General features: G+C 43.7%; 2 protein-coding genes and 1 non-coding gene across 3 annotated transcripts in view; all 3 read right to left on the bottom strand.

The window, feature by feature from the left end:
* Positions 1–42,466: 42,466 nt before the first annotated feature.
* Positions 42,467–44,472, bottom strand: LOC119303742 (transcription factor bHLH106-like). Its single transcript, XM_037580880.1, has 2 exons — positions 43,956–44,472; positions 42,467–43,326 (listed from the first exon to the last, which is right to left on the bottom strand). Exons 1-2 carry the CDS (start codon positions 44,220–44,222, stop codon positions 42,841–42,843), a joined length of 753 nt encoding a protein of 250 aa, XP_037436777.1. The 5' UTR covers positions 44,223–44,472; the 3' UTR covers positions 42,467–42,840.
* Positions 44,473–69,230: 24,758 nt separating this feature from the next.
* TRNAE-CUC lies at positions 69,231–69,303 on the bottom strand. The gene has a single exon. It is a non-coding gene; the product is annotated as a tRNA-Glu (tRNA).
* A 640-nt stretch (positions 69,304–69,943) lies between these two features.
* The window catches only part of LOC119303741, a 7,454-nt gene continuing 5,308 nt past the window's right edge, over positions 69,944–72,089 (bottom strand). The window contains exons 8-10 of the mRNA XM_037580879.1: positions 71,283–71,431; positions 70,899–71,051; positions 69,944–70,501 (exon numbers count right to left, since the gene is read on the bottom strand). Of these exons, the coding sequence (XP_037436776.1) occupies positions 71,359–71,431 (73 nt within the window). The 3' untranslated portion in view covers positions 69,944–70,501; positions 70,899–71,051; positions 71,283–71,358. The remainder of the gene's footprint in view (positions 70,502–70,898; positions 71,052–71,282; positions 71,432–72,089) is intronic.

The raw sequence follows: 72,089 nt of genomic DNA, 5'->3' as shown, positions 1-72,089 counted from the left end.
CGATCATGTCTTTGTCCGGGGCGTTGGGCGTGTGCTACTGTAGGTTTTTTAATAAGGGACAACAATACCAGCAGATCCGTTGCCACTGCTCATTAGTACTTTTTTGTTGTTGCTGTCCACACGCAGCCGCTGGTCATAGCCGATATGATTATTATTATCCAGAAGATCAAAGCCCTCCTGACCGCTGCCAAATAAATCAGTCTAGACCGACTGCTCGCGATAAACCGTCTGTCCTTTGACCAATTCAGTACGTATCATCCAGTTTGAGTACAGAACCAGAGCAAGGTGAAGCGGCCTTTGGTACGACAGGCGGGTCTGGAGACGAAGCACCGGAGCAAAGCTCGGCCTGCGACAGCGGCGGCGACTTGCGGTAGATGCAAGGGTAAGGCCGAAGTGGTGAAGCGACTCTTGGCGGTTTTGAAATAGAAGCCAATAGCAGGGGCAACATTGACGTGGTGAACCGGAAGCCAACCCGGCGGAAAAAGGCGCAGGCAGTACAGGCGGCACATCCGAGCATGGTTGCGAAGGGGGCGAAACAAACCGGCGACGTGGTCGGTCTGAAGCGCCGTGGCGATAAGTACGGCGACTCGAAGTGTGGACGTCGGCGTTCATGGAGGCAGCACATGTTGACCATGGCAGCGGTGGCAGCTCGCGAATCAGGACCAGCTCGGGCGGAGGTGACCCGACCGCGGCGGTTCGGCGTGGCCACGGACGAGGCGAGATGCAAAAATCCGGGCGGTTTTGGTATTGCTGCGGCGGTGGCCAGCTCGAGAAAGCGTGGCGCAGCGATTTGGCGAGGCCGAGCTCAGGGACGGAGCCACAACGGCACTAAGCCAAGGCGGCTTGGAGGCCTCGACTGCTGCAGCGGCTTCGACAGCGCGGTGGCTTGGAGCAGGCAACAGCGACTCAACATGCAAGAGTCGTCCGCGGAAACAGTCCAGTGGTTTTTAGAAAGCAAACCGGCGACTCCGGGGTCCGGGCACGGCCGTTTTGACGCGTCGTCCACGGCAGAGGCGGCCCAATGCGAAGACGAGCCCGGTTCGATGCCGGCGGCACCAGCCGGTGACTGATACGATTGGGCCGACCTGCGACAGCCCGAGACGGAGTTTAACCTGGAGCAGAGAGGCAGGCCGGCGGCTGTGGTTGAAACGGCAGCGGGTCTCGACAGCGTCTCGGCGATTGTCGGCGGAGGCTGGTGGCTCGGCGAGGCCGGATCAGGGCGGCTCCCAGGCGGGTCTTGACCGCGTCCACGGCGAAGGCGAGAGGCGGGTCACGGTTGTGCCGGCAGCTCATCTGACGGCGGTCGAGGAAGAGGCGCGAAGTGCGTGGGCAGCCAGCATGGGCGGCTCGGCCCCGCCCCGGTGGTGGCTCCAGGCAGCTCGTGGCGGAAACAGAGTCCAGCAGGTTGAGGCTAACAAAGCCATGGAGGCGGCGTCCGGCGGTTCGACGGTCGTAGGGACGACGGATTGGAGCGAAACCATGGCCCCGTCACCGAGGCGTCCAACCGGTAGTCTCATAAATACGGCCTGAGTTTTCTTTGTGTCGTATCCGTACTGCTCCAAGAAGTTACTGTAGATCGCATCCTGGCGAATCCGGCTTGTAGCAGGTCATGGCAGAAGCGAGGAAGACCTTGGAGGCGGGCACAGCTCTCAGAGTATGTAGTGGCAGCAGCAATGGCTCGGTGACTTGAGGTGGTTGAATCCGGGTGGGTCAATGTTGACCCGAGGCGACTCAGGTGAGAGGCGAGGCGCAACCACGATTTGGACTAGAAGTCGGGTATTATCTCGGGTAGCAGACGGCGGTTTACCTGAAGGCCGGTTTAGTGAGGACAGCAGCGATTATTGAGGTGTCTCGATAGTTGAGTCCGGGTTAGGATGGTTGTAATGGTAGTATTATAGCTAATATCATGCATGTCAACTAGGCAATTTTGATAAGGTGTCATAGCATTAAATGAAGAAAGAGATGGTGGAGTATCATATCATGATACCGTATCATAATAAATATTATGCTACTTTGTGTCATGCATGATAATAAATAAAGTACTACATGATATTGATAAATTATACTATGCATTAGGGAGGTAGTATCATACACTAGTATCATATGCATGATACTAGTATATGATACTCCCCATTACAACCAGCCTTATCGCGGCTGTGGGATTCCCTCAGATGAATAGTAGCAACAATTAAATCTCCTCGTGACTCGCCGCAATGCTGGGTCGTGTCTGGACTTCGAGCATGTTAGAATTGATTTTGATTTCAGGTGATTTTTCCTTCATCCGCACATTGCAACTGGGTGGACGACTCATGATCCGACAGCTCTGGTATTTGCATCATGGATTAATCATCATACTCCATCCTAAGCCACAACAACTCAAATAATACTTTGTCTTGGTCTCAGTAGATCGCCATGATTTTTTCGGCGGTTTGTAAAAAACATAACCCTAAATCTCTTTCGCTTCAAATCTCATATCCCATTCCGGCTGCTTGCTAAGGAGACGATATAGATCCTTCCAAACCGGTTCTTCTTCGTTCGACAAATTGCGAGCTTCTTGATCCTTGAAGAGCGCCCTCCAAGAACTCAACACCACCGTGCGCTTAGCTCCATGGTGGGCGCCAACTGTCGTGGAATTGTCACGGCAGATGTCCTAGGGTGAGGACTTAGTCGTGAGGCCAACGCACCTACGTGGTAGCTTGAGAGGGGTTGAGAGGAATCGAGAAACGCAACACAAGACAGGGATTTAGACAGCTTCGGGCCCCGGAAAACATCATCTGCTAACAACCCTACATGCTGTTTGAGGCTAGGTCTCATTATCATCACGAGGGAGTCGCCGTAAACCGGCTCTCCTCTTTGTGTCTAGCCCTAAAATTCTTTCTTCTTGCTTGTCCCCTCTTTGGGGAACCCTGCCCCTCCTTATATAAGTTAAAGGGGCAGGTTACATGTAGAGTCCATCTTGCACTAAGACTTAAACTATTTTGACTTTCCTTCCTGAGCTTCTTAACACCTGCCGGTTTAACATTGTCTGTCGGTTTAACATTGTTTGTCGGTTTAACATTGTCTGCCGGTTTAACATTGTCTGCCGGGTTATGATTGACTTAACACCTGCCAGTGCTACCATCTGTCTTAACTCTGCCGGTTTAACACTCGCCGATTTACCGCCTTTCTTAGCCATCTGTCTTAACTGTCTGCCGGTTTACCACCAGCCGGTTTACCATCTATCTTAGCCATCTGTCTTGACTCTCTGTCTTAACTCTTCGCCGGTTTACCATTCGCTGGTTTACCAAGTATCAACCAGTTTACAACTCCAGCCGGGTCATACCGCGGGGTATATCCCCGACAGATACATATTATGTCTCAACAAGTACTGTAAAGTATAATACAACACTAGTACCGGTAGAAGCTATTGCTGAACTTTTTGATAGCTACATGAAGTCTACTGGTAATTCTTAGAGATATACCACACAAGAGACATAGAAGGTTCTCGCAAAAAAGGGGATATTGAAGGGGAAGATGCCAGCCCATCAAGAATAGAACGTTTCGGAGGAAAAGTCTGTGTCGGCTACACCTTGGCCCCCAATCCCCCATCGCCTGTGCACCATGCCGCTTTTATCTATTGAGGGATCATTCCTACAATTGGATGGTAGGAGTGTCATCTTTGCCATCAGTTTATATTCAACTGCAAAGATGCTTTGGAAGCGGAGTAACATGCTCTTATGCAAGGGATGGCGTTGGCTATTCAACATACGAACCTCTCAATTCTTGTCCAACCGGATTTCTCGGAGGCACCATGTGTGTTATCAGGTGATGGACTGGCTCGCTTAGCTTATGGACATCTCATTGCGGAGATTAGAGCTTTGATGAATGACGAGTTTATACCATAGAAGATTCAACGGGAACAAAACAGGGTTGCAAATCATCTGGAAAACTATAATCCAACTGAGTGTACAACCGCTAGTTGACTACAAAGGAGCCCCCCATGTATCGAGCAACTTTTGCCTCTTGACTGTAACACTACAATTATGGAATAAAACTTCTATTTAACAAATGGGATTGAGAGAGTATATAGTGATAAACCCGTTAGAAGGTAGACCTGCATCTTCTGTGTGTTAACTTTTTATTATTGAAAATAGGATTTGCTAGATGAGGGTTGCAACCAAAAGTCTCTCTCACTAGTCGGAAGGAGGAAAATGAGTGCTCCTATTTGGGGTATAGATATGTGTAGGGCGCAACAACGTGCTCCCCCGTGGTTTGGGACAACACGAAGCAGGGGTTGGGGGGGGGGGTCTTTTTTCCCTTTCGTTTGTTTCTCCTTTTCTTTCTTTTATTATTCTTTTCCCTTTTTCTTTTTAGTTTTTTGAAAAATGCTCAAGATTTAAAAAATGTAGGGTGAATTTGAAAAATGTTCATGGGTTTCAAAAAATGTTCATGGATTTGATTTTTTATGAATTTCAAAATTTGTTCCTGGATTGAAAAAGTGGCTATGAATTCAAATTGTTACCGTATTTAATCCATGTTCCAAATTACAAAAAAAAAGTTCATGGAGTTGAAAATTGTTCGTGTATTAAAAATATTCATGAATTTCAAAAATATGTTCATGACTTCAAAATTGTTCACAAATTTTAGAAAATGTTCATGACTTCAAGATTGTCCCCGAATTTAAAAAAATGTTTCCGAATTTTAAAAAAATGTTCATGAATTGTCCACCCACAACCACGGAGGCCCAAACTTGGCGAGGCGCTAACCATGACAAGAGACAGGGACCAGACACTCCTGGCTGGATCCGGCGACTCCTAGCCCCACCATTGCCGCTATGGCAGCACCGCATATATAGCCTGCAAGCCCAGCCATGAAGCCGCCCAAGCGGCCACCGCAACCGTCATCACCTCGAAGAGGGGCCGCTGCCCCGGAGCCCTACGTTCGCCATCCATCATCGTCGATGTGCCAGCAACCACCACGGAGAGGAGACTAGCCGATTTGCCCCACCGCCACCACCACGCGCGGGCTTTGCCCGACAGCAGCTACCGGCACGATGGCGAGGAGGTGGAGCGGAGCAGGGATGGCTGCCGGTGGAAGGAGATGGTGTAGGAAATATGCCCTAGAGGCAATAATAAAGTTATTATATATTTCCTTATATCATGATAAATATTTATTATTCATGCTAGAATTGTATTAAATGAAAACATGATACATGTGTGAATACATAGACAAACAGAGTGTCACTAGTATGCCTCTACTTGACTAGCTCGTTGATCAAAGATGGTTATGTTTCCTAGCCATAGACAAAGAGTTGTCATTTGATTAACGGGATCACATCATTAGGAGAATGATGTGATTGACTTGACCCATTTTGTTAGCTTAGCACTTGATCGTTTAGTTTGTTGCTATTGCTTTCTTCATGACTTATACATGTTCCTATGACTATGAGATTATGCAACCCCCGTTTACCGGAGGAACACTTTGTGTGCTACCAAACGTCACAACGTAACTGGGTGATTATAAAGGTTCTCTACAAGTGTCTCCGAAGGTACTTGTTGGGTTGGCGTATTTCGAGATTAAGATTTGTCACTCCAATTGTCGGAGAGGTATCTCTGGGCCCACTCGGTAATATACATCACTTAAGCCTTGCAAGCATTGCAACTAATGAGTTAGTTGCGGGATGATGTATTACGGAACGAGTAAAGAGACTTGCCGGTAACAAGATTGAACTAGGTATTGAGATACCGACGATCGAATCTCGGGCAAGTAACATACCGGTGACAAAAGGAACAACGTATGTTGTTATGCGGTTTGACCGATAAAGATCTATGTAGGAGCCAATATGAGCATCCAGGTTCCGCTATTGGTTATTGACCGGAGACGTGTCTCGGTCATGTCTACATAGTTCTCGAACCCATAGGGTCCGCACGCTTAAAGTTCGATGACGGTTATATTATGAGTTTATGTGTTTTGATGTACCGAAGGTAGTTCGGAGTCCTGGATGAGATCGGGGACATGACGAGGAGTCTCGAAATGGTCGAGACGTAAAGATCGATATATTGGACGACTATATTCAGATATCGGAAAGGTTCCGAGTGGTTCAGGTATTTTTCGGAGTACCGGGGAGTTACGGGAATACGGGGGAAGAAGTATATGGACCTTATTGGGCTTTAGGAGAGAGAGAGAGAGAGAGAGAGAGAGAGAGAGGCAGGCCGCACGCCCCCCAATGACTAGTCTGAATTGGACTAGGGGGAGGGGCGGCGCCCCCTCCTTCCTTCTCTTCCCTCTTCCCCTTCCTTGTCTCCTACTCCTACTACTTGGAAGGGGAGGAATCCTACTCCCGGTGGGAGTAGGACTCCTCCAGGGCGTGCCATAGGGGTCGGTCCTCTCCCCCTCCTGCACTCCTTTATATACGTGGCCAGGGGGCACCCCATAGACACAACAATTGATCTCTTGGATCTTTTAGCCGTGTGTGGTGCCCCTCTCCACCATAGTCCACCTCGATAATATTGTAACAGTGCTTAGGCGAAGCCCTGCGACGGTAGAACATCAACATCATCACCACGCCGTCATGCTGACGGAACTCTCCCTCAAAGCTTGGCTGGATAGGAGTTCAAGGGACGTCATCGAGTTGAACGTGTGGAGAACTCGGAGGTGCCGTGCATTCGGTACTTGATCGGTCGGACCGTGAAGACGTACGACTACATCAACCGCGTTGTGCTAACACTTCCGCTTTCGGTCTACAAGGGTACGTGGACACACTCTTCTCTCTTGTTGCTATGCATCACCATGATCCTGTGTGTGCGTAGGATTTTTTTTTGAAATTACTATGTTCCCCAACAGTGGCATCCGAGCCAGGTTTTATGCATAGATGTTATATGCACGAGTAGAACACAAGTGAGTTGTGGGCGATACAAGTCATACTGCGTACCAGCATGTCATACTTTGGTTCGGCGGTATTTTTGGATGAAGTGGCCCGGACCGACATTACGCGTACGCTTACGCGAGACTGGTTCTACCGACGTGCTTTGCACACAGGTGGCTGGCGGGTGTCACTTTCTCCAACTTTAGTTGAACCGAGTGTGGCTACGCCTGGTCCTTGAGAAGGTTAAAACAACACTAACTTGACAAACTATCGTTGTGGTTTTGATGCGTAGGTAAGAACGGTTCTTGCTCAGCCCGTAGCAGCCACGTAAAACTTGCAATAACAAAGTAGAGGACGTCTAACTTGTTTTTGCAGGGCATGTTGTGATGTGATATGGTCAAGACATGATGCTATATTTTATTGTATGAGATGATCATGTTTTGTAACCGAGTTATCGGCAACTGGAAGGAGCCATATGGTTGTCACTTTATTGTATGCAATGCAATCGCCCTGTAATGCTTTACTTTATCACTAAGCGGTAGCGATAGTCGTAGAAGCATAAGTTGGCGAGACGACAACGATGCTACGATGGAGATCAAGGTGTCGCGCCGGGGACGATGGTGATCATGACGGTGCTTCGGAGATGGAGATCACAAGCACAAGATGATGATGGCCATATCATATCACTTATATTGATTGCATGTGATGTTTATCTTTTATCCATCTTATCTTGCTTTGATTGACGGTAGCATTATAAGATGATCTCTCACTAAATTTCAAGATAAAAATGTTCTCCCTGAGTATGCACCGTTGCAAAAGTTCTTCGTGCTGAGACATCACGTGACTATCAGGTGTGATAGGCTCTACATTCAAATACAACGGGTGCAAAACAGTTGCACACGCGTAATACTCAGGTTAAACTTGACTAGCCTAGCATATGCAAATATTGAAGGAAATATGCCCTAGGCAATAATAAAGTTATTATTTATTTCCTTATATCATGATAAATGTTTATTATTCATGCTAGAATTGTATTAACCGGAAACATAATACATGTGTGAATACATAGACAAACAGAGTGTCACTAGTATGCCTCTACTTGACTAGCTCGTTAATCAAAGATGGTTATGTTTCCTAACCATGAACAAGGAGTTGTTATTTGATTAACGAGATCACATCATTAGGTGAATGATCTGATTGACATGACCCATTCCATTAGCTTAGCACCCGATCGTTTAGTATGTTGCTATTGCTTTCTTCATGACTTATACATGTTCCTATGACTATGAGATTATGCAACTCCCGTTTGCCGGAGGAACACTTTGTGTGCTACCAAACGTCACAACGTAAATGGGTGATTATAAAGGTGCTCTACAGGTGTCTCCAAAGGTACATGTTGGGTTGGCATATTTCGAGATTAGGATTTGTCACTCCGATTGTCGGAGAGGTATCTCTGGGCCCTCTCGGTAATGCACATCACATAAGCCTTGCAAGCATTGCAACTAATGAGTTAGTTGCGAGATGATGTATTACGAAACGAGTAAAGAGACTTGCTGGTAACGAGATTGAACTAGGTATTGAGATACCGACAATCGAATCTCGGGCAAGTAACATACCGATGACAAAGGGAACAACGTATGTTGTTATGCGGTCTGACCGATAAAGATCTTCGTAGAATATGTAGGAGCCAATATAAGCATCCAGGTTCCGCTATTGGTTATTGACCGGAGATGTGTCTCGGTCATGTCTACATTGTTCTCGAACCCGTAGGGTCCGCACGCTTAAGGTTTCGATGACAGTTATATTATGAGTTTGTGAGTTTTGATGTACCGAAGTTAGTTCGGAGTCCCGGATGTGATCATGGACATGACGAGGAGTCTCGAAATGGTCGAGACATAAAGATTGATATATTGGACGGCTATATTCGGACACCAGAAGTGTTCCGGGTGATTTCGGAGAAAACCGGAGAGCCGGAGGGTTACCGGAACCCCCCCGGGAGAAGTAATGGGCCATATGGGCCTTAGTGGAGAGAGAGAGGGGCAGCCAAAGGTGGGCCGCGCGCTTCCTCCCCCCTGGTCCGAATTGGACTAGGAGAGGGGGGGGGGGCGGCGCCCCCCTTTCCCTCTCCCTCCCCACTTCCTTCCCCCTCCTAGTAGGAGTCCTACTCCTACTAGGAGGAGGACTCCTCCTTGGCGCGCCTATAGGGCCGGCCGGCCTCCTCCCCTTGCTCCTTTATATACGGGGGCAGGGGGCACCCCTAGACACAAGTTGATCCACGTGATCATATTCTTAGCCGTGTGCGGTGCCCCCTTCCACCATAGTCCTCGATAATATTGTAGCGGTGCTTAGGCGAAGCCCTGCGACGGTAGTACATTAAGATCATCACCACGCCGTCGTGCTGACGGAACTCTTCCCCGACACTTTGCTGGATCGGAGTCCGGGGATCGTCATCGAGCTGAACGTGTGCTAGAACTCGGAGGTGCGTAGTTTCGGTGCTTGATCGGTCGGGCCGTGGAGACGTACGACTACATCAACCAAACGCTTCCGTTGTCGATCTACAAGGGTACGTAGATCACACTCTCCCCTCTCATTGCTATGCATCACCATGATCTTGCGTGTGCGTAGGAAATTTTTTGAAATTACTACGTTCCCCAACAGTGGCATCCGAGCCTAGGTTTTATATGTTGATGTTATATGCACGAGTAGAACACAAGTGAGTTGTGGGCGATATAAGTCATACTGCTTACCAGCATGTCATACTTTGGATCGGCGGTATTGTTGGACGAAGCGGCCCGGATTGACCTTACGCGTACGCTTATGCGAGACCGGTTCTCCCGACGTTCTTTGCACATAGGTGGCTTGCGGGTGACAGTTTCTCCAACTTTAGTTGAACCGAGTGTGGCTACGCCCGGTCCTTGCGAAGGTTAAAACAGCACCAACTTGACAAACTATCGTTGTGGTTTTGATGCGTAGGTAAGATTGGTTCTTGCTTAAGCCCGTAGCAGCCACGTAAAACTTGCAACAACAAAGTAGAGGACGTCTAACTTGTTTTTGCAGGGCATGTTGTGATGTGATATGGTCAAGACATGATGCTAAATTTTATTGTATGAGATGATCATGTTTTGTAACCGAGTTATCGGCAACTGGCAGGAGCCATATGGTTGTCGCTTTATTGTATACAATGCAATCGCGCTGTAATGCTTTACTTTATCACTAAGCGGTAGCGATAGTCGTGGAAGCATAAGATTGGCTTGACGACAACGATGCTACGATGGAGATCAAGGTGTCGCGCCGGTGACGATGGTGATCACGACGGTGCTTCGATGGAGATCACAAGCACAAGATGATGACGGCCATATCATATCACTTATATTGATTGCATGTGATGTTTATCTTTTATGCATCTTATCTTGCTTTCATTGACGGTAGCATTATAAGATGATCTCTCACTAATTATCAAGAAGTGTTCTCTCTGAGTATGCACCATTGCGAAAGTTCTTCGTGCTGAGACACCACGTGTGATCGGGTGTGATAGGCTCTACGTTCAAATACAACGGGTGCAAAACAGTTGCACACGCGGAATAATCAGGTTATACTTAACGAGCCAAGCATATACAGATATAGCCTCGGAACACGGAGACCGAAAGGTCGAGCGTGAATCATATAGTAGATATGATCAACATAGTGATGTTCACCAATGAAACTACTCCATCTCACATGATGATCGGACATGGTTTAGTTGATTTGGATCACGTAATCACTTAGAGGATTAGAGGGATGTCTATCTAAGTGGGAGTTCTTTAAGTAAATTAATTGAACCTAAATTTATCATGAAACTTAGTACCTGATAGTATCTTGCTTGTTTATGCTTGATTGTAGATAGATGGCTCGTGCTGTTGTTCCATTGAATTTTAATGCGTTCCTTGAGAAAGCAAAGTTGAAAGATGATGGTAGCAATTACACGGACTGGGTCCGTAACTTGAGATTATCCTCATTGCTGCACAGAAGAATTACGTCCTGGAAGCACCGCTGGGTGCCAGGCCTGCTGCTGGAGCAACACCAGATGTTATGAACGTCTGGCAGAGCAAAGCTGATGACTACTCGATAGTTCAGTGTGCCATGCTTTACGGCTTAGAATCAGGACTTCAACGACGTTTTGAACGTCATGGAGCATATGAGATGTTCCAGGAGTTGAAGTTAATATTTCAAGCAAATGCCCGGATTGAGAGATATGAAGTCTCCAATAAGTTCTATAGCTGCAAGATGGAGGAGAACGGTTCTGTCAGTGAGCATATACTCAAAATGTCTGGGTATAATAATCACTTGATTCAATTGGGAGTTAATCTTCCAGATGATTGCGCCATTGACAGAATTCTCCAATCACTGCCACCAAGCTACAAGAGCTTTGTGATGAACTATAATATGCAAGGGATGAATAAGATTATTCCCGAGCTCTTCGCAATGCTGAAAGCTGCGGAGGTAGAAATCAAGGAGTATCAAGTGTTGATGGTCAACAAGACCACTAGTTTCAAAAAAAAGGGCAAAGGGAAGAAGAAGGGGAACTTCAAAAAGAACAGCAAGCAAGTTGCTACTCAAGAGAAGAAACCCAAACCTGGACCTAAGCCTGAAACTGAGTGCTTCTACTGCAAGCAGACTGGTCACTGGAAGCGGAACTGCCCCAAGTATTTGGCGGATAAGAAGGATGGCAAGGTGAACAAAGGTATATGTGATATACATGTTATTGATGTGTACCTTACTAATGCTCGCAGTAGCACCTGGGTATTTGATACTGGTTCTGTTGCTAATATTTGCAACTCGAAACAGGGACTACGGATTAAGCGAAGATTGGCTAAGGACGAGGTGACGATGCGCGTGGGAAACGGTTCCAAAGTCGATGTGATCGCAGTCGGCACGCTATCTCTATATCTACCTTCGGGATTAATATTAGACCTAAATAATTGTTATTTGGTGCCAGCGTTAAGCATGAACATTATATCTGGATCTTGTTTGATGCGAGACGGTTATTCATTTAAATCTGAGAATAATGGTTGTTCTATTTATATGAGTAATATCTTTTATGGTCATGCACCCTTAAAGAGTGGTCTATTTTTATTGAATCTCGATAGTAGTGACACACATATTCATAGTGTTGAAGCCAAAAGATGCAGAGTTAATAATGATAGTGCAACTTATTTGTGGCACTGCCATTTAGGTCATATCGGTGTAAAGCGCATGAAGAAACTCCATACTGATGGACTTTTGGAACCACTTGATTATGAATCACTTGGTACTTGCGAACCGTGTCTCATGGGCAAGATGACTAAAACACCGTTCTCCGGTACTATGGAGAGAGCAACAGATTTGTTGGAAATCATACATACAGATGTATGTGGTCCGATGAATATTGAGGCTCGTGGCGGATATTGTTATTTTCTCACCTTCACAGATGACTTAAGCAGATATGGGTATATCTACTTAATGAAACACAAGTCTGAAACATTTGAAAAGTTCAAAGAATTTCAGAGTGAAGTAGAAAATCATTGTAACAAGAAAATAAAATTCCTACGATCTGATCGTAGAGGAGAATATTTGAGTTACGAGTTTGGTGTACATTTGAAAAATTGTGGAATAGTTTCGCAACTCACGCCACCCGGAACACCACAGCGTAATGGTGTGTCCGAACGTCGTAATCATATTTTACTAGATATGGTGCGATCTATGATGTCTCTTACTGATTTACCGCTATCGTTTTGGGGATATGCTCTAGAGACAGCCGCATTCACGTTAAATAGGGCACCATCAAAATCCGTTGAGATGACGCCTTATGAACTGTGGTTTGCCAAGAAACCAAAGTTGTCGTTTCTGAAAGTTTGGGGTTGCGATGCTTATGTGAAAAAGCTTCAACCTGATAAGCTCGAACCCAAATCGGAGAAATGTGTCTTCATAGGATATCCAAAGGAAACTATTGGATACACCTTCTATCACAGATCCGAAGGCAAGACTTTTGTTGCTAAGTTCAGAAAATTTCTAGAGAAGGAGTTTCTCTCGAAAGAATTGAGTGGGAGGAAAGTAGAACTTGACGAGGGAACTGTACCTGCTCCCTTATTGGAAAGTAGTGCATCACAGAAAACTGTTTCTGTGACACCTACACAAGTTAGTGAGGAAGCTAATGATGATGATCATGAAACTTCAGAGCAAGATACTACTGAACCTCGTAGATCAACCAGAGTGAGATCCGCGCCAGAGTGGTACGGTAATCCTGTTCTGGAAGTCATGCTACTAGATCATGATGAACCTACGAACTATGAAGAAGCGATGGTGAGCCCAGATTCCGCAAAATGGCTTGAAGCCATGAAATCTGAGATGGGATCCATGTATGAGAACAAAGTATGGACTTTGGTTGACTTGCCCGATGATCGGCAAGCAATTGAGAATAAATGGATCTTTAAGAAGAAGACTGATGCTGACGGTAATATTACTGTCTACAAGGCTTGACTTGTCGCAAAAGGTTTTCGACAAGTTCAAGGGATTGACTACGATAAGACCTTCTCACCCGTAGCGATGCTTAAGTCTGTCCGAATCATGTTAGCAATTGCCGCATTTTATGATTATGAAATTTGGCAGATGGATGTCAAAACTGCATTCCTGAATGGATTTCTGAAAGAAGAGTTGTATATGATGCAACCAGAAGGTTTTGTCGATCCAAAGGGAGCTAACAAAGTGTGCAAGCTCCAGCGATCCATTTATGGACTGGTGCAAGCCTCTCGGAGTTGGAATAAACACTTTGATAGTGTGATCAAAGCATTTGGTTTTATACAGACTTTTGGAGAAGCCTGTATTTACAAGAAAGTGAGTGGGAGCTCTGTAGCATTTCTGATATTATATGTGGATGACATATTACTAATTGGAAATGATATAGAATTTCTGGATAGCATAAAGGGATACTTGAATAAGAGTTTTTCAATGAAAGACCTCGGTGAAGCTGCTTACATATTAGGCATTAAGATCTATAGAGATAGATCAAGACGCTTAATTGGACTTTCACAAACCACATACCTTGACAAAGTTTTGAAGAAGTTCAAAATGGATCAAGCAAAGAAAGGGTTCTTGCCTGTGTTACAAGGTGTGAAGTTGAGTAAGACTCAATGCCCGACCACTGCAGAAGATAGAGAGAAAATGAAAGATGTTCCCTATGCTTCAGCCATAGGCTCTATCATGTATGCAATGCTGTGTACCAGACCTGATGTGTGCCTTGCTATAAGTCTAGCAGGGAGGTACCAAAGTAATCCAGGAGTGGATCACTGGACAGCGGTCAAGAACATCCTGAAATACCTGAAAAGGACTAATGATATGTTTCTCATATATGGAGGTGACAAAGAGCTCATCGTAAAAGGTTACGTTGATGCAAGCTTTGACACTGATCCGGACGATTGTAAATCGCAAACCGGATACGTGTTTACATTAAACGGTGGAGCTGTCAGTTGGTGCAGTTCTAAACAAAGCGTTATAGCGGGATCTACATGTGAAGCGGAGTACATAGCTGCTTCGGAAGTAGCAAATGAAGAAGTCTGGATGAAGGAGTTCATATCCGATCTAGGTGTCATACCTAGTGCATCGGGTCCAATGAAAATGCAATTGCCTTGGCAAAGGAATCCAGATTTCACAAGAGAACCAAGCACATCAAGAGACGCTTCAATTCCATCCGGGATCTAGTCCAGGTGGGAGACATAGAGATTTGCAAGATACATACGGATCTAAATGTTGCAGACCCGTTGACTAAGCCTCTTCCATGAGCAAAACATGATCAGCACCAAGGCTCCATGGGTGTTAGAATCATTACTGTGTAATCTAGATTATTGACTCTAGTGCAAGTGGGAGACTGAAGGAAATATGCCCTAGAGGCAATAATAAAGTTATTATTTATTTCCTTATATCATGATAAATGTTTATTATTCATGCTAGAATTGTATTAACCGGAAACATAATACATGTGTGAATACATAGACAAACAAAGTGTCACTAGTATGCCTCTACTTGACTAGCTCGTTAATCAAAGATGGTTATGTTTCCTAACCATGAACAAGGAGTTGTTATTTGATTAACGAGATCACATCATTAGGTGAATGATCTGATTGACATGACCCATTCCATTAGCTTAGCATCCGATCGTTTAGTATGTTGCTATTGCTTTCTTCATGACTTATACATGTTCCTATGACTATGAGATTATGCAACTCCGGTTTGCCGGAGGAACACTTTGTGTGCTACCAAACGTCACAACATAAATGGGTGATTATAAAGGTGCTCTACAGGTGTCTCCAAAGGTACATGTTGGGTTGGCGTATTTCGAGATTAGGATTTGTCACTTCGATTGTTGGAGAGGTATCTCTGGGCCCTCTCGGTAATGCACATCACATAAGCCTTGCAAGCATTGCAACTAATGAGTTAGTTGCGAGATGATGTATTACAAAACGAGTAAAGAGACTTGCCGGTAACGAGATTGAACTAGGTATTGAGATACCGACGATCGAATCTCGGGCAAGTAACATACCGATGACAAAGGGAACAACGTATGTTGTTATGCGGTCTGACTGATAAAGATCTTCGTAGAATATGTAGGAGCCAATATGAGCATCTAGGTTCCGCTATTGGTTATTGACCGGAGACGTGTCTCGGTCATGTCTACATTGTTCTCGAACCCGTAGGTTCCGCACGCTTAAGGTTTCGATGACAGTTATATTATGAGTTTATGAGTTTTTATGTACCGAAGTTAGTTCGGAGTCCCGGATGTGATTACGGACATGACGAGGAGTCTCTAAATGGTCGAGACATAAAGATTGATATATTGGACGGCTATATTCGGACACCGGAAGTGTTCCGGGTGATTTCGGAGAAAACCGGAGAGCCGGAGGGTTACCGGAACCCCCCCGGGAGAAGTAATGGGCCATATGGGCCTTAGTGGAGAGAGAGAGGGGCAGCCAAAGGTGGGCCGCGCGCCTCCTCCCCCCTGGTCCGAATTGGACTAGGAGAGGGGGGGGGGCGGCGCCCCCCTTTCCCTCTCCCTCCCCACTTCCTTCCCCCTCCTAGTAGGAGTCCTACTCCTACTAGGAGGAGGACTCCTCCTTGGCGCGCCGATAGGGCCGGCCGGCCTCCTCCCCTTGCTCCTTTATATACGGGGGCAGGGGGCACCCCTAGACACAAGTTGATCCACGTGAGCATATTCTTAGCCGTGTGCGGTGCCCCTTCCACCATAGTCCTCGATAATATTGTAGCGGTGCTTAGGCGAAGCCCTGCGATGGTAGTACATCAAGATCGTCACCACGCCGTCGTGCTGACGGAACTCTTCCCCGACACTTTGCTGGATTGGAGTCCGGGGATCGTCATCGAGCTGAACATGTGCTTGAACTCGGAGGTGCCGTAGTTTCGGTGCTTGATCGGTCGGGCCGTGGAGACGTACGACTACATCAACCAAACGCTTCCGTTGTCGATCTACAAGGGTACGTAGATCACACTCTCCCCTCTCATTGCTATGCATCACCATGATCTTGCGTGTGCGTAGGAATTTTTTTGAAATTACTACGTTCCCCAACAGATATGGCCTCGGAACACTGAGACCGAAAGGTCGAGCGTGAATCATATAGTAGATATGATCAACATAGTGATGTTCGCCATTGAAACTACTCCATCTCACGTGATGATCGGACATGGTTTAGTTGATTTGGATCACGTGATCACTTAGATGATTAGAGGGATGTCTATCTAAGTGGGAGTTCTTAAGTAATATGATTAATTGAACTTTAATTTATCATGAACTTAGTCCTGGTAGTATTAGCATATCTATGTTGTAGATCAATAACTCGCGATGTTGCTCCCCGTTTTTTATATGTTCCTATAGAAACACTAAGTTGAAAGATGTTAGTAGCAATGATGCGGATTGGATCCGTGATTTGAGGATTATCCTCATTGCTGCACAGAAGAATTATGCCCTTAATGCACCGCTAGGTGACAGACCTATTGCAGGAGCAGATGGAGACATTATGAACGTTTGGCTAGATCAATATGATGACTACTTGATAGTTTAGTGCACCATGCTTAACGGCTTAGAATCGGGACATCAAAGACGTTTTGAATGTCATGGACCATATGAGATGTTCCAGGAGTTGAAGTTAATATTTCAAGCAAATACCCGAGTTGAGAGATATGAAGTCTCCAACAAGTTCTATGGCTAAAAGATGGAGGAGAATAGCTCAAGCAGTGAGCATGTGCTCAGATTTTCTGGGTGCTACAATCACTTGAATCAAGTGAGAGTTAATCTTCCAGATAAAATAGTGATTGACAGAGTTCTCTAGTCACCATCACCAAGTTAGCAGAACTTCGTGATGAACCATAGTATCCAAGGGATGACGAAAACGATTCCCGAGCTTTTCATGATGATGAAATCGATGAAGGTAGAAATCAAGAAAGAGTATCAAGTGTTGATGATTAACAAGACCACTAGTTTCAAGAAAAGGGCAAAGGGAAAGAAAGGGAAATTCATGTAGAATGGCAAGCAAGTTGTCACTTCCATGAAGAAGCCCAAAGCTAGACTAAAGCCTGAAACTGAGTGCTTCTACTGCAAAGGAAATGGTCACTGGAAGCGGAAATGCCCTGAATATTTGATATACAGGTTATTGATGTGTACCTTACTAGTGTTTATAGTAGCCCCTGGGTATTTGATACTTGTTCAGTTGCTAAAAAATTAGTAACTCAAAACAGGAGTTACAGAATAAACAGAGACTAGTTAAGGGTGAAGTGACGATGTATGTTGGAAGTGGTTCCAAGACTGATATGATCATCATCGCACACTCCCTATACATTCGGGATTAGTGTTAAACCTAAATAAATGTTATTTGGCGTTTGTGTTGAGCGTGAATATGATTTGATCATGTTTATTGCAATACGGTTATTCATTTAAGTTAGAGAATAATTGTTGTTCTGTTTACATGAATAAAACCTTCTATGGTCATACACCCAATGAAATTGGTTTGTTGGATCTCGATCGTAGTGATACACATATTCATAATATTGAAGCCAAAAGATGCAAAGTTAATAATGATAGTGCAACTTATTTGTGGCACTGCTGTTTGAGTCATATTGGTGTAAAGCGCATGAAGAAACTCCATTCTGATGGACTTATGGAATCACTTGATCATGAATCACTTGGTACTTGCGAACCATGCCTCTTGGGCAAGATGACTAAAACTCCATTCTCCGTAACAATGGAGCGAGCAACTGAATTATTGGAAATAATACATACTGATGTATGCAGTCCGATGAGTGTTGAGGCTCGCGGCGTGTATTGTTATTTTCTGACCTTCACAGATGATTTTGAGCAGACATGGGTATATCTACTAGATGAAATATAAGTCTGAAACATTTAAAAAGTTCAAAGAATTTCAGAGTAAAGTGGAAAATCATCATAACAAGAAAATAAAGTTTCTATGATCTGATAGTGGAAGAGAATATTTGAGTTACGAGTTTGGTCTTCATTTGAAACAATGCGGAATAATTTCGCAACTCACGCCACCTGGAACACCACAGCGTAATGGTGTGTCCGAACGTCGTAATCACACTTTACTAGATATGGCGCGATCTATGATGTCTCTTACTGATTTACCGCTATCGTTTTGGGGTTATGCATTAGAGACATCTGCATTCACGTTAAAAAGGGCACCATATAAATCCGTTGAGACGACACCGTATAAACTGTGGTTTAGCAAGAAGCCTAAGCTGTCGTTTCTTAAAATTTGGGGTGGCGATGCTTATGTGAAAAAGTTTCAAACTGATAAGATCGAACCCAAACCGGAGAAGTGCATCTTCATAGAATACCCAAACGAAATTGCTGGGTACACCTTCTATCACAGATCCGAAGGCAAATTCGTTGCTAAGAATGGATCCTTTCTAGAGAAGGAGTTTCTCTCGAAAGAAGTGAGTGGGAGGAAAGTATAACTTGATGAGGTAACTATACCTGCTCCTTTATTGGAAAGTAGATCATCACAGAAATCTGTTTCTGTGACTCCTACACCAATTAGTGAGGAAGCTAATGATGATGATCATGTAACTTCAGATCAAGTTACTACCGAACCTCGTAGGTCAACCAGAGTGAGATCCGCACCAGAGTGGTACGGTAATCCTGTTCTGGAGGTCATGTTAATTGACCATGACGAACCTACGAACTATGAGGAAGCGATGATGAGCCCAGATTCCGTGAAATGGCTTGAGGCCGTAAAATCTGACATGGGATCCATGTATGAGAACAAAGTGTGGGTTTTGGTTGACTTGCCCGATGATCGGCAAGCCATAGAAAATAAATGGATCTTCAAGAGGAAGACGGTCGCTGATAGTAGTGTTACTATCTACAAAGCTAAACTTGTCGAAAAAGGTTTTGACAAAGTTCAAGGTGTTGACTACGATGAGATTTTCTCACTCGTAGCAATGCTTAAGTCTGTCCGAATCATGTTGGCAAATTGCCACATTTTATGAAATCGGGCAAATGGATGTCAAAACTACATTCCTTAATGGATTTCTTAAAGAAGAGTTGTATATGTTGCAACTAGAAGGTTTTATCGATCCTAAAGGTGCTAACAAAGTGTGCAAGCTCCAGCGATCCATCTATGGATTGGTGCAAGCATTTCGGAGTTGGCATATAGGCTTTAATGAGTTGATCAAAGCATATAGTTTCATACAGACTTGCGATGAAGTTTTTATTTACAAGATAGTGAGTGGGAGCACTACATATTTCTGATAAATATCTATGAATGACATATTGTTGATCGGAAATAATGTAGAATTTTCTGGAAAGCATAAAGGAGTATTTGAAAGGAGGTTTTCAAATAAAGACCTCGGTGAAGCTACTTACATATTGAACATCAAGATCTATAGAGATAGATCAAAACGATTTATAAGTTTTTTCAATGAGTACATACCTTGACAAAGATTTTGAAGTAGTTCAAAATGGAACAGTCAAAGAAGGAGTTCTTGCATGTGTTTTAAGGTGTGAAGTTGAGTGAAGACTCAAAACCCGACCATGGCAGAAAATAGAAAGAGAATGAAAAGTCATTCCCTATGCCTCAGTCATAGGTTCTATAAAGTATGCTATGTTGTGTACCAGATCTATTGTATACCCTACATTGAGTTTGGCAAAGGAGTACAATAGTGATCTAGGAGTAGATCACTGGATAGCGGTCAAAATTATCCTTAGTGGAATAAGGATATATTTCTCGGTTATGGAGGTGATAAAAGAGTTCGTCGTAAAGAGTTACGTCGATGCAAGATTTTTACATCGATCTAGATGACTCTAAGTCTCAATCTGGATACATATTGAAAGTGGGAGCAATTAGCTAGAGTAGCTCCGTGCAGAGCATCGTAGACATAGAAATTTGCAAAATACATACGGATCTGAATGTTGCAGACCCGTAGACTAAACTTCTCTCACAAGCAAAACATGATCACTCTTTGGGTTTTAATCACATAGCAATGTGAACTAGATTATTGACACTAGCAAACCCTTTGGGTGTTAGTCACATGGAGATGTGAACTAATCACATAAAGATATGAATTATTGGTGTTAAATCACATGACGATGTGAACTAGATTATTGACTCTAGTGCAAGTGGGAGACCGACGGAAATATGCCCTAAAGGCAATAATAAAGTTATTATATATTTCCTTATATCATGATAAATATTTATTATTCATGCTAGAATTGTATTAAACGGAAACATGATACATGTGTGAATATATAGACAAACAGAGTCACTAGTATGCCTCTACTTGACTAGCTCGTTGATCAAAGATGGTTATGTTTCCTAGCCATAGACAAAGAGTTGTCATTTGATTAACGGGATCACATCATTAGGAGAATGATGTGATTGAATTGACCCATTCCGTTAGCTTAGCACTTGATCGTTTAGTTTGTTGCTATTGCTTTCTTCATTACTTATACATGTTCCTATGACTATGAGATTATGCAACTCCCGTTTACCGGAAGAACACTTTGTGTGCTACCCAAACGTCACAATGTAATTGGGTGATTATAAAGGTGCTCTACAGGTGTCTCCGAAGGTACTTGTTGGGTTGGCGTATTTCGAGATTAGGATTTGTCACTCCGATTGTCGGAGAGGTATCTTTGGGCCCACTCGATAATATACATCACTTAAGCCTTGCAAGCATTGTAACTAATGAGTTAGTTGCGGGATGATGTATTACGGAACGAGTAAAGAGACTTGCCCGTAACAAGATTGAACTAGGTATTGAGATACCGACGATCGAATCTCGAGCAAGTAACATACCGGTGACAAAAGGAACAACGTATGTTGTTATGCGGTTTGACCGATAAAGATCTTCGTAGAATATGTAGGAGCCAATATGAGCATCCAGGTTCCGCTATTGGTTATTGACCGGAGACGTGTCTCGGTCATGTCTACATAGTTCTCGAACCCATAGGGTCCGCACGCTTAAAGTTCGATGACGGTTATATTATGATTTTATGTGTTTTGATGTACCGAAGGTAGTTCGGAGTCCTGGATGAGATCGGGGACATGACGAGGAGTCTCTAAATGGTCAAGACGTAAAGATCGATATATTGGACGACTATATTCGGATATCGGAAAGGTTCCGAATGGTTCGGGTATTTTTCGAAGTACCGGGGAGTTACGGGAATACGGGGAAAAAAGTATATGGACCTTATCGGGCTTTAGGGGAGAGAGAGAGGGGCAGGCCGCGCGTCCCCCAATGACTAGTCCGAATTGGACTAAGGGGAGGGGCGGTGCCCCCTCCTTCCTTCTCTTCCCTCTTCCCCTTCCTTGTCTCATACTCCTACTACTTGGAAGGGGAGGAATCCTACTCCCGGTGGGAGTAGGGAGTAGGACTCCTCCAGGGCGCGCCATAGGGGCTGGTCCTCTCCCCCTCCTCCACTCCTTTATATACGTGGCCAGGGGGCACCCCATAGACACAACAATTGATCTCTTGGATCTTTTAGCTGTGTGCGGTGCCCCTCTCCATCATAGTTCACCTCAATAATATTGTAACAATGCTTAGGCAAAGCCCTGCGACGGTAGAACATTAACATCATCACCACGCCGTCGTGCTGACGGAACTCTTCCTCAAATCTCGGTTGGATTGGAGTTCGAGGGACGTCATCGAGTTGGACGTGTGCAGAACTCGGAGGTGCAGTCCATTTGGTACTTGATCGGTCGGACCGTGAAGACGTACGACTACATCAACCGCGTTGTGCTAACACTTCCGCTTTCGGTCTACAAGGGTACGTGGACACACTCTTCCCTCTCGTTGCTATGCATCACCATGATCCTGTGTGTGCGTAGATTTTTTTTAAAAAATTACTACGTTCCTCAACAGATGGCGGGCGTGCTAGTCGCCCTGCTGGTGGACGACGCAGGGGCAGATCCCTTTTTTGGGATCAAGGCGTTAGTAGCAGACAACCTTGGATAGCTACATGAAGTCTACTGGTAATTCTCGGAGATATTAAAGGTAACTGTAAAAACAGGGCTATTGAAAGGGGAAAATGCCGGAGATACTAAAGGTAACTACAAAAACAAAGCTATTGAAAGGGGAAAATGCCAGCCAATGAAGAATGGAATGTTTCAGAGGAAAAACTCTATGTACTGGTTGCACCTTGGCCCCCATCTCCTGTGGACCATGCTGTTTATCCCATTTATGGCTCACTAGATCATTGATGGCGCGCGTTGCTACGCCCGTCTATTTGAGCGCTCCAATGTTAGGGATTGATACTAATATATGTTGAGATTTAGTTTGTTTTAAAATTGACATCAACTAATATGTATATACTGTATTAGTAAAAAAAATTAGCTGATTTAGTCCATTGTACATGTTGTGGGCATTCTGTTTAGTTCTTGGTGGATTAGCTGAGTTACATAGTCCAGGATTTCTCATAACCCAAGCCCATGATTTACCACCAATAATTGCATAAGATACACATTACTGAGATATAACATTTTTCATCAAGGGACAAGCTAGACAAATTGACAGCTACATAGGCTTACATGTTCCTGGGCAGCACCAATCTGAGGTAGCTAGTGCGCGAGCCACACCATTACAAGCTTTAGGACAATAAACATCGAATATTTATCAAAGTAAAAAAGACAAGAGGAAGGAGAGATTTCTAAACATGATAGCATTAACACAAATATTTCATCTCTTTCTCCTACCACCAAAGCAAGCATGACAGACTGTTTATATGCAGAGATTCAGTTCGCCAAGCATCTCAGGCATGTGGAAATTTCGCAGAAGTTGCTGCAACAATGACACAACTGTTCCTTTAATGGCCAAGATAGGTCTTGGGTCAGCTGATCACACACCCGCTTTGAGTAGCCAAATATTATGATTTTGGATCAATGCTTTTGTGACCACATGATCTAAAAATTAGCATGAATCTCCTAAAAGAATGCGTATATGTTAAGAGAATCGACATTAATGTTGATATTTTAACTTGTTAGATGCAACACACGAACCCTGTGAAATACCCGTACTACTATCTTCAAGTTCTATTTATGTGGTGCTTCCTCAAAACAGGGAAAGTGTACTAAGAAAAACTGAAACGCTCCACGCCATACATAGGAGCATGTAAAATTTGTCAATCTTGCAACATCATATGGTATGATCGAGTGAAACTAATTGTCGTATATTGAAAATAATCAAATATATACAGTGGCAGAGGACGGAGAATAATTGAGGTGGGGCAGACACGAAAGCATAATTTGTTTTTGATGAAAAGCTAAAGTATACAATACAAACTAAAATGCACACAAATAGTTTTCCATGTAAAAGAGTTACATATGCACAGTGAAATGTGACAAATGAATAAAGTCAGGAAGTTGCATGGCATAATAGAAAAGAATCGCCGCTAATTTTACAATATTAAGTCGTAAAACATTTCGGGCGGATCAATTCTATGCACAAACAAAAAAGGAACACTTTACAAACCTGTGGGCATAACAAATCGTTCGAGCCACTGATCGCTTGCTGATCTATACCATATGGTATATGAACGGGAAGGGCCACCCCAGCGTACCGCACTCCTGCTGGCCGACGACCTCCCATGCCGCTGCTGACCAACCCTGCTAGGGGTTCATCGTCGTCAGTTCGTGTCGACCCGTGTGAACTGGAACGCGGATGAACAAACAAAGGAAATCAAACGTCCGTGGACTGTGGTCATGATCGGTGGCTACTTAGATACATCCCAATAAAATGGCAGTGCTTGCGGCCCAATAAAACAGGGTTTTGTTTCGCAGGATTTGTTTAGCGATCAATCTAACTTGCATAGGTAAAACAGAGTAGCTGGAAATCAAGGTAGGGCGAGCGCCCAACCTTGCCCTACCGAGAGCTGCGCCTATACATATAGACTTACATAAAGTATCAAGTTCTTCAGATTCCTCTAAACATATTTAACGCCAAAGCAGAAGCAAGAAATTCATTACAAGACTATCAATGTGTTCACACAGCTTAACAGGTATCTCATACATGACATAGGTCATGGTGATGAATAATACCTGAATGGAGGTCGATGGAGCCCTTGAAGGCCTTGAGGCGGTCTACCATGCCCAGATAACCCCGAGCCTACCAACAATGCGCTGGACCAGGTTGACTGGCTCCCCAAGGATGGCTCCATGCCCATATCAAGTTAGACAAACTTGCCCTCCGAAAATGACAACCATGGCACAACTCTCAGATCTATATGCGAATTCGAATACCAATAGCAACTATTGCACACAAATGGCTCCTCTCAAACCTGAAAAAAATATATGGAAACAAGGAAACAAGGAAGCAGGAAACAAGGAAGCGTGAAGATATCGGAAATTGAATAATTCAAAGCTATGGATGACTTGCCTTTATTTTGCCAATATAACAACACTTAAATATTTAGATTGGTTACACAGAAAAATCATCAAGGTGGAAACCCTCTGCTGCCATTTGTTATTGTGCCACGGCTGATGTGCTGTCTCAATGTAGTTGAATTCAATCTACAAAAGACGAATAATAAAACAAGGATCTGACTGGAACTCTGCAATACTATGGCCTTCATCCAGATTTTCCATCCTTCCATGCTTAATTCATCAAGAATGCGGGAGCTATCATGAGGGGGAACACCGACAACAATTAGACCAATTGGAATCAAATATCTCCTCGGTATCCTTCTCTCTGAAGAAAAAAAAAATTCTTCTCAGTATCCTTCAATAGCACAAGGTGACGTCCCTACTACAAAGGACACAAAGAAGATTGGATTAGGAAAAGAAAAGAAAATTAAACAAACCGGCTCAAACACTAACCAGATAGAAGTTCCTCCAGGAAGATGAACAATCCCTCTGTAGCGAAAGTGCGCACCACGATCCATTCCCTGAACAATCCCTTCATCCTACGACTGGTGTTCGGGATGGGCTTCGTTCTACAGATCGCGATGGCGGAGAGGCCTCAACGTTGCCGGAACTGGAGGCGTCGCCTCATGCCCACCATCGCCATGCGGGGAGGGGATCTCTCCGTCCTCACCAACCTCTTTGCCGTCTCCCTGGCTGCCTCGCCGGGGTAAAGGGAAGGGGAGGATCCTGCGCGCTTTGGCTGGATCCATTCAGAAGAAGACGCGAAGACGGCGCGGCGGCGGCGTCGCCCGCAACCCCGATCCGTTCTCTCTGGATCGAAGAGGTTTCCTTTCCTTTCCGGAGATGGGACCGCAACGAGTACCCTATTGGGCTGTTTGTGCTAGGTTAGATAAATGGGATGTCCAGCCCAGTTCACCAGAGGGCTCGGTTTTTTCCTCCGGAGCAGCAGCCCCTTAGGACAGCATATCTAACGGCCAGAAATGACCAAATCAGCAAAATGGACGGCCGAAAATCCAAATCGCTGTGAGGGCAGGGATTAGGTGCGGTTATACTGTCCTTAATTCTTAGAATTTGATGGTTCGGCGGCTCCACGCATGATACTCACGAGATATGATGGAGTGTTAATCTTTGCTGCACATCGGTTTGTATTCAACTGCAAAGATGCTTTGGAAGTCGAGACACATGCTCTTATGCAAGGGATGTAATTGGCTATTCAACATACGAACCTCCCGATTCTTATCCAACCGGAGTCTTCGGAGGCATCGTCTATATTATCACGTAATCGGCTGGCTCGCTTAGCTTATGGACATCTTGCTGCGGAGATTAGATCTTTGATGCTGATGAGTTTATTCCACGGTTCAAAGGGAACAAAATATAGTTGCAAATCAATTGGCAAACTATAGCCGCACTGAGTGTACCACCACTATTTGACCACACATGAGGGGCCCATGTATCGGGAAACTTTTGCCTCTTGACTGTAACACCATAATTATAAAATAAAACTTCTTTTTACCGAAAAAATCGGATTGAGAGAATATATAATGATAAACTCGTTAGAAGGTAGACCTGCATCTTTTGTGCATGTTAGTTTATTTTTAAACATAATTCGCTAGATGAGATGAGAGGTGCAACTCTCTCTCTCTCTCTCTCTCTCTCTCTCTCTCTCTTCCCCTCTCTCTGGTCCGAAAGAGGGGGGGTCGTTCCATTTTTGCATTTTGTTTCTTTTTTCTTTTCTTTGTTTTATTCTTTCCCATGTTTCTTCTTCATTTTTCCCTTTTAATGAAATTCAAAAAATGCTCAAGAATTTTGAAAAATGTTTGCAAATACAAAAACTCATGTGATGGTGAATTTCAAAATAGTCTTGGTTTAAAAAAATTTCCCAATTTCAAAAAATGTTCTGAATTTCAAAAATTGTTTCCAGATTTGAAAAGATGATCATGAATTCAAAGTTTGTTACCATATTTTTAAACATTATTCCAAATTGTAAAAAAAATCTTTATGAATTTAAAAATTGTTCATGTATTAAAAACTATTCATGAATTTCAAAAAATGTACATGACTTCAAAATTGTTCCCTAATTTAGAAAAAAATCATGATGCAAAAAATGATTTTGAATTTGAAATTTTTTCATCAATTATAAAAAATCATGAAATTACAAAATATTGGAAAGTTAAGAATTGATTTTTCTATATTTGAGAAATAATAATAATAATAATAATAATAATAATAATAATAATAATAATAATAATAATAATAATAATAATAATAATAATAATAATAATAATAAGTGGAAAACAGAAGAAAACTAACACAAAAAGACGATGAAAGAACGACACAGCCGATCACGTTAAACATGCCTGCTCCATACAGCATCGCTGCGGCCATCGGTGGAATTGGCGCTTCAGGCGCCTGTTATCATTTTTCAAACGGGCGCTGAAGCGCACCCCCTCCGCTGCCAGGCTGGGCCGGCCCATGTATCCTATGTTTTTCATGTCAAGACGTTCAAAAACCGAAATCACTAATTAAGAAGTACTCGTTGTAAAGAACACTTTATTTTTGCAGGTCGCGACAAGTGGCGTCCATGTAGCGTGCCACTTGTCGCAACCTGGGAGTTTTCCCTTTTTTCGTAAATCCATTTATTTAAAAAGTATTATCTTTTAAACCGTGCGTCCAAATCTTGAACCGTTTTCATCATTGGATTCCTCGCGTCGAGATCTTCAAAACTAGATCTCATGTTGATAGGTTTTAACAAACTTTAAAAAAAAAAAGATAAAAAAACCGAGCGAAAAAACCGAACCGGAAGCATGGTTTTTTTTCCTTTCCGAAAGAGGCATGTCCGTGCCTCTCGCGAAATCACACCGTAACTCTCGTGGAAGAAAAAAACAGAAAATACGTTTTTTTTCGTTTCCGAGAGGCACGGCCGTGACTCTCGCGAAAGCACAACCGTACCTCTCGCAGAAGTAAAACCGTGACTCTCGCGAAAGAAAAAAATAGAGAACGCGTATTTTTTCCCTTTTCGAGAGGCACGGCCGTGACTCTCGCGAAAGCACAACCATGCCTCTCGTAGAAGCAAAATCGTGACTCTCGCAAAAGAAAAAAAACAGAAAACACGTTTTGTTTTTCCCTTTCCGAGAGGCACGGCCGTGACTCTCGCGAAAGCGCAATCGTGCCTCTCGCCAAAGCAAAACCGTGACTCTCGCGAAAGAAAAAAAAGAAAATGTGTTTTTTTCCGTTTTCGAAAGGCATGGCCGTGACTCTCGCTAAAGCACAACCGTGCCTCTCACGAAAAAAACGTGACATTCGCAAAAGGAAAAAAAAAAGAAAAACACAGTTTTTTCGCGCAAAAGAATTTTTTTGACTTTTTTTTATCGAAAAGCTAAGAAAGACCGGTAGAAAACCGTTTAAAAATCGAAAACGCGTACGGAAAAATAAAAAATTCCGGATTAAGCGTCCGGAGCGTGACACGTGACGAATGAATGAGAGCGCGCCAAGTGGCGCTGATCGTTACGAGGCTCCCGAAGAAGTGCTCGTTAACTAGTTGCTCCCTTCAAAAACGGTGCACCTCCGGAATTCAAACTCCTGATCTTTTCCTTCAGCCCAAGCGACACTAACCACTACGCCATCGAACAACTAGTGATTTATAACTATTCTAAGAAAAACTAGTGATTTATAATTTGTTATTTTTTTCATTGTTCTATTCTGTCGCGGGAATCCACCGTTTTTGGGATGCTTCCCAACCTAGTTCGTTCCTGGTTTGCTGGTTATTTCCGGAGCGGTTTTCTTTCAGTTTTCTTTTTTCTTTTTTAATGCATGTTTTTTAATTCGTGTTTTTTTAGAATCGGTGATTTTTTCCAGTTTTCCTTTTAAAAAACAATGAAATTTCTTAGAAATCGATGAACTTTTCACACATGTGTGAACTTTTTTATTCAATTTTGTTAAAAAAAAATCAAATTTGATGATTTTTTTTTCTAATTTGATGAGATGTTATTTCAAATTCGATGATTTTTTCTAATTTGATGAAATTTTATTTCAAATTCGATGATTTTTTTCTAATTTGATGAAATTTCATTTCAAATTTGATGACCTTTAATTTGAATTTGATGATTTTTTAAATTTGATGAACTTTTTTCTACTTTGATGAACTTTTCTTCAAAATCGATGAAATTGTTTTCAAAATCGATGAACTTTTTTCAAATTTGATGTACTGTTAAAAAATACGCATTTTTTACAATATTGGATGAACTTTTTCATCAAATTCGATTAGATTTTTTTCCAAACTGGGTAAACTGTTTTCACATTTTTGAACTTTTTTTGCAATTTGTGAACTTTTTTTCTACATTGATGAACTTTTTTTCAGTATCAATGAACTTTTTTTAAAATTGATGAACTTTTCTAAATTCGTGGTTATTCTACATTTCTTTGAATTCTTGTTGAAATTTATGTTTTACTTTTAAAAATAATTTATACTGGGGTATAGTGTGGAATATTAAAAGGGTTACGTAGTACAGTTTCCTGGTATTTCGACAACAAGTCGCGGACGGTGTAGGGCCTATTCGGTTTGGAGGATTTTCATAGGAAACACATAGGAACAAGGATTCCGGAGGAAAATTTTCTATAGATGCATTCGGTTTGTAGGAAATGTGTACAAGAATTTCATAGGAATACTATTTATTTCCTCTGTTTTTGGAGGAAATTACACATCCACTTAAAGCTCATTTTACGCGTAGAAACGAGGCGAGTCAAATCCTTAAGATGACAAGTGCCATCCTATAAAATTCCTATACTAGTCCTAATTCCTACATTATGAAATCCTTCAAACCGAATGAGCCCGTAGTTGCTGATGTGGTGCAGAATTCAATTCCTCTTTGTCATAGAATTTTTTACGTGTTTCTTTTTCAAGCATGTTGGTGGGCTGACCCGCTAGGACACCACGCGTGAGCGCCAGTTTCGCTCTATGGCGCTTAAAGCGCCAATTAGGAGTTCCCGGTGGAATTCCCCAGTTGGAAATTAGAAATGTCTAGTTGAAAATGGGCAGAGCCGAGAATACTGGTAGATGGGTTGGGCTTTATGTTGATGTTAAAGAAATGGCTTTCAGATTGATGTTAAAGAAAAGTTAGCATAGTATGTACAAGATGATTTTTAGCATTTGAAGTCCTTGGCGACACGGCCTTGACAGACAAAGCAAGGCCAAGAGAGATCCTAGCTCTGAAACTCGGCCGATGATGTTTCTTTCTTGAAAGAAATTTCGATAGATAATTTACCTAGCATGGCATACAGTCTCTGAATAAAATGAATAAAGACCCATGTGGACACATATCAACCAGAAGAAGAAGAAGAAGAAGAAGATGATGATGATGTTGATGATTCGTCACAACTTACTTACGTACGACGACGACCGATCGATCACACATCCACAGAGGGAGCCGGAGGCGCTACCACGACGACACATTCGCCATAGGCAGAGCTGTCGATAGAAAGGGGGTGAAGCCTATTTGGAATCGAAAAGGAAAAAGGAAAAAGTAATAAAGATAGACTGCCGATGAGCCGATAGCTGCCTGATGACTAGTGTTGTTGACCAGAAGTAGCGTGCGAGTGCTGCGTACAGTCCACACGAAAGAGAGACTTGTGTAAAGCCGTTCCCCGTGTTGGATTGGCGTGCATGCATCCATGCATGTTGACTTCTTCTTCCTCTTCGCTTGATCGTCGTCTGCCTCTGCGTGTGTCGTCCGGGCGGCCGGCCGGCTAGCTTTTCCACCAAAAGCGACGCAGGATCTCTCCAGTGCGAGCTGCCCAAAACTCCCAATGGGCCGGTTGACCTCTAATCATCTTATTAACATCTCTCTCTCTCTCTCTCTCTCTCTCTCTCTCTCTCTCTATATATATATATATATATATATATATATATATATATATATATATATATATATATATATATATGGCCAGACTAGCTTTCGGTGCGCATGAACTGTACTTGGAAACTGTGTATGGGTAACACACACACGCACGCGCACACACACACACAGAGGAGACTGTCCTAAAACAGCAGGGGGGCTGTCGTGCAAAAGCCGTGACAACTCCAATCTGAAAAGAATGGCATCTTTCAATCCAACTCAACTCATCTGCTTTAGCACGGACACGGTGCACTGCTCCGGTTGGATCTGAATCTCATCATACAAATTGTTTCTCTCTCTTTCTTCCTTCTCTTTTGGCGCAAACCAGGAACGGTCGCTGTCACACACACAGGGGCGCCCGATGCCTAATCGCTTACTACAGCATGATCGACAATTTTTATTCCGAACCCCCCGCGCCCGCGGGACAAGTGCCCGTAACTGTGGCGTGCCTGCCTCTACAGTCTCAGCTCAGGCTTTCCTTTCAGCGGAAGCATGTAGCATTTCGCTCTGTCGCGTGCAGTGGGCATCAGTCACCATACTGTTCGTCACACGACGGTGCTAGTAGGATGCATGCACATGGTCCAGGGGCACTAAAAGAATTTTGGACGACGGTGCCCCTGATTATTTTCTGTGGACTAATTTAGCTCATCAACATTAATAAATGTTAATCCCTTCATCTAGGTGTATAAATCATTTTAGGTGCAGGTTGTGCACCGTGACCAAGGTGAAAGAAAAAAGAGAGATTTTAATACTTATTTGCTACTCCCTTTGTAAATAAATATAAGAGCGTCTAGAATACTAAAGTAGTGATCTAAATGCTCTTATATTAGTTTACAGAGGGAGTAATTAATAGCATTGCATGCAATGGACAGACCACTGTATGTCGTGTTTGAAAGTCTCAAGTCACTGAAGTCATACACGCCCCACCTTTTTTACTGGTTTATTCCTTTATTTATGTCAAGCAACAAGAAACGGGGTGAAAGTTAGTGCATGCACCGCGTCAGTGTTTTGGGATTATCTGGTTTTCGTAAGATGACTTATACACATAAACGAAGGGAGAGGGAGTACCTAGAATGACCTATTAGTACTATACGTAGTTGATGTACGCATGCACCACGGTTAGCTTTCTCTAATCTTGCCAAAAAGCATCAGATTAACTAGTTCTTGCTCCATCCCATCGCCTCTCCCGTCGACCTATAGAGTATTAAGAAAAGGTGGTGCTCGATGGTGGCGCTGATCATCTGGCCGGGAAAGTAACTTTCGGGTGGATCGAACATGGTTTCACTCCTGACACTCACCCGCACGCAGACGCAGCGCTCCGTGCGAGTGCGCGCGTGTCCGTCCGCTCCGCCCGAGTCTCTTCTTTTGAGCACGCATGCATGCATGCATGCACGGCGACTACCCCGGCCGTTGGTGAGAACGAGCGAGAGTGACCGAGTGACTTCTCACGATCCGAGGAACAACAGCTCAACTGCCTTTACCCTTTTACCCTCTTTTTACCATCGCACGCAGCGGCCAGGACAGGAGACACCCAAACATGTCACGCCAGTAGAGTAGGGCACGAAGGCTGTCGACGATCATCCATCTCTCCATTCATTTCGTCGATCGACCATGGCTCCAAAGGTCTTTTTGGCCGCCTCCTCGTCTTTTAGCGCCTCGCCTCGCGGTTAATCATGGACTCTCGAGCGCGCATGTCAAAAGCTACCGATCATGCCCCTTTCCATCTCGAGCGTGGTACATTACCGTGCCGGCTATGGCGAGCTAGGCGCCGTGGTTTGACCTGCGCATTAGTGAGTACACGACTTGGAGATCGAAAAGGCGGTAATAACTTTCCCAAGGAGTGCAAAGTGGAGAGAGCTAGCTAGATAGCCGTAGCTAGGCAGGAGATGATGTATATATGGACGAGACTCTCCGGGCCAGCTTGGTTCCTGGCTGATGCTTGCCACATTTTACCATTGGTTCTCTTCGGTAGATTGGGTAATTAAGTTATTCATCTGTGTCTGTTCGTATAATTACTTTGATGGAACTAGCTTAGGTTCTTCCACCTTCTTGTCAATTCGTGGTCCACACAAGTGTCGGAACTCTTTTTGTTGGGTTAGCGGGAGAGTGTGACCTCTGCCTACCCTTTGCGTGTTTTACAAGTGTAGCAATTATGAATTCAACCTTGGTAAAAAAGAAACATACCAATTGCCACTAACTAATTGGTCATTCCTTTTTCAAAAGAAAAACTTTCGTTCTATTCTCTTCAACCATAGCAGTACAACAAATACCAGAAATAATTAAACCAGATCCATAGAACACCTAGCGATGACTATAAGCACTGAAGCGAGCCAAAGTCGCGCCGTCGTCATCGCCTCACCCTCGCTGGAGCTAGACAAAACTTGTTGTAGTAGGCAGTCGAAAAGTTGTTGTGCTAAGGCCCCATAGGACCAACGCACCAGAATAGAAACCGCCGTCGATGAAGAGATGTGTAGATCGATATGACCCAACTCGAAGACGCACGAATGTAGACGAATAAAGACTTGATCTGAGTAGATCCACCAAAGACAACCAACGGCCGAATCATGCGAGATCCGTCGAAGGCACACCTTCACGCGCCCTCCGACGATGCTAGATGCACCACCGGGGACAGGGGCTAGGTGGAGAGAACCTATTTCATTTTCAAGGAGCTGTCACCGTCTCGTCTTTCTGAGTAGGACACAAATCCTAACAAAACTTAAAAGAACATTTTAAAAAGAAGCCCTCCCGCCAGCAAGGGCCGAGATCCGCCACGCCCCCATGGCCCTAAGCCACCGGAGACGTGGCGGACTGGCGGCGGTGCCGGCAGAAGGCAGAGGAACCCTAGCTAGACTTTTTACTAGAGAGGAGGCGGCGGCTGCATGAGGCCAACCCTGGAGGCGGTTAACTAATTGGTCGTTGGTTGTATGTTGTTTCTCTTTTCGCCAAAAATCGCGCCAAGTTTTGGTACGTAGAATATGCCAATATGGTTTCATCCTACAAGTCCAGAATGCTAGTTTTGCTAATCATAAGTTGCAAAAAAAGGGTCTTGGGCCTTTCCGCCAAAAAAACATGATGTTTTAGGTTATATTTAGACATAAAGGAAAAATCTCAGTCGAGCTGTCGATGGACCCTACTGAAGCAATTATAGTATTATGCTAATGACGGGGTTGTAAGCACATGTCTAACGTGTGCGCAACAGCTGTCAAGCCAACTTGGGAATTGGATTACCGAAAGGCAGAGCCCTTTGCCTAGCTACACGGGCAATGCAAGAAAGCTTGGCTTGTGATAGGTAGGTGTGGAATGAAAGGGGAAACATCAAACATGCATAGCAAAAAGGAATGGAAGGAGCCGACTAGCCGAGATGCATGGAAAGAAAGGGAGAAAGAAAGGCGATGCTTGTGTAAAGCGGTTAAGGCCGGGCACGCAGACGCGGTGATGATTAGCAGTGATTAGTTAGGGGAATGAAAAGGTGGCAGCCATGATTAGCAATTGATAGAGAGAGTGGCGAGGTGGAGACGGGGTTCGAGCATGACGGCATGATCGTCACGTGCGGAGAGAGAGAGGGAGAGAAGGGATAGAGGGATGGATTGAAGAAGGAAAGGGACAGAGCGTTTGGTTGGTTGCGTTGCATGCATGGGACCGGCAAAGGGAATGATGATTGCCGCTGACACAACTCGCAGCACGCGCGCCCCGGATCCTCTACGCCCTCCTCTCCACGCCACACACCACACCCTCTCTTTGTGTCTCTGCTTCTCCTCCTTCTTATGCTATGTGGTTAATTATTACTAAAACGTAGTAGTACTCGTGGCCAGTACTGCAAGCCTGCTCGTTCATTCATGGCCAGTACTTTAGTCCCACATAAGGAAGGGATTAAGGATACACACATGCATGTATATATACTGTACTTGTACGTACGTGGCATGCATTATAGTATACGTGAGGACCGGTGCAGTGCGGCTCTAGCTTGTGGTGCTGGCACACATTCCGTGCGACAAGGGGCACATGAAATGAAGGCCGCGTGCGCGTGTAGCTAGTACCGTAGGTATCACGTACCGAACTGCACATGAGAGCAGCGGCTCTGCTTACTTAATTATAGAAGGAGAATGGACGAGAGAGACGTGCCTGTCTGTGTACTGTGTCTGTGTGTGCAAATTATATGAAGGATGGTCCCGGGGCTAGCGACTCGTACTGTCGTACACGAGGGTGAGGCCGGCGGACCCAACCCCGTAGGAGTACTTCACTCGATCTCCTTGCGGGCACGCTTCCTTCCTTTGTACCCACGCGACGGACAAGCACCCGCCGTCGCCACGCCGATCGAGCTACTTGCGCCGGTGCCCGTCCATCTCTCTCCGCGGCTTCCACGTACAGTACGTGCCTACGTGCTCTGGGTCCATCCATCCACAGCGCCGCAACCACCGCCGTACGTACGCATTCGATGGAGCTGTATCTTTTTTGATGGGGCTGGATCTTGGATGGGCCTGGGGCGGTAGAGTCAGAGTCAGACCGCCCCGTCTACGTATACAGCGGAGGTGACATGCTTGATAGTAGCACCGTCCATCGGCCTTGGTAAAGGTGGATGCATGGTAGCTTCCGGGCTCCGGACGGTGCCGGAGACGATGACGGCAACTGCTCTGGAGGGCGTCGCAGTAGGTCCTCTTACGGTACCAGGGCTCTGGGGTGAAAACTCTCGTAAGTCCTTTCGGGCTCGACGACGGTGGCCTTGTGCCTCGTCATCCTCTTGAGGGCACCGCCACGGAGCCCCGGCGCCCCTCGGTTGTAGCTGGCCAGCCGGTTCGGGTTTGCCTTGTCACCGACATCCTGGACTTTGGCTTAGGGTGGTCTCGGTCTTCTGCTATCTTATAAACGTGTCCTTGTAGTCTTTGTTCTTCCTTACCATCTCTTGACAGGAGCGGCGCTTCACGACCCGAAGTGAGGGCGTCGCAGTAGGTCCTCTTACGGTACCAGGGCTCCAGGGTGAAAACTCTAGTACATCCTTCTGGCTCGCCTACACTGGCCTTGTGCCTCGTCATCCTCTTGAGGGTGTCGCCACGGATCCCCGACGCCCCTCGGTTGTAGCTTCCCAAACGCTTTCGGTTTGCCTTGCCACTGACATGTAGCGTCCTCGACTTTGGCATAGGGTGGTTTCGATCTTCTGCTATCTTATAAACGTGTCCTTGTAGTCTCTGTTCTTAGTTCTTACCATCTCCTAACAGGAGCGGTGCTTCATAACCCGAAAGGAGGGGGCTGTCTAAGCGGCGAGCCACCCCTTTTCGGAGATGGTTCGGTGTGTTTGGTACCACGATGTCCGATGATTTCTCTGGTCGGCACGGCTTTGGTCTTGTTGAGTAGTCTTGGATGTCTCTTTTTAGGTGTGCAACTTTCTATTTTTTAAGTTCAGCACATATGCCCTGTCTTGGATGCCATTTTATTTTTCTTTTGATCCGCTTGTTTGAGGGTTATTCCTCGCTACTTTGTACCAGTTCGACGGTATATCCCTTTATTTTTAAAGGGGGCAGAAACCTATTTTGAGCTTAAAGATGGATGTCGAGAAGCATGGTTTAACATTTTGGAAGCAAATATATTTTTCACCCCTCACTGAAATGAATGAAAATTTTGATCATTTCGACATAGTTCTAGAATATTTTGAACGAATGTAATCAAATTAAAGAATTCTACATTTTTAGTTTTAAAGAATTGATAGTGTAGTCTCCTCGCCGGGGTGGTTTCTTGTGTCAAGGAGACCTAAGGGCATCTACAACGCAGGCGCTTAGCCTAGGCGCCAGGGTCTCTTTCCCGTCCGTTCCGCTCGATTCCTGGTCAATCCCAGGATTTCCTTTGGCATCGATGCCTCCCCTGACGTCGGGCGCTTGAGCCTTTTTTTTCCGCATGCATCTGTTTTGACGCTAGGCGGGCACTAGATCGACACTAAAAAATCAGCTAAGCGCTCAACCCGGCGCTCGTGCGTTGGAAAGGCGGACTCCTCCACCGGTGCTTATTGATTAATTCTTTTTTTAATGATGCAAGCACCCAAACAAGCGCCTCTGCATTGAAAATGCCCTAAGGAGGCAGCGCCGATGGCGGTATATGGCTGGTGTGCCGCGTGAGCGCGGCCTGGCTAGCGCTAGTGACGTCGTCGCTAAGTGGTGGCAGCTGCTACGATTTTCCCCTAGAAAATCACATAGGAGAAACGAAGGGTCTTATATTCTCGAAAAATTTCATCTTAGTGTTAGTTTATTTGTTATTTTTGGAATAGCTCTTGGCTTTTTTGTTAAGTGGCTCGACCTGCCAATTGGTTAACAGAAAATTCAGCAATTAAACCCATTGTCTGTGGTTTTAGAGGAAATCGTGCTCCGTATTGAAACACGAAGGTCAAAATATCAACCCGAAAGATGAGGGACCAAATTAATATCTCCCTCAAAAACTTGAGAGATAAAAAGAAGTACTTTTCTCATCAAATTATGACCAATATTTCAACCTATTTTTATTTTAGTGCAACGTTTTGAGAGAAAAAGAATATTTTGGTACACACCAAAATTGCCGACAAAAGTTTCAACCCTAGCCGGGGAAATTGTGGCAAGTCGAGTACGTGAGTAGGAAACAAAAGGCGCTGGCTGGATGACGAAGAGAAGAATTCAACTTTTTTTAAACACAAACAAATATTTCAAGACAATGTCAAACATTTCATGAAAGCATGATGAATTTTGACCATTGTTTCAGTTAGCTTTGAATCTAGTTCAAAATAAATAAATTGGCACATGCTGAAATGACCCCCAATTTTTTTTGCTCTTTCATTAAAGAAACTTTCTTGTATGAAATTCGCACGAAACTACCCATTCGAAAGGAAAAAACTTCCAAAGATAATGAATACCATTGGTTTTGCAGCCATTGGTGGGCGTACGGCACTGCTTTGTTGGGAGAGGGACGTACGGCAGTCAATGTTAGGACATTTCACTGGCCCTCGTCCCTGGGAAATCAGCACGAGGATTTGATTCTAGGTTCCATCCAGCAAGCCATGAAGTCACATCGACGTTTGAGATTTTCCTTTTTCATTTCCACTTCGAAAAGGGAATATAATTAAATACGTACACACGTGTATAAGATATGCATCCATCGTGACGAACTCGTATTTGCCCTCTGGTTATTGTCACCGTGCAGGGGCGGCTGATTTAGAGCCTTACGTACGTGCACAGCGACACATGCACATTCTCTACACACAAGGATATATGTTCATCAATACACATTCCCACTGGTTCGTCGTATTGTCACTTTCGTGTACATGCACGTGTTCGTCTCGCGGCCATTTTATTTCGCTCATCGTCTGCAATCTGGAGGACGACTGGACGAGCGACGGCCAGCCAGCTAGCGGCGCTCTCTCTCTCTCTCTCTCTCTCTCTCTCTCTCTCTCTCTCTCTCTCTCTCTCTCTCTCTCGCGCGCGCGCGCGCGCGCGCGCGCGTGTGGCGTCACTGATGCAGCCAGCAGTCGATGGCGGCACGACCAGACAAGGGGCGGCCTGTCTCGCTAGCGCTGGACAAGGACCAAAGCAAATTTAGTTAAACATGATTTTTTATGCCTTCATGGACTGGAATATAATTATTTTTCAGTCAGTCTTATAAATTTATTCATGCTTTTTTTTACTCTTACAAAATTTACTCATGTATATCCGCCTCAATTGTTTTACTCATCTGTAAAAAATGGAATCTGATATCGGTAGTTGTCAATTTGGCTAATCCTTTTCCCCACAATTTTTTTTGGCTAATCCTTTGTTGATTTACAAATTTGTTCATGATCTCGGTGGTAACAATTTGATCGTGTGTAGTGGAAAAATAGTAGGATTTGTTCTCAAAGTTCAGTTTTTTTAATAAAATCTTGCACAGTTCTAACATCATATCAACAATACCCGGTACCAATGGAGGACTAAGAAAATCCCAGCTGAAAATTAGCAAAACCGTAAGTAAACACATGTTACTGTTTCGGAGGCGAAACACCATGGTGCATTTGAACACTCCAAGATAAGTTTTTCGAGGAAACAAACCCTTTGTTCCCTTTGCTCGCTCCTCCCACATTGTCCGTTGCACCTCGATCAACTGTAAGGGCTTTCTCCGATTGCAGGAAAATAAAAAACGTAGGAACAAGAAAAACATAGGATTGAAAGGCCATGTACTATGAAGTTATACAGGGTTTCGAATCACAAGAATTTTGTGAGAGGTACCTTTTTTGCGGGTATTGTGAGAGGTACCTTTTGATGGCGCATAGGAAATAAACATACGGATTTTAAAGCATTGAGAGAGAGAGAGAGAGCATCTCAAAGGAAAAATAAACCAAAGTTTCAGCTAATGTTGAGATTCCTATGGAATAGGGGGCATAGGAATGGATTCCATAGGAATTTCACAGTCTCGATCCTATGATCCAAATTGCCTTCATAGGAAAAAAATCATTGGGATTCAGATCCTCCAATATTCCTATAAAAATCTTACAACCCAAATTTAAATAGAGTCTTAGCGCTATAAAGTCAGGCCAAAGGAGAAGTGTGAAGTTTTTTCTTGCATTTTAATGGATAATTGTTCTTGTTCTTGTATTCACCAAAAAAAATGTTCTTGTTCTTCACTCAAGCCCTTGATTTTTTTTAGAACACGTAAGAGATTTGCATGTCTGTATATTGAGATCCCAAATGGTTGATCCAGTCAAAATTGGGAACCAGATCCAGAATTGAACACCTCAATTGAATAAAATCTATGAACCAAATTTAAAATAATCTCAATAAAAATTGTTGACCTAGTCAAAATCCTGAACCAAATCTGATATTGTACACCAAAATTAAATGAGAGAGCTCCAAAATTAAGGAGCATAGTGTGTTTATAGATAGATTGCTGGTGATGACTGCGATCTGTAGCCCTTGATTTTTGTAGAGCGTCAGGTATGTTTGAAGACTCAGAATCACTAAACTTTGCACATAATAGTGTACTTTGAACCGAATAATATATCATTTTTAAACAAAAATTTTTCATATATAATTTGTAACTTCATGAAATTCAAACATGAAGTTCTAACCTAGGTGGTCACGGATGGCGTCATATATTTTCTCGGTTCGGGTTTATATGGCCACACTTGTGGAAAGACGTTTCTCCATTATTTTGATTGATAAAACGTTAGTTATATACCGTGAAAAATATATCATTGGAATCACTTTTTTTTAGCATCAGTACAGACACAGGCGCTCATATACACGCGCATACATTCACCTTATGAACGCACACACGCACACCCTACCCCTATGAGCATCTCTGAGAGACTGAGCCGGCATGTCATCTTGAGATTTACGAAGTCACCGTAGGCGCCTCGTCGTCGACGGGAACGTCTCCTCCCACTGAAAGCGCATCGCCGGAAATCCTGAAATAAATTCAGGAATAATGCGAGCACCAGGATTTGAACCCTAGTGGGTTGGGGATAGCACTGTCCACGTAACCAACTCAACCACAGGTTGATTCGCACATTGGAATCACATTAAAAATAGTTGCCAATGTGTTATGATGAATAACTTATACTCTCTATGTTTTTAAATATCAGTCTTTTTAGAGATTCCAATGCGGACTACATATGGAGCAAAATGAGTGAATCTACAATCTAAAATATATCTATATACATCTATATGTAGTCCTTATTGAAAAATCTCCAAAAGGACGTGATTTAGGAACAGAAGGAGTATTTCGATGATGATTCAATGGTTATTTGTTGTCATAAAAAGCATGCTTAAATCATGAAAACAATGCATACCCGTACGCATCATAACTCTGAACAATTAATATTGCATTCTCTCTGCTGGGAGCTCGGATCAGAACTTCTGCCATGCCCTGCTAGCTACTCCATCTAGCCCGGCCCTGCCCTGGCATAGATATGTATATCTACAGTCGTACAGACACACGGCATTCTTTTGTTATCTCGATGTAGAAAACATGTGATTCCTGCAGCTGCTCTCGTCTGATAAAAAGATTGGAACTAGCAACGACATACTAGTACTGTGCCGCAGAGACACAGCCTTACGTACACATATGCATGTGATCTTCTGAAAGTCTGTCCTCCTTAATGATGTATTAGTAGTATTGGTAAAACAATGATGGAAACTATGATGAAATAATTACATAAATCTGTGCCCACCAGTAATTGTATTGCACTCCATGACTCCATGTGTCTTTTGGCCTCTCTCTTAGCTTTCAGTGATTCAAATGAATTTGTTCTTTTAAGAGTTCAAATCCTTGGAACTTTTATTGAGTAATGAATCTTTGGAAGTTTTTCTATGTGGGAACTTTGCTCTCAGTTTTAAAGGAAAATTTCGATCAAGTCTATCTTCTTGGAAAAATCTCTATAGGTTCCTATTTTCCTCTCCATGTCGAAATCAAACCCATTATTTTGTGTTGATTATGGATTGACACATGTAATATGCTTATCTCTTTTAAAGGGATATTCCGTTCACTCAAAACATCACACCAAGATATCAAAAATGATGTCCAGTGGGTAGGATAGAACCCACCCGGATGAGATAGGATTTGAACCCTAGTTAATCAACATGGATGCACCACTATGAACCTCTACCACTAGGCAGAAACCCAGACCTCACTTGAAATGAAGTCTTATCCGGTCTCTGCATAACAATGTGCCCTATCTATTTTGAATCCTATGAATCAAAGTTCTTATGTATGCTGTAAGCCTGTAACTCGATTTCTCACTATTTTCAAGTATATTGCAATATGGACATGGATGACAATTTTTATTCATGTTTTCAGAAAGAATACACTGATTGGTTTAGTTGATTATTGCTTGCGTACATGAAATGCCTGATTTTTTTTTTCATTTCAACTTGGCATGCCCATGGATTACTTACCATATACACAGTGTCACAATAACAAAACCAATCACATTTACTTCCACGCCCTAGATTCAAGCGTTTAGGTATGTGTATTCATATGACCTACTTCTGCATGCCAACTGCCAAGCTAGCCAGCAAAGTAGCCATGCCATTGCCAGCCCCAGCAAGTAGCCGGTGTGGGCAGAAAGCACATCACAGCAATGGCTTGATTACAAGTTCACATTTTTACACACACCCCATGTCTTCCTTTTGTCCCCACAAAAGAGCATGCACACAGACACAGTGGGTGGCCTGACATGGAGATCTCTGCCCCTCCCTCCTCCCTCTAAAAAAAGCCATAGAGGAGCAAGATTACAAAAGGAAACCAGCAAGAAACAAAAGCTCATCCACCTTCCCCCCTTTCCCAGACCAGACAGGGCATGCAGCAGCAGGCATCAGCATGCATGTAGTACCAGTACTAGCAAACTAGTCCATGCATGCACTCATGTGTCATGAGAGCTAGCTGCTCACTGCTCTCTGCTCTGCATGCCACACTGGCTAGCCATACTACTGTGCACTGCAGCATGCACCAATACAAGCAATCATTGATTGGTTCCCCTTTCCTCTCCTCCATATTCAAACAATCAAACTGGCATATGCATGCCTAGATCATTCAATATGTCCAAGCCCCAAACATTCATTCTTTTTTCATTCATTCACAAGACCGGACAGACAGGAAGCATGCTGCTACATTGCTATGCAATGCGTTGGAACAACCATCTTTGTTTTGATCTTAGGACTTGCCATGCATTGCTACATGTATGCATGCAAACATCTTTGTTTGATCCGAAGACTTGTCTTACATGCATGCATGCATGCATATAAGGCTAGCTAGCTAGCTGCATGCCCTGACATGATCAAAAATGGACTTGTGGGATCTTGTAAACAGAAATGCTTCCAGAGTTATCCAATGTATATGTAGCATATGGCAATCAAGTCTGGAACTTTGCATTGTGCATATATTCTGACATTAACTGTTATTTTAGGGGCTGGGTTTGCCATGGCTTTGAAGCAACATTTGATTAAAGCTCAAGCAAACCCTAATGGTAAAAGAGTAGTAATATATATATATCCCTAATTATACATGGCATATTGGCATCACCAAGGAGAGTTAGCTAGCCATATAGTGGTATATATGGAGAATTGGAACTAATTAACCATCACACAAAACTAATTAACCTTGAAAGCAAATTAACACGCTGTATAGTAGTAGTAGTAGTACCATTACCATGGCATGCATGAGATCCATCGCCATATGCAATCATATCGACCAGATACTATGAGCTATGGCCGCCGGCCGGCTAGCTGATTCATTAAGCAGCCGCTTGCATGTTCATGTCGGCGACGCGTCTCCTCTTGGGCCGGTCGCCGGCGGCAGCCCCCTGCCTCTCCACGAGGGCCCTCAGGGCCTCCTTGAGGAAGTCGGCGCCGCCGTCCTCGGAGGATGTGGAGTAGTCGTCGTCGGCGTGTCCTCCGGCGTCGCGCGCGAGGACGAGCACGTTGCGGACGCGGCCGCCGAGGGTGGCCATCTCGGCGCGGAGCGTGCGGAGGCGGAGCGCGCGCAGCGTGTCGATGAGGCCCGGGAGGAGGTCGGAGCGGTCGTCGCAGCAGACGGAGGCCTCAAACACGGCCGCCGCGCCGCCGGCGCCGCCTCCCGACGCGAGCACCACGATCTCGTCGTGCTCCGTGGGGAACAGGTGGCTCGCCGGCGCCGCCGCCTCGCCAACGACGCCGTCCATGCGCTGCTTCAGCTCCCGCACCCTCTCCACCGCCTTGGCCAGCAGCGTTGCCTTGTCTATCTGTAAACACACATGTACAAGATGAGTTCATGAGCTAAAGTTCATCAAGAAATCTTGTTTGCACAATCAATCTCTCAGATGACGAACCCTAGAGCGTATGATTGATCAGAAATGAAAAAGGGTAGAGAGGAGAAGGTGAAAAATTATGCAAAATTGTAGACATGGTACTAGGCACAAAAGAAGCAATCATGGAGAGGAACAAGCCAAGAGACGAGGCAGCCCTAACCTGACCTAGCTAGTCAGTGTCATTCATAGGATGATAGCAGCTACTCCCTCTGTAAACTAATATAAGAGCATTTAGATTACTAAAATAGTGATCTAAACACTCTTATATTAGTTTACGGAGGGAATAGTAGTTAGGAGAGGCTCCATTCTAGTGCTACTTGCGCACACAAAATCCAGCTTTAATCACAAGGATTAGCTGAGCTGAGAACCGTAGCAGCTAGCTACTCATGGGGGTAGCATCTAGCCACTGCAATCCACAGTAGAATTCTAGATGCATGACACGCAATCCAGTTCTTCCATAAGGATTTCGCTTGATCGATCTCGCATCGAGCATGTTGCGCAGAAACTAAATTAGGGGGAAATCACGAGGGCACAGGACTTAGATGTGTAATGAAATTGCATGCCTTGGGGTCGCAGGCGAGGACGGCGCGGAGGCGGTCGAGGTGCGACTTGATCCGCTCGCGGCGGCGCTTCTCGGCCTCGCGGTGGTTCCGCGTCGCCGCCACCGCGCGGTCGTGCGCTGCCTCGGCAGCCGCAGCGGCGGCTACCTCGTCCTCCTCGGACAAGGCAGCCGCGCCGCCGCCTGGCGCCGACTGCCACATGGAGCCCACGAAGAAGGGCGGCAGCATGGCCGCTTCCGCGCCGGCGAACGACGCCTCCGCCGGAAACATGCCCGCCAGAGCTAGCTAGAGCTTCAGCTTCTCGCCTTGCTGCCCTGATCACAAGCTCCTAACTTAACAAACTAATTGGCGCGGTGGTGTTGTGCAGTGAACTAACTACTGTTCCTCGGACATGGACTGCAATCGAAGGAAGGGAGAAGAGAGAGACGGATGGGATGGGATGGGATGGGATGGGGGAACGAGGAGAGGCGAGAATAAATAAACGGGGCTTCGAGGAGAGAGGGAGAGCGCATGTGGGCGGATAGAGATAGAGAGAGAGAGAGAGGGGAATGTTAGAGAGAGACGGGGCGAGGCGAGGTGAGGCGAGTGAGTGGCGGGTGGGCCCGCTTGTTGACCCGTCAGAGATAGAGGGCTGTGCCTGTGCGAGCCCTGTGAGCTAGGGATGACGGATGGGAGGTGGTGCTGGCCTAGCTGGCTCTAGGGGCGGTAGAGATGTCCCGGCGGGGGCGGCTCGACGACTGCGATGGTGCCGACCTTGCGCCGGCCGTCGCGCTCCGGTGAGATACGGCCGTGGCGGTGATGGCGATCCGTCGTTTGACTCCCGTGCAACAGCGTATACGCCGGCTCACCCACACCCCGGGGGAATGTTTTGCCTTGCCTTGCCGCGTTGTGGCACTACCACTGCTTGAACTAGCTTCGCCACTTGGGTGAAAGTGAAACCCGAGTAGGTCTCTCTCTATCCACCTATGGAGAATTGAAAAGTGCGTCCCGGGTTTTCCTTGCGTGACCAGATCATGCTGATATTAACAAGTTCATTTCAAATCCAAATTAAGGATTGGTATTAATACCAGGGTATTGGTTCACGCTGGTTGATTTTTTTTTTGTTTTGAGAAAAAACCACACTGGTTGATGATGGCAGGCCCCTGGGTGTACTCGTAGGCCGGCTGTCGGCTCATTGGGCCACAGGGTGGCCCAAGCCCACGACTTGACCAATGGAGGGATCAACTTGGTGTAAGTGAGTGGCAGAGTGTCGAACATACTGAAGGACAGGCCGGTCACTTGCTAGTGGGCCATCGATGGTTCTTGGGCAAAATTTGTAACAACTCTAGAGAGAAAGCCAGAGACAAGGACAAGAACGCGCCATGGCCCGGTTTGATCCCCATGACGCTCCGCCGCTGGTGTAAAGCCCCTCAAAATTTTACTTGGTGTACAAGACTATCAATCTATCATGCCCGGATCTAGGAGTATCCCAGGAGATTAGGCTAGATTGCACCGACCAGTGAATCATGTAAACCCTAGCCATGTCCCCCTATATAAGGCATGGCTAGGGTCTTCTCTCCATAAATCATCTCTTACATACACGATCCTTCCGATCTCACCATTGTACTCAAAAGCCTAGTTCTCATAAGAGGCTAGTCCACCATAATACATCAAAGGAGTATGGTGTTACCTCGACAGTGAGGGCCTGAATTTGGTAAACTGCCTTGTGGGAATCCCATCTAGGCAACCAGCTACGTGCACAATCCTATGATGATTACTGTTGGATCCTGAACCAACACCCGTAATCGATATTGCCAACCGCCCTTATTTTTTTGCGGAAAGGCACAAGCACTTGAGAGGGACATAATCCTCACAAGTTCTTCAATGAATTCCTACTTAGCTGGCTTCAACAAACGAAATTGGAGGTGGAGAACAAAAACATGCGGCAACATCATCCCCTCAGCATGTCGCCGCAATGGACAAATGCTAATCACGGCAGACCGAGTGCGGCTAGCGATGGACACCCATCCTCCTACTCATCGGTGTCACTCAGAGGAAAGCCAATGACATGCAGAAAGCCGATGAACCACTACTATTCACATCACTACCACCGCCCCAACTTACCGCCCCAACTTCACCAGCCATGAAAAAAGTCAAGAACCCTACGGGACACAAACTAGACACATAGATCCGAGATTCCCCCGCCCTCTCGCTACCGTGGCGGCTGGTGGGACGCAGAGGGACCTACAACGGTGCCGACGGGTCGAGGAGGAAAGTTGGTCGCCTCCTTGTTGCCTTATGTCTTTCAACCCCTAGAGTAAGCATCAGGAATCCTTCTAAGGACTGGAGTAAGCATCTCGGAGTTGGAATGTACGCTTTGATGAGATGATCAAAGATTTTGGGTTTATACAAAGTTTATGAGAAACTTGTATTTCCAAAGAAGTGAGTGGGAGCACTATAGAATTTTTGATGAGTATATGATGTTAACATATTGTTGATCAGAAATAATGTAGAATTTCTGGAAAGCATACAGGGTTATTTGAAAAGTGTTTTTCAATGAAAAACCTGGATTAAGCTACTTGAACATTGAGCATCAAGATCTATAAGGATATATCAAAAAACGCTTAATAGTACTTTCAAATGAATACATACCGTGACAAGATTTTGAAGGAGTTCAAAATAGATCAGCAAAGGAGGAGTTCTTGGCTGTGTTAGAAGGTGTGAGTATTGAGTAAGACTCAAGACCTGACCACGGCAGAAGAGAGAGAAAGGACGAAGGTCGTCCCCTATGCTTTAGACGTAGGCTCTACATTATGCTATGCTGTGTACCGCACCTGAAGTGTGCCTTGCCATGAGTTAGTCAAGGGGTACAAAAGTGATCCAGGAATGGATCACATGACAGCGGTCGAACTTATCCTTAGTAACTAGTGGACTAAGGGATTTTCTCGATTATCGAGGTGGTAAAAGAGTTCGTCGTAAAGGGTTACGTCGATGCAAACTTTGACACTAATCCGGATGACTCTGAGTAGTAAACCGGATTCGTATAGTAGAGCAGTTATTTGGAATAGCTCCAAGTAGCGCGTGGTAGCTGCATCTATAAGATGACATAGAGATTTGTAAAGCACATATGGATCTGAAAGGTTCAGACCCATTGACTAATAAACCTCTCTCACAAGCGAGATATGAACAAACCCCATGGGTGTTGGATTCATTACAATCACATAGTGATGTGAACTAGATTATTGACTCTAGTGCAAGTGGGAGACTGTTGGAAATATGCCCTAGAGGCAATAATAAAATGGTTATTATTGTATTTCTTTGTTCATGATAATTGTCTATTGTTCATGCTATAATTGTATTAACTGGAAACCGTAATACATGTGTGAATACATAGACCACAACATGTCCCTAGTAAACCTCTAGTTGACTAGCTCGTTGATCAATAGATGGTTATGGTTTCCTGACCATGGACATTGGATGTCGTTGATAACGGGATCACATCATTGGGAGAATGATGTGATGGACAAGACCCAATCCTAAGCATAGCACAAGATCATATAGTTCGTCTGCTAAAGCTTTTCTAGTGTCAAGTATCATTTCCTTAGACCATGAGATTGTGCAACTCCCGGATACCGTAGGAATGCTTTGGGTGTGCCAAACGTCACAACGTAACTGGGTGGCTATAAAGGCACACTACGGGTATCTCCGAAAGTGTCTGTTGAGTTGGCACGAATTAAGACTGGGATTTGTCACTCCGTGTGACGGAGAGGTATCTCTGGGCCCACTCGGTAATGCATCATCATAATGAGCTCAATGTGACTAATGAGTTAGCCACGGGATCATGCGTTATGGAACGAGTAAAGAGACTTGCCGGTAACGAGATTGAACAAGGTATAGGGATACCGATGATCGAATCTCGGGCAAGTAACATACCGATAGACAAAGGGAATTGTATACATGATTGATTAAATCCCCGACATCGTGGTTCATCCGATGAGATCATCGTGGAACATGTGGGAGCCAATATGGGTATCAAGAACCCGCTATTGGTTATTGGCCGGAGAGATGTCTCGATCATGTCTGCATGGTTCCCAAACCCGTAGGGTCTACACACTTAAGGTTCAGTGACGCTAGAGTTGTTATGGGAAATAGTATGTGGTTACCGAAGGTTGTTTGGAGTCCCGGATGAGATCCCGGACGTGACGAGGAGTTCCGAAATGGTCCAAAGGTGAAGATCGATATATTGGATGAAGGGTATTGGAGTCCGGAATTGTTCCGGGGGTACCAGGTGACGACCAGCGTGTCCGAAAGGGGTTTCAGAGGCCCCGGCAAGCGTTGGGGGGCCTTATGGGCCAAGGGGAGGGGGCACACCAGCCCACTAAGGGGCTGAGCGCCCCTCCCACCCCATCTCACGTAACTTGGAGAGGTGGGGGCGCCTCCCCTAGGGCAGCCACCCCTCCCGGCTTGGGGGCAAGTTTCCTAGGGGTGGGGGCGCCCAAACCCATCTAGGGTTTCCCCTATGGCCGCCCCCCTCCCCTAGGGCGCCTCCTCCACCCTCTTACCCCTATATATAGTGAGCGAGAGAGAGGGCAGCCGCACCCCTTCCCTGGCGCAGCCCCTCCCTCCTCCAACTCTTCCTTCTCCTCCGTAGAGCTTGGCGAAGCCCTGCAGGAATACCACAAACTCCACCACCACGCCGTCGTGATGTCAGAGTTCTCCCTCAACTTCTTCCTCACCTCTTTCTGGGTCAAGAAGGAGGAGATGTCCCCGGGCTGTACGTGTGTTGAACGCGGAGGCGCCGTCCGTTCGGCGCTAGATCGGATCTTCCGCGATTTGAATTGTCGCGAGTACGACTCCATCAACCACGTTCTTGTAATGCTTCCGCTTAGCGATCTTCAAGGGTATGAAGATGCACTCCCTCTCTCTCGTTGCTAGCATCTCCTAGATTGATCTTGGTGACACGTAGGAAATTTTTGAATTATTGCTACGTTCCCCAACAGTGGCATCATGAGCTAGGTTTATGCGTAGATTCTATGCACGAGTAGAACACAAAGTAGTTGTGGGCGATGTTTGTTCAATTTGCTTGCCATTACTAGTCTTATCTTGATTCGGTGGCATTGTGGGATGAAGCGGCCCGGACCGACCTTACACGTACACTTACGTGAGACAGGTTCCACCGACTGACATGCACTTGATGCATAAGGTGGCTAGCGGGTGTTTGTCTCTCCCACTTTAGTCGGATCGGATTCGATGAAGAGGGTCCTTATGAAGGGTAAATAGCAATTGGCATATCACCGTTGTGGCTTTTGCGTAGGTAAGAAACGTTCTTGCTAGAAACCCATAGCAGCCACGTAAAACATGCAACAACAATTAGAGGACGTCTAACTTGTTTTTGCATGGTATGCTATGTGATGTGATATGGCCAGAAGGATGTGATGAATGATATATGTGATGTATGAGATTGATCATGTTCTTGTAATAGGAATCACGACTTGCATGTCGATGAGTATGACAACCGGCAGGAGCCATAGGAGTTGCCTTAATTTATTTATGACCTGCGCGTCAATGAAAACGCCATGTAATTACTTTACTTTATTGCTAACCATTAGCCATAGTAGTAGAAGTAATAGTTGGCGAGGCAACTTCATGAAGACATGATGATGGAGATCATGGTGTCATGCTGGTGACGATGGTGTTCATGCCGTGCCTCGAAGATGGAGATCAAAAGGTGCAAGATGATATTGGCCATATCATGTCACTTTATGATTTTCATGTGATGTTTGTCATGTTTACATCTTATTTTCTTAGAATGACGGTAGCATAAATAAGATGATCCCTCGCTAAAATTTCAAGAAAGTGTTCCCCCTAACTGTGCACCATTGCGAAGGTTCGTTGTTTCGAAGCACCACGTGATGATCGGGTGTGATAGATTCTAACGTTCGCATACAACGGGTGTAAGCCAGATTTACACATGCGAAACACTTAGGTTGATTTGACGAGCCTAGCATGTACAGACATGGCCTCGGAACACAAGAGACCGAAAGGTCGAACATGAGTCGTATAGTAGATACGATCAACATGAAGATGTTCACCGATGATGACTAGTCCGTCTCACGTGATGATCGAACATGGCCTAGTTGACTCGGATCATGTATCACTTAGATGACTAGAGGGATGTCTATCTAAGTGGGAGTTCATTAAATAATCAGATGAACTTAATTATCATGAACATAGTCAAAAGGTCTTTGCAAATTATGTCGTAGCTTACAATTTAGTTCTACTGTTTAAGATATGTTCCTAGAGAAAAATTTAGTTGAGAGTTGACAGTAGCAATTATGTGGACTGGGTCCGTGAACTGAGGATTGTCCTCATTGCTGCACAGAAGGGCTATGTCCTTAATGCACCGCTCAGTGTGTTGAACCTCGAGCGTCGTCTGTAGATGTTGGGAAACATCTGACATACACGTTTTGATGACTACGTGATAGTTCAGTGCGTAATGCTAACGGTTTAGAATTGTGGCACCAAATACATTTTTGAAACGTCGCAGAACATATGAGATGTTCCAAAGACTGAAATTGGGATTTCAGACTAGTGCCCACGTCAAGAGGTATGAGACCTCTGACAAGTTTCTTAAGCCTGCAAACTAAGGGAGAAAAGCTCAATCGTTGAGCATGTGCTCAGATTGTGTGAGTACTACAATCACTTGAATCGAGTGGGAGTTAATCTTCCAGATGAGATAGTGATGGTTCTCCATAGTCACTGCCACCAAACTATTGGACCTTCGTGATGAACTATAACATATCAGGGATAGACATGATGATCCTTGAGCAACTCGCGATGTTTGACATCGTGAAAGTAGAAATCAAGTAGGAGCATCAATTGTTGATGGTTAAACCACTAGTTTCAAGAAGGGCAAGGGAAAGAAGGGATACTTCATGAAACGGCAAATCAGTTGCTGCTCTAGTGAAGAAACCCAAGGTTGAACCCAAACCCAAGACTAAGTGCTTCTCTAATGAGGGGAACGGTCACTGAAGCAGAACTACCCTAGATACTTGGTAGATGAGAAGGCTGGCAAGGTCGACAGAAGTATTTTGAATATACGTTATATTATAGTGTACTCTATGAAGGAAATATGCCCTAGAGGCAATAATAAAGTTATTATTTATTTCCTTATATCATGATAAATGTTTATTATTCATGCTAGAATTGTATTAACCGGAAACATAATACATGTGTGAATACATAGACAAACAGAGTGTCACTAGTATGCCTCTACTTGACTAGCTCGTTGATCGAAGATGGTTATGTTTCCTAACCATAGACATGAGTTGTCATTTGATTAATGGGATCACATCATTAGGAGAATGATATGATTGACTTGACCCATTCCGTTAGCTTAGCACTTGATTGTTTAGTTTGTTGCTATTGCTTTCTTCATAACTTATACATGTTCCTATGACTATGAGATTATGCAACTCCCGTTTACCGGAGGAACACTTTGTGTGCTACCAAACGTCACAACGTAACTGGGTGATTATAAAGGTGCTCTACAGTTCTCTCCAAAGGTACTTGTTGGGTTGGCGTATTTCGAGATTAGGATTTGTCACTCCGATTGTCGGAGAGGTATCTCTGGGCCCTCTCGGTAATGCACATCACTTAAGCCTTGCAAGCATTGCAACTAAATGAGTTAGTTGCGGAATGATGTATTACGGAACGAGTAAAGAGACCTACTGGTAACGAGATTGAACTAGGTATTGAGATACCGACGATCGAATCTCGGGTAAGTAACATACCGATGACAAAGGGAACAACGTATGTTGTTATGCGGTCTGACCGGTAAAGATCTTCATAGAATATGTGGGAGCCAATATGAGCATCCAGGTTCCGCCATTGGTTATTGACCGGAGATATGTATCGGTCATTTCTACATAGTTCTCGAACCCATAGGGTCCGCACGCTTAACGTTTCGATGCCGGTTATATTATGAGTTTATGAGTTTTGATGTACCGAAGGTTGTTCGGAGTCCCGGATGTAATCACGAACATGAAGAGGAGTCTCGAAATGGTCGAGACATGAAGATTGATATATTGGACAACTATATTCGGACACCGGAATGGTTTCGGGGGTTATCGGATATATACCGGAGTACCGGGGGGTTACCAGAACCCCCCGGGGGTTATTGGGCCTCATGGGCCCAAAGTAGTGGAAGAGGAGAGGCAGCAGGAGGTGGCGCGCAGCCCCCCTTGCCCCAATCCAAATTGGGAAAGGAAAGGGGCGCGGCCCCCCTTCTCCTTCCTTCTCTCCACTTCCTCCTTCCCCCTTCTCCTAGTTGGAATAGGAAGGGGGGGGGGCAAAACCTACTTGGGGTAGGATTGCCCCCCCTTGGGCGCGCCTCCTCCTCTTGGCCGGCCCCCTCATCCTCCACTCCTTTATATACGTGGCCAGGGGCACCCCATAGAGACAACAATTGATCTCTTGATCTCTTAGCCATGTGCGGTGCCCCCTTCCACCATAATCCACCTCGATCATATCGTAGCGGTGCTTAGGTGAATCCCTGTGACGGTAGAACATCATCATCGTCACCATGCCGTCGTGCTGACGGAACTCTCCCGTGAAACTCTACTGGATTGGAGTTTGCGGGACATCATCGAGCTGAACGTGTGCTGAACTCGGAGGTGCCGTGCGTTCGGTACTTGGATCGGTCGGATCGTGAAGACGTACTACTACATCAACCGCGTTGTGCTAACGCTTCCGCTTTTGGTCTACGAGGGTACGTAGACAACACTCTCCTCTCTCGTTGCTATGCATCACCATGATCTTGCGTGTGCGTAGGAATTTTTTTGAAATTACTACGTTCCCCAACACTTTGCTAGTACTCCTAGTAGCACCAGGGTAATAAATACCGGTTCGGTTGCTAAGTGTTAGTAACTCGAAATAAAAGGCTACGGAGACTAGCTAAAGGTGAGATGACGATATGTTGGAAGTGTTTCCAAGGTTGATGTGATCAAACATCGCACGCTCCCTCTACCATCGAGATTGGTGTTAAACCTAAATAATTGTTATTTGGTGTTTGCATTGAGCATAGACATGATTGGATTATGTTTATCGCAATACGGTTATTCATTTAAGGAGAATAATGGTTACTCTGTTTATTTGAATAATACCTTCAATGGTCTTGCACCTAAAATGAATGGTTTATTGAATCTCGATCGTAGTGATACACATGTTCATGCCAAAAGATATAAGATAGTAATGACAGTACCACATACTTGTGGCACTGCCATTTGAGTCATGTTGGTATAAAACGCATGAAGAAGCTCCTTGTTGATGGATCTTTGGACTCACTCGTTTTTGAAAAGATTGAGACATACGAACCATGTCTATTGGTAGATATGCATGAAGAAACTCCATACAGATGGATCGTCTGGACTCACTTGATTTTGAATCACTTGAGACATGCAAATCATACCACATGGGCAAGACGACTGAAAGGCCTCGTTTTCAGTAAGATGGAACAAGAAAGCAACTTGTTGGAAGTAATACATTTTGATGTGTGCAGTCCAATGAGTGCTGAGGCACGCAGTGGATATCGTTATATTCTTACTTCACAGATGATTTGAGTAGATGTTGAGTATATTTACTTGATGAAACACAAGTCTGAATTATTGAAAGGTTTAATTAATTTCAGAGTGAAGTTGAAGACCGTCGTGACAAGATGATAAAATGGCTATGATATGATCATAGAGATGAATATCTGAGTTACGAGTTTGGCACACAATTAAGACATTGTGGAAATTGTTTCACGACTAATACCGCCTGGAACACCATAGTGTGATGGTTTGTCCGAACATCATAACTGCACCCTATTGGATATGGTGCATACCATGATGTCTCTTATCGAATTACCACTACCGTTTATGGGTCAGACATTAGAGACAACCACATTCACTTTAAATAGGGCACCACGCAATTCCGTTGAGATGACACGGTATGAACTATGGTTTAGAAAAACCTAAACTGTCGTTTCTTAAAAGTTTGGGACTGCGACGCTTATGTGAAAAAGTTTCAGGCTGATAAGCTCGAACCCAAAGCGAATAAATGCATCTTCATAGAATACCCAAAACAGTTGGGTATACCTCCTATTTCAGATCCGGAATCAAAAGTGATTGTTACTAGAAACGGGTCCTTTCTCAAGGAAAAGTTTCTATCGAAAGAATTGAGTGGGAGGATGATGGAGACTTGATGAGGTTATTGAACCGTCACTTCAACTATTGTGTAACAGGGCACATGAAGTTGTTCCTGTGGCACCTACAACAATTGAAGTGGAAGCTTATGATAGTGATCATGAAACTTCGGATCAAGTAACTACCAAACCTCGTAGGTCGACAAGGATGCGTACTACTTCAGAGTGGTATGTAATCCTGTCTTGGAAGTCAGGTTGCTAGACAACAATGAGCCTACGAGCTATGGAGAAGCGATGGTGGGCCCGGATTCCGACGAATGGCTCGAGGCCATAAAATCCGAGAGAGGATCCATGTATTAAAAAAACAAAGTATAGACTTTGGAAGAACTACTTGATGGTCGTAAGGCTGTTGGATGCAGATGGATTTTAAAAGGAAGACGGACAATGATGGTAAGTGTCACCATTAAGAAAGCTCGACTTTTCGTTAAGATGTTTTCCGACAAGTTCAAGGAGTTGACTATGATGAGACTTTCTCACTCGTAGCGATGCTAAGAGTCTGTTGGACTTATGTTAGCAGTTACTGCATTATTTATGAAATCTTGCACATAGGATGTCACAATATTGTTTCCTCGATGTTTTTCTTGAGGAAAGTTTGTATGTGATACAACCAGAAGGTTTTGTCAATCCTGAAAGATGCTAACAAGTATGCAAAGCTCCAGGAATCCTTCTAAGGACTGGAGTAAGCATCTCGGAGTTGGAATGTACGCTTTGATGAGATGATCAAAGATTTTGGGTTTATACAAAGTTTATGAGAAACTTGTATTTCCAAAGAAGTGAGTGGGAGCACTATAGAATTTTTGATGAGTATATGATGTTAACATATTGTTGATCAGAAATAATGTAGAATTTCTGGAAAGCATACAGGGTTATTTGAAAAGTGTTTTTCAATGAAAAACCTGGATTAAGCTACTTGAACATTGAGCATCAAGATCTATAAGGATAGATCAAAAAACGCTTAATAGTACTTTCAAATGAATACATACCGTGACAAGATTTTGAAGGAGTTCAAAATAGATCAACAAAGGAGGAGTTCTTGGCTGTGTTAGAAGGTGTGAGTATTGAGTAAGACTCAAGACCTGACCACGGCAGAAGAGAGAGAAAGGACGAAGGCCGTCCCCTATGCTTTAGACATAGGCTCTACATTATGCTATGCTGTGTACCGCACCTGAAGTGTGCCTTGCCATGAGTTAGTCAAGGGGTACAAGAGTGATCCAGGAATGGATCACATGACAGCGGTCGAACTTATCCTTAGTAACTAGTGTATTAAGGGATTTTCTCGATGATGGAGGTGGTAAAAGAGTTTGTCCTAAAGGGTTATGTCGATGCAAACTTTGACACTAATCCGGATGACTCTGAGTAGTAAACTGGATTCATATAATAGAGCAGTTATTTGGAATAGCTCCAAGTAGCGTGTGGTAGCTGCATCTACAAGATGACATAGAGATTTGTAAAGCACACATGGATCTGAAAGGTTCAGACCCATTGACTAATAAACCTCTCTCACAAGCGAGATATGAACAAACCCCATGGCTGTTGGATTCATTACAATCACATAGTGATGTGAACTAGATTATTGACTCTAGTGCAAGTGGGAGACTGTTGGAAATATGCCCTAGAGGCAATAATAAAATGGTTATTATTGTATTTCTTTGTTCATGATAATTGTCTATTGTTCATGCTATAATTGTATTAACTGGAAACCGTAATACATGTGTGAATACATAGACCACAACATGTCCCTAGTAAACTTCTAGTTGAGTAGTTTGTTGATCAATAGATGGTTATGGTTTCCTGACCATTGACATTGGATGTCGTTGATAACGGGATCACATCATTGGGAGAATGATGTGATGGACAAGACCCAATCCTAAGCATAGCACAAGATTGTATAGTTCGTCTGCTAAAGCTTTTCTAATGTCAAGTATCATTTCCTTAGACCATGAGATTGTGCAACTCCCGGATAGCGTAGGAATGCTTTGGGTGTGCCAAACGCCACAACGTAACTGGGTGGCTATAAAGGCACACTACGGGTATCTCCGAAAGTGTCTGTTGAGTTGGCACGAATTAAGACTGGGATTTGTCACTCCGTGTGACGGAGAGGTATCTCTGGGCCCACTCGGTAATGCATCATCATAATGAGCTCAATGTGACTAATGAGTTAGCCACGGGATCATGCGTTAAGGAACGAGTAAAGAGACTTGCCGGTAACGAGATTGAACAAGGTATAGGGATATCGACGATCGAATCTTGGGCAAGTAACATACCGATAGACAAAGGGAATTGTATATGGGATTGATTGAATCCCCGACATCGTGGTTCATCTGATGAGATCATCGTGGAACATGTGGGAGCCAATATGGGTATTTAGAACCCGCTATTGGTTATTGGCCGGAGAGATGTCTCGGTCATGTCTGCATGGTTCCCAAACCCGTAGGGTCTACACACTTAAGGTTCGGTGATGCTAGAGTTGTTATGGGAAATAGTATGTGGTTACCGAAGGTTGTTCGGAGTCCCGGATGAGATCCCGCACGTGACGTGGAGTTCCGGAATGGTCCGAAGGTGAAGATCGATATATTGGACGAAGGGTATTGGAGTCCGGAATTGTTCCGGGGGTACCAGGTGATGACCAGCTTGTCCGAAAGGGGTTTTGGAGGCCCCGGCAAGCGTTGGGGGCCTTATGGGCCAAGGGGAGGGGGCACATCAGCCCACTAAGGGGCTGAGCGCCCCTCCCACCCCATCTCACGTAACTTGGAGAGGTGGGGGCGCCTCCCCTAGGGCAGCCACCCCTCCCGGCTTGGGGGGCAAATTTCCTAGGGGTGGGGGCGCCCAAACCCATCTAGGGTTTCCCCTATGGCCGCCTCCCCTCCCCTAGGGAACCCTAGGGCGCCTCCTCCACCCCCTTTACCCCTATATATAGTGAGGGAGAGAGAGGGCAGCCGCACCCCTTCCCTGGCGCAGCCCCTCCCTCCTCCAACTCTTCCTTCTCCTCCGTAGAGCTTGGCGAAGCCCTGTAGGAATACCACAAACTCCACCACCACGCCGTCGTGCTGTCAGAGTTCTCCCTCAACTTCTTCCTCACCTCTTGCTGGATCAATAAGAGGAGACGTCCCCGGGCTGTACGTGTGTTGAACGCGGAGGCGCCGTTCATTCGGCGCTAGATCGGATCTTCCGCGATTTGAATTGCCGCGAGTACGACTCCATCAACCACGTTCTTGTAACGCTTCCGCTTAGCGGTCTTCAAGGGTATGGAGATGCACTCCCTCTCTCTCGTTGCTAGCATCTCCTAGATTGATCTTGGTGACACATAGGAAATTTTTGAATTATTGCTACGTTCCCCAACAGAATCTCATCGAGTACAACAGACCATTGAGCTAATTAAGTTGTGTTGAGTGTATGTTACATGGTTCGTGGCAATTGTTGAAATTGACCTGGATGCAAAATTCATCCGATTTTTTTGTGGCCATTGTTTTATATATTCCGCTAATCGTGAAAACCGCAGATCTTAGTCCCTCTTGATAGAAAAAGATATCAATTTGTAAACAAAAACTTTGGTTGATACGACGTGTATATTTTAGATTATTGGAGAGGGCCCTAGCTCCTGCCAGTGTTCTCCTCCCTTCTTATCATCGTCGAACGATGCATGGAACTCAATTGGTAGCAAAACATTTCAAAGATAGCCAAAGGTGTAAGCTGTTGGGTTTCGTAGTAATTTCAAAAATTTCCTACGCACACGCAAGATCATGGTGATGCGTAGCAACGAGAGGGGGAGAGTGTGATCTACGTACCCTTGTAGATCGACAAGATCATGGTGATGCGTAGCAACGAGAGGGGGAGAGTGTGATCTACGGGTTCGAGAACAATGTAGACATGACCGAGACACATCTTCGATCAATAACCAATAGCGGGACCTGGATGCCCATATTGGCTCCTACATATTCTACGAAGATCTTTATCGGTCAGACCGCATAACAACATACGTTGTTCCCTTTGTCATCGGTATGTTACTTGCCCGAGATTCGATCGTCGGTATCCAATACCTAGTTCAATCTCGTTACCGGCAAGTCTCTTTACTCGTTCTGTAATACATCATCCCGCAACTAACTCATTAGTTGCAATGCTTGCAAGGCTTAAGTGATGTGCATTACCGAGAGGGCCCAGAGATACCTCTCCGACAATCGGAGTGACAAATCCTAATCTCGAAATACGCCAACCCAACATGTACCTTTGGAGACACCTGTAGAGCTCCTTTATAATCACCCAGTTACGTTGTGACTTTTGGTAGCACACAAAGTGTTCCTCCGGCAAACGGGAGTTGCATAATCTCATAGTCATAGGAACATGTATAAGTCATGAAGAAAGCAATAGCAACATACTAAACAATCAGGTGCTAAGCTAATGGAATGGGTCATGCCAATCAGATCATTCACCTAATGATGTGATCCCATTAATCAAATGACAACTCATGTCTATGGTTAGGAAACATAACCATCTTTGATCAACGAGCTAGTCAAGTAGAGGCATACTAGTGACACTCTGTTTGTCTATGTATTCACACATGTATTATGTTTTCGTTTAATACAATTCTAGCATGAATAATAAACATTTATCATGAAATAAGGAAATAAATAATAACTTTATTATTTCCTCTAGGGCATATTTCCTTCAGTCTCCCACTTGCACTAGAGTCAATAATCTAGATCACATCGCCATGTGATTTAACATCAATAGTTCACGTCTTTATGTGATTGGTTCACATCTCCATGTGACTAACACGCAAAGGGTTTACTAGATTCAATAATCTAGTTCACATCGCTATGTGATTAAGACCCAAAAAGTGATCATGTTTTTCTTGTGAGAGAAGTTTAGTCAACGGGTCTGCCACATTCAGATCCGCATGTATTTTGCAAATTTCTATGTCAACAATGCTCTGCATGGAGATACTCTAGCTAATTGCTCCCACTTTCAATATGTATCCAGATTGAGACTTAGATTCATCTAGATTAGTGTCAAAACTTGCATCGACGTAATCCTTTACGATGAACCTTTTGGCACTTCCATAATCGAGAAACATATCCTTATTCCACTAAGGATAATTGTGACCGTTGTCCAGTGATCTACTCCTAGATCACTATTGTACTCCCTTGCCAAACTCAGTGGTAGGGTATACAATAGATCTGGTACACAGCATGGCATACTTTATAGAACCTATGACTGAGGCATAGGGAATGACTTTCATTCTCTTTCTATCTTCTGCCGTGGTCGGGCTTTGAGTCTTACTCAACTTCACACCTTGTAACACAGGCAAAAAACTTTTTCTTTGACTGTTCCATTTTGAACTACTTCAAAATCTTGTCAAGGTATGTACTCATTGAAAAACTTATCAAGCGTCTTGATCTATCTCTATAGATCTTGATACTCAATATGTAAGCAGCTTTACCGAGGTCTTTCTTTGAAAAACTCCTTTCAAACACTCCTTTATGCTTTGCAGAATAATTCTACATTATTTCCGATCAACAATATGTCATACAGATATACTTATCAGAAATGATGTAGTGCTCCCACTCACTTTCTTGTAAATACAGGCTTCATCGCAAGTCTGTATAAAACTATATGCTTTGATCAACTTATCAAAGCGTATATTCCAACTCCAAGATTCTTGCACCAGTCCATAGATGGATCGCCGGAGCTTGCATATTTAGTTAACACCTTTAGGATCGACAAAACCTTCTAGTTGCATCGTATACAACTCTTCTTTAGTAAATCCATTAAGGAATGCAGTTTTGTTTATCCATTTGCCAGATTTCATAAAATGCGGCAATTGCTAACATGATTCGGACAGACTTAAGCATAGATACGAGTGAGAAAATCTCATCGTAGTCAACACCTTGAACTTGTCGAAAACCTTTTGCGACAATTCTAGCTTTGTAGATAGTAACACTACTATCAGCGTCCGTCTTCCTCTTGAAGATCCATTTATTTTCTATGGCTTGCCGATCATCGGGCAAATCCATCAAAGTCCATACTTTGTTCTCATACATGGATCATATCTCAGATTTCATGGCCTAAAACCATTTCGCGGAATCTGGGCTCATCATCGCTTCCTCATAGTTCGCAAGTTCGTCATGGTCTAGTAACATGACTTCCAGAACAGGATTACCGTACCACTCCGGTGCGGATCTCACTCTGGTTTACCTACGAGATTCGGTAGTAACTTGATCTGAAGTTACATGATCATCATCATTAGCTTCCTCACTAATTGGTGTAGTAGTCACAAGAACGGATTTCTGTGATGAACTACTTTCCAATAAGGGAGATGGTGCAATTACCTTATCAAGTTCTACTTTCCTCCCACTCACTTCTTTCGAGAGAAACTCCTTCTCTGGAAAAACTCCGAATTTAGCAACAAAAGTCTTGCCTTCGGATTTGTGGTAGAAGTTGTACCCAACAGTCCTTTGGGTATCCTATGAAGACATATTTCTCCGATTTGGGCTTGAGCTTATCAGGATGAAACTTTTTCATATAAGCATCACAATCCCAAACTTTAAGAAACGACAACTTTGGTTTCTTGCCAAACCACAGTTCAGATTGTGTCGTCTCAACGGACTTAGATGGTGCCCTTTTAAACGTGAATGCAGCTGTCTTTAATGCATAACCCCAAAACGATAGTGGTAGATCGGTAAGAGACATCATAGATCGCACCATATCTAATAAAGTACGGTTATGATGTTCGGACACACCATTATGCTGTGGTGTTCCAGGTGGCGTGAGTAGTGAAACTATTTCACATTGTTTTAACTAAAGACCAAACTCGTAACTCAAATATTTGTCTCCGCGATCAGATCGTAGAAACTTTATTTTCTTGTCACGATGATTTTCCACTTCACTCTGAAATTCTTTTCAAATGTTTCAGACTTATGTTTCATCAAGCAGATATACCCATATCTGCTCAAATCAAATGTGAAGGTCAGAAAATAACGATACCCGCCGCGAGCTTCAACACTCATCGGATCGCATACATCAGTATGTATTATTTCCAATAAGTCAGTTGCTCGCTCCATTGTTCCGGAGAACGGAGTCTTTAGTCATCTTGCCCATAAGGCATGGTTCGCAAGCACCAAGTGATTCATAATCAAGTGATTCCAAAATCCCATCAGCATGGAGTTTCTTCATGCGCTTTACACCAATATGACCTAAACGGCAGTGCCACAAATAAGTTGCACTATCATTATTAACTTCGCATCTTTTGGTTTCAATATTATGAATATGTGTATCACTACGATCGAGATCCAATGAACTTGTTTCATTGGGTGTATGACCATCGAAGGTTTTATTCATGTAAACAGAACAACAATTATTCTTTGACTTTAATGAATAACCGTATTGCAATAAACATGATCAAATCATATTCATGCTCAATGCAAAAACCAAATAACACTTATTTATGTTCAACACTAATCCCGAAAGTATAGGGGAGTGTGCGATGATGATCATATCAATCTTGGAACTACTTCCAACACACATCGTCACTTCACCCTTAACTAGTCTCTGATTATTCTGCAATTCCTGTTTCGAGTTACTACTCTTAGCAACTGATCCAGTATCAAATACTGAGGGGTTGCTATAAACACTAGTAAAGTACACATCAATAACATGTATATCAAATATACTTTTGTTCACTTTGCCATCCTTCTTATCCGCCAATACTTGGGGCAGTTCCGCTTCCAGTGACTAGTCCCTTTGCAGTAGAAGCACTTAGTCTCAGGCTTAGGACCAGACTTGGGCTTCTTCACTTGAGCAGCAACTTGCTTGCCGTTCTTCTTGAAGTTTCCCTTCTTCCCTTTGCCCTTTTCTTGAAACTAGTGGTCTTGTCTACCATCAACACTTGATGTTTTTCTCTATTTCTACCTTCGTCAATTTCCGCATTACGAAGAGCTTGGGAATCGTTTCCGTTATCCCTTGCATATCATAGTTCATCATGAAGTTCTACTAACTTGGTGATGGTGACTAGAGAATTCTGTCAATCACTATCTTATCCGGAAGATTAACTCCGACTTGATTCAAGCGATTGTAGTACTCAGACAATCTGAGCACATGCTCATTAGTTGAGAGATTCTCCTCCATCTTTTAGCTATAGAACTTGTTGGAGACTTCATATCTCTCAACTCGGGTATTTGCTTGAAATATTAACTTCAACCCCTGGAACATCTCATATGGTCCATGAAGTTCAAAATGTCTTTGAAGTCCCGATTCTAAGCCATTAAGCATGGTGCACTAAACTATCAAGCAGTCATCATATTGAGCTAGCCAAACGTTCATAACGTCTGCATCTGCTCCTGCAATAGGTCCGTCACCTAGCGGTGCATCAAGGACATAGTTCTTCTGTGCAGCAATGAGGATAAACCTCAGATCACGGATCCAATCCGCATCATTGCTACTAACATCTTTCAACACAATTTTTCTCTAGGAACATATCAAAATAAACATATGAAAGCAATAACGCGAGCTATTGATCTACAACATAATTTGCAAAATACTACAGGACTAAGTTCATGATAAATTTAAGTTCAATTAATCATATTACTTAAGAACTCCCACTCAGATAGACATCCCTCTAATCCTCTAAGTGATCACGTGATCCAAATCAACTAAACCATGTCCGATCATCACGTGAGATGGAGCAGTTTCATTGGTGAACATCACTATGTTGATCATATCTACTATATGATTCACGCTCGACCTTTCGGTCTCCGTGTTCCGAGACCATATCTGTATATGCTTGGCTCGTCAAGTATAACCTGAGTATTCCGCGTGTGCAACTGTTTTGCACCTGTTGTATTTGAACATAGAGCCTATCACACCCGATCATCACGTGGTGTCTCAGCACGAAGAACTTTCGCAACGATGCATACTCAGGGAGAACACTTCTTGATAATTAGTGAGAGATCATCTTAAAATGCTACTGTCAAACTAAGCAAAAATAAGATGTATAAAAGATAAACATCATATGCAATCAAAATATGTGACATGATATGGCCATCATCATCTTGCTTCTTTGATCTCCATCTCCAAAGTACTGTCATGATCTATATCGTCACCGGCATGACACCATGATCTCCATCATCTTGATCTATATCAATGTGTCGTCATGTGGTCGTCTCGCCAACAATTGCTCTTGCAACTATTGCTATCACATAGCGATAAAGTAAAGCAATTATTGGACGCTTGCATCTTATGCAATAGAGAGACAACCATAAGGATTTTGCCAGTTGCTAATAACTTCAACAAAACATGATCATCTCATACAACAACTTATATCTTATCACGTCTTGACCATATCACATCACAACATGCCCTGCAAAAACAAGTTAGACGTCCTCCACTTTGTTGTTGCAAGTTTTACGTGCCTTCTACGGGCTTAGCAAGAACCGTTCTTACCTACGCATCAAAAATCACAACGATAGTTTGTCAAGTTGGTGCTGTTTTAACCTTCACAAGGACCGGGCGTAGCCACACTTGGTTCAACTAAAGTTGGAGAAACTGTCACCCTCAAGCCACCTATGTGCAAAGCACGTCGGGAGAACCGGTCTCGCGTAAGCGTACGCGTAATGTCGGTCCGGGCCGCTTTATCCAACAATACCGCCGAACCAAAGTATGACATGCTGGTAAGCAGTATGACTTATATCGCCCACAACTCACTTGTGTTCTACTCGTGCATATAACATCAAACCATAAAAACCTAGGCTCGGATGCCACTGTTGGGTTTCGTAGTAATTTCAAAAAATTTCCTACGCACACGCAAGATCATGGTGATGCATAGCAACGAGAGGGGGAGAGTGTGATCTACGTACCCTTGTAGATCGACAACGGAAGCGTTAACTTGGTTGGTGTAGTCGTACGTCTCCACGGCCCGACCGATCAAGCACCGAAACTACGGCACCTCCGAGTTCTAGCACACGTTCAGCTCGATGACGATCCCCGGACTCCGATCCAGCAAAGTGTCGGGGAAGAGTTCCGTCAGCACGACGACGTGGTGACGATCTTGATGTACTACTGTCGCAGGGCTTCGCCTAAGCACCGCTACAATATGACCGAGGTGGAATATGGTGGAGGGGGGCACCGCACACGGCTAAGGAACGATCACGAAGATCAACTTGTGTCTATGGGGTGCCCCTTGCCTCAGTATATAAAGGATGGAGGAGGAGGAGGCCGGCCAAGGCAATTGGTGCGGCCAGGATGTGGAGTCCTACTAGGACTCCAAGTCCTAGTAGGAGTCCATCAAGAGGGGAGGAAGGGAGAAGGAAGTGGAGGAGAAGGACAGGTGGCCGGCCCCCTTTTCCCTAGTCCAATTCGGACCAGAGGGGAGGGGGGGCGCAGCAGCCCCTTGGCCCTTTCTCCTCTTCCCACTAAAGCCCATCAAGGCCCATTGCTTCTCCCGTAACTACCCGGTACTCTGAAAAATACCCGAATCACTCGGAACCTTTTCGATGTCCGAATATAGTCGTCCAATATATCGATCTTTACGTCTCGACCATTTTGAGACTCCTCGTCATGTCCCCGATCTCATCCGGGACTCCAAACTCCTTCGGTACATCAAAACTCATAAACTCATAATATAACTGTCATCGAAACCTTAAGCTTGCGGACCCTACGGGTTCGAGAACAATGTAGACATGACCGAGACACATCTCCGGTCAATAACCAATAGCGGGACCTGGATGCCCATATTGGCTCCTACATATTCTACGAAGATCTTTATCGGTCAGACCGCATAACAACATACGTTGTTCCCTTTGTCATCGGTATGTTACTTGCCCGAGATTCGATCGTCGGTATCCAATACCTAGTTCAATCTCGTTACCGGCAAGTCTATTTACTCGTTCTGTAATACATCATCCCGCAACTAACTCATTAGTTGCAATGCTTGCAAGGCTTAAGTGATGTGCATTACCGAGAGGGCCCAGCGATACCTCTCCGACAATCGGAGTGACAAATCCTAATCTCGAAATACGCCAACCCAACATGTACCTTTGGAGACACCTGTAGAGCTCCTTTATAATCACCCAGTTACGTTGTGACGTTTGGTAGCACACAAAGTGTTCCTCCGGCAAACGGGAGTTGCATAATCTCATAGTCATAGGAACATGTATAAGTCATGAAGAAAGCAATAGCAACATACTAAACGATCGGGTGCTAAGCTAATGGAATGGGTCATGTCAATCAGATCATTCACCTAATGATGTGATCCCATTAATCAAATGACAACTCATGTCTTTGGTTAGGAAACATAACCATCTTTGATCAACGAGCTAGTCAAGTAGAGGCATACTAGTGACACTCTGTTTGTCTATGTATTCACACATGTATTATGTTTCCATTTAATACAATTCTAGCATGAATAATAAACATTTATCATGAAATAAGGAAATAAATAATAACTTTATTATTTCCTCTAGGGCATATTTCCTTCATAAGCATGCTCATTCGCTAATGCGGGAACCCTTACCAAGGACGGGCCCACAAGTCATATCACTGATGAGCAGTTGTGCTTGTCACTAGTACTTGGTTACTAGAGATGGGATGGCCGCTTGTCACTAATAATAACGTATCAGTGACAGGTGGGCCCCTTGTTTTTACATACTAGTGGTGTGTGCCATGAAGGTGCTTGCACCCATCACTAGTTGTTGGCCCATGTCCAGCCTAGTGGCCTTCTAAGTGAGATGCTCCCTTATTTTGAGCATTTCACTTGTGATTCATAGGAGGCATGTTCATATTTATATACAATCAGTAATATTATGCACATATGGTTCGCATGTCATCCATATGTTATATAACCGCCTGTTGACCCCTACCCGTTGTTGGTAAGCGGTACTAGTGACGGCCCACTCATGCCCATCACTGGTAAGATGGTTTCTATAGCCATTTCTGGAATAGCAAGTTCAATAATAAAAAATTTATTGACAATACTGTTGTGTTATATCTACACTAGCCCTCACCGAAAAGAAGTGAGGATTATGCTGCTAGAGAAGAACCCCTCTGTCGTCCGGTGCCAGCCTCTCTCACCTCTTCTCCAGTGTTTTCGTTGCTGTTGAGTGGGCAATGAGCCTTTACTTTTAGTGTAAATTTAGATCTCTAGTATCCCCTTTTAAAGATATTTTTGTTCTTCTCTGACGAGTTCTCCGTCCAGGTATTTTTATACTTGGTTGATTTTATCATATCATCGACTTCCTGGAAACCGACACCCATGGTGAGTTGGCTGCAAACCAATTATTTCTTATTTCATGTAGTAATAAACAACACAACTAATATTGATTGAGAGAAAATAGAGATCTTTGACGGTCTACTTCATTTCTGTTGTCACCGTCGGTGACAATGAATACACGATTTGCAAGGTAAGGCTTTGATGACATGGATGGATGATGATATGTCTTACTCTAGAATTCACCCACCTGTGAATTTGATGATATCATGCTATCCTCATCTCAATTTACTGCCTAAAAAACTAGGGCTCTCATGTGCTTCAATTACTCTTTTGGTTGGCAATTATAATCAAACCAGAGGATTTTTCTCAAAAAGTACATAGAAGAATTCTAGTGATATGGACAAAACAAAGGGATGTTCTTATAAGCAATAAAATGAATTAGTGTTCCCTTACGAACATTAGATGTGGACAAAACAAAGAGATGTGAAAGGAAGAGTGTTTTGTACCAACTTGGGTAAGATGGCTGCTATAGTTGTTTCTGCAGTAACGAGTGGAATAAAAAATTGAGCGACTGACATTACCATTGTATTATATCTACTCTAGCCCTTGCCAAAAAATGAGGATCATGCTACTAGAGGAGAACCCCTCCGTTGTCCGTTGCCGGTACCTCTCGCCTCTTCTCTAGTGAGCCTTTAATTTTAGTGTAAATTTATGTCTCCAATTTCAATTATTATGTTCTACTCCCTTGTTTAATAATTCTTGTCATGGTTTTAGCTCAAATGTGAACTAAAACCATGGCAAGAGTTATAGAATGGTGGGAGTTGGTTTTTTCTATTCTTCTCTGTTGAGTTCTCCATCAGGGTATTTCTATTCTTGGCTGATTTTATCATACTTTTGATTTCGTGGAAACCGACATCCATGGCGAGTCATTTGCAAGCGAATTTTCTCTTATATAGTTTCATGCGGTAATGAACAATACAACAAGTTTTGGGAGAAACAAGAGATCTTTGACGCTCAACTTTATTCATAGTGTCACCGTCGCTAACAGTGAATACACTGTTTGCAAGGTAAGGAGTTGACGACATGGATGGATTATGATACATCTTACTCTCACATCCATCCACCCATGGATTTGATGGTATCATGCTACATTCACCTAAATTTACTGTCTAACCAAAAAAATGTCTACTCTCACCCTCGCCGAAAAGAAGTGGGGATTATGATACTAGAGGAGAACCCCTTAGTTGTCTGGTGTTGGTCCCTCCTGCCTCTTCTCCTCGAGCGTTATCGCTGTCATTTAGTGGGCAAGTGGCCTTTATTTTTAGTTTAATTTTAGATCTCTAATTTCATTCTTTTTACTCTCCCCGATCCATATTAATTTGTTGTACTAAAAGAGCAACAATTAATATGGATAGGAGGGAGCATTGTTTTTTCTATTCTCTCATGTGTTCTCTATCGGGGTATATTTTTATCCTTGGCTAATTATATCACCAGCTTCCTAGAAGCTAACATCCATGGCAAGTTAGCTGCAAACAAATATTCTCTTATATTTTTCTTTTAAATTTTCCGCTTATATATTTTTATGTTGTAATGAACAATACAACCAATATTGGGAGAAAAAAGGGATCTTTGATGGTCCACTTCATTCGTGGTGTCACCATCGATGATAGTGAATACACGGTTTGCAAGGTTAGGAGTGGACGAGATGGATGTATGATAATACATCTTACTCTCACTTCCATCCACCCATGGATTTGATGATATCATGATGCGGCCACCTAAATTTATTGTCTAACCAAAAAAGTATCTACTCTAGCCCTCACCAAAACAAGTGGAGACTATGCTATATTAGAGGACAACCCCTGCATCGTCCGGTGCCAGCCCTCTAGCCCCTTCTCCAGCACTGCCGTTGTTTTTAGTTTAAATTTAGGTCTCTAATGTCATTTTAAATATATTTTTGTTCTTCTCTGACGAGTTCTGCATCTTGATATTTTTATCCTTGCTTGACTATATCATATACCACCAACTTCCTAGAAACCAACATCCATGGCGAGAGTTGGTTGAAAACGAATTTTCTTTCACATGTAGTTTTTTTTTTTGAATTTTCTCTCTTATATATTTTTATGTTGTAACGAATAATACAACTGATATTGGGAGAAAAGGGAGATCTTTGGCGGTCTACATCATTCCTGGTGTCACTATCGATGACAATGAAAACACGGTTTGCAAGGTAAGAAGTTGACGACATGGATGGATGATGACACATCCTACTCCCGAATCCATCCACCCGCGGATTCGATGATATCATGCTATGGTCACCTCGTTTGCTTCAATCACGTTTTTAGTTGGCAATTGTAATAAAATCAGAGGAATTTTCTAGTGACGTGGACAAAGTAGGGAGAAGTTCCACTGCAAGAAAAAAAAAAGGAGAGAGAATTAGTGTTCACTTACGGACATTAGATGTGGACAAAACAAAGAGAGATGTGAAAGGAAGAGTGTGTGTGCTCCACCTCCACTGATGAGTACTTACAACATATGTAGGCAACACATTGCATCATCATAATGGCATATAGGGGTGAGAAGAGGGTAATGATTGTGCAAGGCACGAGTGGCCCGTGCGAACCGCAATTATGCTGGCTGCTCAGCAACTCAATGAGGCTGCCGCCTCCCGCTTTGCAGCCTTCGCCCACCAAAGCGCCCTGCAAACGCACCGTCTTAGTCCACGACGCCATCATTCATCAGATATTGTTAGTGTAGATCCATCAGCCCAAAAATGCTGTACCCAACCGGCGCATTTCACATGCGTGCCCATTTTTTGTGTCTGAACCATTTGCGTAGAGAAACAAAAAAAAAGGAATTCCGTCGCCGGGACTTGAACCCGGGTCTCTCGGGTGAGAGCCGAGTATCCTAACCACCTAGACTACGACGGATCACGTTCAGACTTGTTACAGCCGAGTTAATATTGTTGCCAGTTTTAGTTTCAGTCAAGGTAAGACTATCTAACCACGCCCTTTGAGCCAAGGTTAATACAGCCATATCCATATGTATTCCTTTGTCCAAATAGATAAATTATACTGTATTTACTTGAACAGCGGCAATAGGCAGTGAAATATTATGAATCAACAACTTTTCTCTTCCGAATTACGATGCATATCTCCCAGTTTCATTTATCATGAGAAACCGGTAACATAGGGCGCCCCACTAGTCCCCCCAAAAGGGTTTGGTCAGGACATTAGGGAACCAGAAAGGTTAAAAAGAAACTTTTTTTTTGCTGGTTGTTAAAAAGAAACTTTACAGCGCAAAACAGAACAATCTGGCCATAGCCACAGAGCCAGAAAAGAACCATCACTGAAGTTCTAAGCACTGCAACACAGCCCCAAAATAAAGCTAAAACACACCCTAGCACTGTATTCTCAATTTAAATCAACAAAAAAAAATTTATCCATAATATTTCTCTAGCATTGCATTTACAACTTACAACAAAACAATATTCTTATAAATACATGCAAGGAGATTGATATACACAAAGTCTGGACTAGTCCATCTGCAGAAAAGCATTGTTGATTTAAATAAAATGAAACAGGGAGAAAAGCTTATATTGATCTAAAGAAAACATATCATGCCCTACAGATTGCTTAGCTGCCGATTTCTAAGCAGAGTACAATCTCCAGTGAACGTCACGGTGTTCGGGAAATGAACAACAGTCCCCAGAATAAAATAACAGGAGCAATATAGCTTAAGGACAAATGCCTAAACGTAATCTGCCTCCATAGTTTAGCCCTTGGAATTCTTCAAATATGGGCAGCTGTGTACCACTACCACATCACCATTACGGACGCAAAAAATGATGAAAGACACACACAGGCATCAGCCTTAGGCCTTAGCGCAGGCTGCGCAGCACAGGCGAATCCAAGTCTGACAGAAACATGCCTTTGAAAACTTTGCTTGCAATTGGACGATGATGGTGCTCCAGGCATTTCGTGACAAGAATTATATTTCTTGACTCATCTCAAATGCACGCTGTTGTTGGAATAATGGCATCTTAATCCGCCGGAATGGGGCGCACCGGTCTTTCTTCAGGTGAATCAGCTTCCCAGAAAACAGACTGCCTATGATCCAGCTTGCTGGCTGCGAGAGAGAGATACAGGAGAATTAGAGGCACTGGAGATGACAAATACCAGTTTGGGAAAAAAGGATAAAGCGTAGGGAAACATTTGAATGGTAAATACAGCGATACAGCCATGTATAATGTGAATCAAGTAAACATGTCTTATTGGCAGCAGGGAAGCAAGCCGTTCGGATCCTAATCAGTTGAGTTTTATAGAAGGTCTAGATGAAACAACATAACTGAATTACGAGAGGTAGACAATGTTGTGACAAGTTACTTCTCTATATTTACTTATAGAGCTAGTATTCAAACATTGAAAGACAGTCTACTCTATCTGAGCAGTTGCTGCTTATATTCAGTCATTTCTGTATTTACTTATATAACTCTAACAGTTTCTACATTCAAAATTCAACTAACCGCTGTTTTTATGTCATGTTCCAGCCCACAATGACTTAGAAGACGTGATGCGCTCGCCTCATTTGCAACAAGAATGATTCCACGCGAACAACTTTTATCCTTCAAGCTTTGAATTAATCCTTGAAGAGATACAAAAACTTGGCCACCTCCATGCTGTGGAATACAAATACTATAATGTAAGGGCCACATCATGTAGACAAGGAAACTAGTCATGTATATATCTGACACAACCAGTAGTAAAAAATCAGATATATCAAATTAAGAGTGAACTAAAACAATGCCTCTTAACTATGACAACAGTATATGATGTATTACAGTTCACTAAAAAATATTGCTTGATTAGTAGGTCATCCACCATGTTTTCTCACCAGGCTTGCAACATACCTTGATAATGTTCGAAAATTTTGAACAGAAGCTGATTTTGCCGTGGATCAAGAATCCTACTCCATGAAATACCAATTTATTTATTTCTTAGGTAAACTGATTGGCCAAATGTTGAAATCTCCACTGTATGCCTTTGTCGAATTAAATACCTAGCAAAAGGGTATATCAAAAGTTGAGCATCAAGAACAAAGTATTTTAACTTAATCCATATGGACAACAGAGCAAATGTTCCTCGCTGAATTTTTAGTTGCTGAAAATAAAGCTAGGATAAACAATATTCAGAATAAACTTTCCATGTGGTGTATGTGAAATATTCAGAATTACAGTATGAACAATTAAGCTAATTAATCGTGTCAGTGTTTAGATAATAACCATTTAAAAAGATAGTTCTTAGGAATCCTATGTTGCTTGAGTTTAAGTTTGGACTAGCAAATAGGCCCGTGCGTTGCCACGGGAGAAAAAGAATCAGATTATGCAAATTATGCCAGAATGAGATATGGACTTTTAAAATGTCACTTCATAAAGTACGTCAAAATCATGTCACGATGAGATATGGACTTTTTTTACCCGATCTGTGATGGACTAAATAAAATAATAAAACAACCTCTCCAGATCTCCTCAAAAAGTTTATGTAAGCGATGGTATGTTTTGTTCGTTATTTACGTATCTATTTCAATGGATCTGTTTGAATTTTTTTGTGATCCTTTTCTAAAATTTCATGGTCATTTTTTCCAATTTCGGAAAGCATGTTGAATACACAAGCATTTTCTAAGAATCATGAACATTATTTTATTTCATGAACATATT

Source organism: Triticum dicoccoides, chromosome 5A, assembly GCF_002162155.2.
Source record: "Triticum dicoccoides isolate Atlit2015 ecotype Zavitan chromosome 5A, WEW_v2.0, whole genome shotgun sequence".
Lineage (NCBI taxonomy): Eukaryota > Viridiplantae > Streptophyta > Magnoliopsida > Poales > Poaceae > Triticum > Triticum dicoccoides.
The sequence above is the reverse complement of the archived record's forward strand: the minus strand, read 5'-3'. Positions and strand labels throughout refer to the sequence as shown.

Coding starts and splice junctions, on each gene's coding strand:
- LOC119303742 (XM_037580880.1), bottom strand. CDS start 44,222: ATGTTTCCGGCGGAGGCGTCGTTCGCCGGCGCGGAAGCGGCCATGCTG. Junction 43,327..43,955: donor TCCTCGCCTGCGACCCCAAG/GCATGCAATTTC, acceptor GTGTGTTTACAG/ATAGACAAGGCAACGCTGCT.